Genomic DNA, 72,089 nt, shown 5'->3' on the forward strand with positions numbered 1-72,089 from the left:
TTTTTGCATAAATCTGCTAGCTGACAGACAAACTAACAAACAAACTGCACCGAATACCTTGGCGGAGGTAATAACAAAAGCAGTGGGAGTATTTATAGCCAAAGATTTGCAGACCTATTTGGTGTTTACCGACACAGGATTATGTCACCTGATGGAAAAATGAACCGCGTTACAATGTCCCTTCTTGCACACATTTCCGCAGTAAAGCTTACAGAGAGAAATCGAAAAGCTGTGAGAGCTACTACTGTAGAAGAGGCAGAATCCAGGCCAGGTCAGTGATGCTGCTATTTTTCTCAAAAGAAAGTTTGAATTGTCTAGAGGCAATATAAATAGTTTATTGTTTAAAGGGTGATTTTACCGTACCGTTACCATGATTTCACCATACCGTTAGCATGGAGCAGAAAACGTGATACATACTGAACCGTGGGCCCACTGTAGGTAGCGTTGCATCCCTAGTGTGTGTGTGTTTGTGTGTGTGTGTGTGTGTATCTGTGTGTGTGTGTGTGTGTTTGTGTGTGTGTGTGGAGCAAGGGAGGGTGGGGCATGGGGAGTGTTTTAATTCCAATCAAACCGGTTCTGTTTTATGGCTGTTGCTCCTTTTCCTTAGGTGAGGATGAGGACACACACACACACACACACACACACACACACACACACACACACACACACTCACTCACTCACTCACTCACACACTCACACACTCACACACTCACACACTCACACACTCACTCACAAACTTAAACATTAGGCTATATGAATAAGTTTGATAGCAAATTTAAAATGTCTCAAGGGTAAGTCAAACAAAGCAATTAAATATGTATGTAAATAATTTGTTTCCAAATGGATTTTTGACTAACATTACAAAACACTAGCATTTGTTTGCACTCTAGATTTCTGACGTGACCCCACACTATTCAAATATGCCAGGGCAGTCATCACTATTCAAATATGCCAGGGCAGTCATCACTGGCTACACTGAGTGGATCTGAAATATGCAGATATCTCGCAGAGAGTACACCATATTACGCAGAATCAATGTTGGGAATACAGTATGTCTAAGGCTGAGCATAGGTCACCATAGGGGAAGGCATTCCAGTCTAGTCCCATTGTTTGTGTTTGTCTTTGTTTCACAAGAGGCAAGGTGGAAGAGGAATAGACTTTTGCAGAACTGCTGAAAGAGGAAGAGTTTTGCAGAACCGCTGTTTGTTTAACAAAAGAGGGGACGGCTCCATTCGCATTACTCTTCAGGGAGAACCGGTGCTGGGCCAAGCAGGTAGATACACGATAAAGCGATACTGCCCTGACATGCCTTCTCTGTGAAAGGTACAAACTGCTCATACATTTCAGGTTCTGCGTGTGTGTGTGTGTATGAATGTATGTGTCTGTCTGTCTATCTGTGTGTGCTTGATCAAAGGTTTTGTGGAAAAAACTGTGGGAAATCCTGCCATATAGCCTGAAGGTGTGTGTGTGTGTGTGTGTGTGTGTGTGTGTATGAACAGTGAGAGAGGTTCAGCTGAGGAGTGTTTAAAGGGCCAAGCCTGTCTGGCGACCTCTGACAAAGCCCTTCATTTGTAAGCTGACTAAGCGCGCTTGTAACTTTATCTCAAAATAAGACGTCACCCCTCCGTCTGCTCTCTTCCCAGCCCACTGTGCATGACAGAGCGCGCTTGTTTAGGCTTGCAGCGTGTGTGTGTGTGTGTGTGTGTGTGTGTGTGTGTGTGTGTGTGTGTGTGTGTGTGTTGAGGGGAGTTCCTGGGAGAGGGAAAACTGAAGCTCAGGTAATTCTTACGCTACTGTCACGGTCACAACTGCTGAGGGTCTAGAGGACCCTCCCTCTGACACAGTTCCATACGCAAAAACCTGATGTCGAAATTCACAGCACAATATCAGGACACCGAAGCAAGGAGGCATTTCATCTATTCACTATTTTCATGATCATCATCATGACTATTTTAATGAAGTAGTAATTCGCACACCTCCAACAAATAGCATTGTGTGTTTTATATGATTAATATAATAATTAAATTGAAGTCTTAATGTCTCACATGACAAAGCTAAAACATGAGAGTTATCTTAGCAGTCATGAGCTAATGCCGCGAATTCCATGGATAGGAGGGCTTAGCTGGACATTTTAGTTGACAACAATACCTGTCCGCCTCCTCATGTTACCAGCTAAGCTCTGCACTGAAGTGTGGGACTGTTTTCAAAGCCACTCAAGCCTCTCCCGAAACTGCAAGGGAACTAGCCTACAACAACTGTACAACTCCCTGATATTTGCAAGCCTTTGAGGATTTAAACATACGCCCGTTCTCATGGAAAAACAGTTCAGTTTTCCAGGAGCCACATACCATGAAAAAACATAAAAAGCAAGCACACAGAAATAATGGCACTGCTGTTTAAACGAGAACAGGTGCACCACACTCACCTGACGTGGCGTATTGCGAGACGGATCCGTTCTGTCGCGGAATCGTAGATGTCTTCTCTGCCAGACGTAAAGCTACTTGCTGCTGGACGCGTCTTGCCCTCGAATCTGCGTCCGAAAGTGTATTTCCATGACTGAGCTGGATCTCCGGGGGCAGTGCGTAGGTACTGACTGAGGTGTTGGGCTGTAAAGCAGACAGAAAGACACCATCTGAGGAAATACTCGTACTCATTTCGTTGGCCGAAAAGGAGCACACGGAATGGCGGTGTTGTCCCAAACGAAAGTAGATACACACTATTTAGAAATGTTTAATGCTATCGATGCGCTGGTTTATTTGCGCTCTGACGGCTATGTAGACAAATGTATTGTCCGAGTTCCACCTCAGAAACAGTGGACGAGTGTTCTGACAAGGACTGTGTGCCTGTGTGCGATCTGTTTCGTGAGGGCGGAGCTGTAGTTGGGTGGAGTTTCCGGGTGACTAAAGCGGTACCTGATCCAGGTACCTTGTCACTCAGCAAAGCTAATGCTTCCAGGTGGAAAGGAACTTTGTAAGTCGCACTCCCATTTTATGAACAGCCGTTTAAATCCCCACCTACGTTTTTTAAATATCCAGCAAGGGAGTGGCATGGCTTTTTTGAAAACACTGATCCTCTTTTCTGCTTTGATGTTGCTGCTGAAACAGCATTAATGCAATATATAGGGTTTGAAGCAAAATGACAAAATGCTGGCAGTATTTTCTTTGAAACATTCGATTGGCTTGAATTTTAAATGGCCACAGACAAATTATTACAATAATTTCAATTAGTTTAAGTTACTCAGAAGGGTAACCTAACCAAACAATGTACACCTAGATGTCATGTCTTGGGTTGCCTATCAGTCATTCTGTAGTTGGTTGTATTGCGTCGTTCCACTGAAACAGATGTGCGTTGTATCGTTGAACTGTGGCTTTCTCCTCCAGGTGTTAGGTAAAAGAGTGAGAGTACGAATGACACGTCTCAGACGGGCGTGACGCGGAAGATGCGTAATGAAACGTCTGTGTTTACCTGCGCAACTGCCCATAGCAACGCTACGGCTCACCTCAATGCCATTCCACCGGAAGGGTGTGTGCAGTAGCAGCATTTTTCAATCCCAATCTGGATCATGAGAGAGCCCTCATCATATTATCTGGTACATCTCTGACAATTTTTTTCTGGCCATAACTGATCTGAAGAATTTAAAATTCACCCTGAAATCCACCGATGATTGATTTAGTTAACAAATGTTAATATCGTTGTCTTATCTTAATGGTTAATCCATGTGGCATTAGATGATTACTGTGTCAGTATTATATGATTGTTTTGAGTTTTTGATAAATCATTCTTTCAGTCTATAGGCTCTGCAGTACTTATAGTTAAAGTATTTAACAAACCTATTTTATTTACTTATATCATTTATAAAAGAAAGTATTGCATAGCCTATATACCCTATACTTTTTCGCATTGCTCTCCGGATGACAAGTAGATATATTGCAGTCAAAATGTAATAAGATTACATATGTTACCAAATAATTCCAATAATTCCAATAAAAGAGTCCAAATTGATCCATAAACTCACCATGTAGTGACTGTGGTAACAATGATCCTCCAGAGAAAGCAGAGATGTAACAGTCTTTCTGTGTTCCAGGTGGCTTTCTGTGTTCCAGGTGGCAGCAAGTGATGGATTTATATAAAACCCAACAACTGCCTGATGAGTGAGTGTACCTGCCCCTGCCTGGAGGTAGACACAGATACATGCACGCACACACACATGCACACCAACACACACACACACACACACACACACACACACACACACACACACACACACACAGACACACACACACACACACACACACACACACACACACACACACACACACACACACACACACACATACACAAACACACACACACACAGTAGCGCGTTACTACCCACCTCTGGTCATAGGTATGTTTCAGAGGGCAGAATGGGTGTGTTTGTGTCTGAAATCGGAATTTTCGCTGGAAACAGTGACCTGTGCCCCTGCCTGGAGGTAGACACACATACATGCACGCACACACACATGCACGCACACCAACACACACACACACACACACACACACACACACAAACAACACACACACACACACACACACACACACACACACAGACACACATACACACATACACATACACAAACACACATACACATACATAAACACACATACACACACACACACACACACAGTAGCGCGTTACTACCCACCTCTGGTCATAGGTATGTTTCAGAGGGCAGAATGGGTGTGTTTGTGAGTGTGAGTGTACCTGCCCTGCCTTGAGGTAGACACACATACATGCACGCACACATACATGCACGCACACACACACACACACACATACACATACATAAACACACATACACATACATAAACACACATACACATACATACACACACACACACACACACACAGTAGCGCGTTACTACCCACCTCTGGTCATAGGTATGTTTCAGAGGGCAGAGTGTGTTTGTGTCTGAAATCTAAATTTTCGCTGGAAACAGTGACCTGTTTTTCATGAGGATTTCTGTGTCTGTGTCTGTGTCTGTGTCTGTGTGTGTGTGTGTGTGTGTGTGTGTCTGTGTGTGTGTGTGTGTGTGTGTGAGAGAGAGAGAGAGAGAGAGAGAGAGAGAGAGAGAGAGAGAGAGAATGAGTGTGCGTGTTTGAGGGGCAGGGCAAAAAGTGATGATAGAAGTTGATTCAAATGTTTGATGAGGCAATATGAGGGGTGTGACAAAAAAAAAGTAGCGATACAAAAACCCTTCCCTTTATTTTCACTATGAACTCTGGTTCAGTTGATCGAAGTAATAACGTGTTTCATAAAAGCAATAAAAGCTGTGTTTCTGGATCCTGGTTTACACTAACTGGATGGATGTCCTTTTGATGTCTTTTTGCTTTGTTTAGTGAAACAGGTAGCGATCCTATTGGGATTCATGTTGTTAAACTCCACGGGAGTCTGCTGAGGCTGCATCACACACTTCTTACTGTGGTTCAGATGGATAGAGGTAGAGAGAGAAAAAGAAAGACAAAGAGAGAGAGAGGGATGGAAAGAGAAATGGGGAGTGAACATCATGAACGTCTCTTCACCTCCAAATTGATGCATGTCAGTCTTCATTTGAATTTGCTTGTGCTCCTTTGGTACCCAAAGTCTTACAGGGTGTGCGAGGAAGTGTGTGTGTACATGTTGTCATGTTTTTTTTTTTGTGCTTCAGAAAGTCTTCAGCAGCGCCACTCCTACAGACATACTGTATGGAAATCCAGCGCTGGCCTAATGCAGTCACAGCAGTCAGGGTGCAGAGAGGCTAGAGCCAGAACCAAATAAGTTAAACCGGTTTGCCAACAGGTTGGGCTCAGTGACGCACAGCTCAGAAGCGTCCAACCCCCATAACCACCACCTGGCACTGCACCCCACCCTGCCTCTTTTCCAACTTCAGGCCACTACCATCCCACACTAATCTTAATAGCATTTTTACTCTTACTCATCTGGATGAGGTTATTGGGTTGAAGACACACGAGGTGAACACTGTCTTACCTATCATTACCTCCTACGCTCCTACGTTGTAGTAGTCAATGCACATGTTGAAGGACAAGAACGATAATGATCAAAAAAATGAGGATTGCGATAAACAAAGAAGTACGTCAAGAATTGTAGGTGAAGTTTGGGAGAGATATGGGATCCAGGATGACTCAGATCAGACTTCAAAGGATACAACGCCCCTTCCCCTTCTCCCGGAGGGAATAAACAACCAACACCATGACTGTGTCTTCCATATATTTACCCCCCCCCCCCTGTTATGAATGAGCAGTGTTCTTTATCTTAACGGGGTTACTTCAAGGGATCTCTGGTATTTTGAAGTTCCCCTAAGGTTCTAAATGTTGAATTCAAGTAGAACCCCTTGTGAAGTTATGGGAAATTAAAATGGGAAAGATTTGAAAATGGTTAGAGAGAGGATGAAGGCTATTCATGCTCTGAACCTGGTTCGAGAGAGGCTGAAGCCTATGAAGCTGCTTTTTTTTCTTACATCATTAGGACAAGCAGAGCAAAATGCGTGAAATAAACGTTTCATTTTGCAATGAAAAGACGTTTAATGGGTTCGTCTCTCATCCACTCGATGTTTGACGCTAAAGCATCCTGTTGCTATACTGAGATCCTAATTATCATGATTAACTCAGTTTAAATTATGGTTTGAGAACAAAAATAAACGGAGACCCGTAAGACCCGTAACCCGTAACTTTTTTGAAGGTGATAATACAAAACTAGAAAATGCATTTCCTGAAGGAAATACCAGTGCATGAAATGCAAAAGTTAGGAAAGGAAGAAGAAAAGAAAGAAGAGTGAAAGAAAGGAAAGAAGAGTGGAAGAAGGAAAGAAGAAAGGAAAGAAGAGTGAAGAAAGGAGAGAAGAGAGGAAGAAGGAAAGAAGAGTGAAAGAAGGAAAAAAGAAAAGAAAGAAGAGTGAAGAAAGGAAAGAAGAGTGGAAGAAGAAAAGAAAGAAGAGTGAAGAAAGGAAAGAAGAGTGAAAGAAGGAAATAATAGTTGAAGAAGGAAAGAAGAGTGAAAGAAGGAAAGACGAAAGGAGAGTGAAGAAAGGAAAGAAAAGTGGAAGAAGAAAAGAAAGAAGAGTGAAGAAAGGAAAGAAGAGTGAAAGAAGGAAATCATAGTTGAAGAAGGAAAGAAGAAAGGAAAGAAGAGTGAAAGAAGGAAAGAAGAAAGGAGAGTGAAGAAAGGAAAGCAAAGTGAAAGAAGAGTGGAAGAAGGAAAGAAGAAAGGAAAGAAGAGTGGAAGAAGGAAAGAAGAGTGGAAGAAGGGAAGAAGAAAGGAAAGAAGAGTGAAGAAAGAAAAGAAGAAGAAGAGTCGAAGAAGGAAAAAAGAAAGGCAAGAAGAGTGGAAGAAGGAAAGAAGAGTGAACAAGAGTGGCTCTGGATAAAGAGATAAAGAGAGAGTGAAAATATTGAAAAAAGGAGATAAAAATGGAGTGAAGAAGAGAGATTGAGTGTGAGAAAAAGTAGACTGAGAGGGATAGAGAGAAAGATGGAGAGATGGAGAGAAAAAAAAGTACAGACTGGAAGGTGTCTTAATGTTCCTAGTTACAGTTAAATTGAGAGGTACAGAGAGAAGAGGTTCCTTGGATTTGGCGCAGGTGTCCGTGAAGCACAGGTGCAAGCCAGTTTAAAGACCCTATTATGATGTCATAATGGCCCAATGTAAGTCAATGGGAGGAATTTTAATTTGTTTTTCTTTAATATCTTAAAAAGTATAAAGTTGAGAAAAGTGAAAAATACATAGCATAAGTGTCCTTTACAAGACCTACGAGCCAAAGTTTGAACAAAGTTTCTAAGTTAAGCTGTTGGAGCTGAATTAATCGCAGAAGTTCGGTAAACAGAATAATAACTAGAAAATGCATTTCTTGAAGGAAATACCAGTGCATGAAATGCAAAAGTTAAGAAAGGAAGAAGAAAAGAAAGAAGAAAAGAAAGAAGGAAATAAGAAAGGAAAGAAGAGTGGAAGAAGGAAAGATGAAAGGAAAGAAGAGTGAAGAAAGGAGAGAAGAGTGGAAGAAGGAAAGAAGAAAGGAAAGAAGAGTGAAAGAAGGAAAGAAGAAAAGAAAGAAGAGTGAAAAAAGGAAAGGAGAGTGGAAGAAGGAAAGAAGAGTGAAATAATGAAAGAAGAAAGGAAGAGTGAAGGAAGGAAAGAAGAGTGGAAGAAGGAAAGAAGAAAAGAAAGAACAGTGAAAGAAGGAAAGAAGAAAGGAAAGAAGAGTGTAAGAAAGGAAAGAAGGGTGAAGAAAGGAGAGAAGAGTGGAAGAAGGAAAGAAGAAAAGAAAGAGTGAAGAAAGGAAAGAAGAGTGGAAGAAGGAAAGAAGAAAATAAAGAAGAGTGAAATAATGAAAGAAGAAAGGAAAGAAGAGTGGAAGAAGGAAAGGAGAAAAGAAAGAAGAAGGAAAGAAGAGTGAAAGAAGAGTGGAAGAAAGGAAAGAAGAGTGAAGAAAGGAAGAAAAGTGGAAGAAGGAAAGAAGAATGGATGAAGGAAAAAAGAAAGGCAAGAAGAGTGGAAGAAGGAAAGAAAAATGGAAGAGGAAAGAAGAAGGGAAAGACGAGTGGAAGAAGGAAAGAAGAGTGAACAAGAGTGGCTCTGGATGAAGAGATAAAGAGAGTGAAAATATTGAAAAAATAAGGATAAAAATGGAGTGAAGAAGTGAGATTGAGTGTGAGAGAAAGTAGACTGAAAGGGATAAAGAGAAAGATGGAGAGAAAAAAAAGGAGAGAATGGAAGGTGTCTTAATGTTCCTAGTTACAGTTAAATTGAGAGGGACAGAGAGAAGAGGTTCCTTGGATTTGGCGCAGGTGTCAGTGAAGCACAGGTGCAAGCCAGTTTAAAGACCCTATTATGATGTCATAATGGCCCAATGTAAGTCAATGGGAAAAAATGTATATTCGTTTTTCTTTAATATCTTAAAAAGTATACAGTTTACAAAAGCATAAGTGTCCTTTACAAGACCTACGTGACAAAGTTTGAACGAAGTTTGTAAGTTAAGCGGTTCAAGCTGAATTAAGCGCAGAAGTCGGTAAACGGAATAATAATAAGAAGAAGAAGCCTAGGAATAACAAAACAGGGCATGTCATGCACTGTAATAAGAAGAAGCCTAGGAATAACAATACAGGGCATTTCATGCACTGTAACTAGAAAATGCATTTCCTGAAGGAAATACCAGTGCATGAAATACAAAAGTTAGGAAAGGAAGAAGAAAAGAAAGAAGAGTGAAAGAAGGAAATAAGAAAGGAAAGAAGAGTGGAAGAAGGAAAGAAGAAAGGAAAGAAGAGTGAAGAAAGGAGAGAAGAGAGGAAGAAGGAAAGAAGAGTGAAAGAAGAAAAGAAAGAAGAGTGAAGAAAGGAAAGAAGAAAGGAGAGTGAAGGAAGGAAAGAAAAGTGAAAGAAGGAAGAAGAGTGGAAGAAGGAAAGAAGAAAGGAAAGAAGAGTGAACAAGAGTGAAAGAGAAAAAGAGAGTGAAAATATTGAAAAAAGGAGATAAAAATGGAGTGAAGAAGAGAGATTGAGTGTGAGAGAAAGTAGACTGAGAGGGATAGAGAAAAAGATGGAGAGATGGAGAGAAAAAAAAGTAGAGAATGGAAGGTGTCTTAATGTTCCTAGTTACAGTTAAATTGAGAGGGACAGAGAAGAGGTTCCTTGGATTTGGCGCAGGTGTCAGTGAAGCACAGGTGCAAGCCAGTTTAAAGACCCTATTATGATGTCATAATGGCCCAATGTAAGTCAATGGGAAAATTTAGATTAGTTTTTATTTAATATCTTAAAAAGTATAAAGTTTAGAAAAGTGAAAAATATATTGCATAAGTGTCCTTTACAAGACCTACGTGACAAAGTTTGAATGAAGTTTATACGTTAAGAATTAATGTGAATTAATCGCAGAAAAAGGTGAGAAGAAGAAGAAGAAGAAGAAGAAGAAGAAGCCTAGGAATAACAATACAGGGCATTTCATGCACTGTAATTATACCGGTCAGTAGAACATTTTGGTATTGTGTGCTATGTCTGTGGTGTTTAACTGTTTGCTTGTTAATACGTTGTGTAAATAAATATGTAAGTGTTTTTTTCTCGACTTCGAAATCAAGTGTCCGAGTTGCAGTGTTGGGCAAGCTACTTGATATGTGTAGTGAGCTAGGCTATCAGCTACTCTACAGTAAATTCAGCTTCACTACACAGAACAGAAGCTACCACTCAAAAAAAAAAGTAGCAAGCTAAGTTACATAAACCTGTCAAAAGAAGTTTGATACATTAGAAGCTACTTTCAGTTAAACAAACTGCATGCCAAGTAAATGCAATTTTAGTCATCAACACAACTGTCAGTCAGATAAAAACGGTTGAATGGATGAAATTCATGTGTTCGTATGTTTGTGTTGGATGTCATTGACGTTGACAGGAACTTTTTCTTTGGATTACAATGAAGTTTCACTCGTCTCTTATAAAGTGACGTACTTTTGAAGGTATGGCTGGTGAGTCAGGTATTTAAACGCAGATGAAAACAAACTAGAAAATGCATTTCCTGAAGGAAATACCAGTGCATGAAATGCAAAAGTTAGGAAAGGAAGAAGAAAAGAAAGAAGAGTGAAAGAAGGAAAGAAGAAAGGAAAGAAGAGTGGAAGAAGGAAAGAAGAAAGGAAAGAAGAGTGAAGAAAGGAGAGAAGAGAAGATAAAGGAAAGAAGAAAAGAAAGAAGAGTGAAGAAAGGAAAGAAGAGTGGAAGAAGAAAAGAAAGAAGAGTGAAGAAAGGAAAGAAGAGTGAAAGAAGGAAATAATAGTTGAAGAAGGAAAGAAGAAAAGGAAAGAAGAGTGAAAGAAGGAAAGAAGAAAGGAGAGTGAAGAAAGGAAAGAAAAGTGAAAGAAGGAAAGAAGAGTGGAAGAAGGAAAGATGAGTGGAAGAAGGAAAGAAGAGTGATAGAGAAAAAGAGAGTGAAAATATTGAAAAAAGGAGATAAAAATGGAGTGAAGAAGAGAGATTGAGTGTGAGAGAAAGTAGACTGAGAGGGATAGAGAGAAAGATGGAGAGATGGAGAGAAAAAAAGTAGAGAATGGAAGGTGTCTAAATGTTCCTAGTTACAGTTAAATTGAGAGGGACAGAGAAGAGGTTCCTATGATTTGGCGCAGCTGTCAGTAAAGCACAGGTGCAAGCCAGTTTAATGACCCTATTATGATGTCATAATGGCCCAATGTAAGTCAATGGGAAAATTTCGATTCGTTTTTATTTAATATCTTAAAAAGTATAAAGTTTAGAAAAGTGAAAAATACATAGCATAAGTGTCCTTTACAAGACCTACGCGACAAAGTTTGAATGAAGTTTCTACGTTAAGCGGTTCGGGCTGAATTAATCGCAGAAAAAGGTAAGAAGAAGAAGAAGAAGAAGAAAATGCCTAGGAATAACAATACAGGGCATTTCATGCACTGTAATGAGTGCAGAAGACCTCGCATACCTTCATCTTTCGTCTATTTCGTGCATTTTCGCAATTCGACTCCCTGAGCAGACAGCACAGACTTTTCACTTTTTAACTTTCATCATCTTCAGCTGTATCTAAATATCAACAGCATTCTAGTTATCCGGTTGTCTAGAATCTGCATGCAAACTACCCATTTAAAATTAGGGGAGAATTCATTTTAAATGTATGAGCAGCGTCTGGTGTACTTGAAATGACGATATCTATCTATCTATTTTCACTCGTCTCGCCTAAAGTGACGTACTGCTTAATTTTTGTGTTTGATGGCTGCAGGGAAGCCTGTTATGAATGAACATCAGAAAGGTCCAGGATAAACTAGCTTTCGAGGACGCTACTGCGGTACTTGATCAATAAAAGAGCTTAGCTACTGAAAAGTTACTTAGTTTTGTAAATAGCGACGTTACTGCCAAGCTTATATATGCCAAGGTTATATATTCCCTAGACAAATTGAAATGAGCCATATCATTGGTGGGAGGGCTACATACGCTACCTTGTAACTATTAATATCTTATTTGACACGGTGTAAAAGTTCAATTACCACACCGATTGTAAAAGTCAGTTGACTATTGAGCCGCATAACTTCTTATAATAATAATCGTTTAAAAGTAATAGTATTAGACAATAAAACATAACGTTTTTTTCAGTTGTGGTGAGACGACAATTTTTAAACCATAAGCATGTATGATGTATACATTTCTATTGTTTTTAAACAACTAGAGATCGGAATGACGCAATCACTTCCGGTTTCTGTGCCTCACCAGCTGCGAACCTCACCGCACTTCACTGCTGTCAGGTCCCCGCGGAGCTCTGCTCTGACCACGCCCCTTTCAGCTCACTCACTCTCCCAAACTGCACCTTCACAGTCACATTAGGTCACATCATTCACCAGCTGCACTCCGACAATCACCTACACCTGTCTTACTCGTTAGCTTCACTCTCCTGCACCGTGCTCATAGTCACGTTAGTAATTATCAGTTCACACCTACATCCACGATCACTTGCATTCTCATTAGGTTCCATCATTTACACCTGCACCCAGGGGCGCTGCCAGGAATTTTGGGCCCTATGAAAGATTCTAGGGGAGAGGCAATTTTTTGGGGTGCTCATTTGAAATAAATCTTCATTATCAATGATAAATATATTGTATAATGGGCTGAAATGGAAGGCACCCAATCCATCACATTCACACTCACGTTAGGTTTCATCAGTCACACCAGCCTCAGCGATCACCTGCACCCATTTGCACTCAGCTGATTAGTAATCACCCCCACCTCTCACTGCCCTTTATATTCCCCACTCTCCCTGCACTCAGGTGTCGGTTATTGTTTGGTGTCACACACTTCCACGGATACACTAACCGCAGAATTCCCACAGCTTGACTCGTGCTTGGAAATATCGCTATACCCGTTGTAGTTCGTATTGGTTTTGACCTTCGCCTTTGTTTCTGTTTTGTATGCCCTCAGTGCTTAAGTTTAGTTGTTCTCTTACCGAGTGTGACTCGTGTTTTGTTTGCCGCAACGGCGTTTATGGTTTATAGTTTTGTTTGCACAGAGGTTGCCTCTCAGAGTTATTATGACCGCCGTAGCGGTTTGTATGTTGGTCTTAAGAGACCACGTCAACCATTCCACTACCACTTATTTCATGTATAGCGCCACCTAGTTACAAATGAAAAAGCAAAAGTGTTGTAAAAACTTTTAATTGTAAGTTGACAAGGTCAGAACTGCACGAAATCGGAGGTGTGGGATCATTATGACACCTTCTGACTGCACGTTAAGTTTCGTGGAATTCCGTTCTCGGGGGGGCATGCAATAAATTGATTTATATGATTATACACCAACTGGCCTGTAGGTGGCGCGACACAGTTTTCTTCGAATATCCCGAGAACCGTAGGGCCTTGGAGGGCCAAATTGTTCTTGTATGTTTGTGTCAAGGGGCCATGTCAACCCATACCATAACCAGTCATTACATGTATAGCGCTACCTAGTTAAAAATTAAAAAGCTAAAATGAGGTGTTTTAATCGAATATATATGTCAAAGTGCTCAAAAAATTACCAAATTTGCCAGGGACATCAAGCCTGTAACCGTCCATCTTCGGTAGAGTTTTTGTTCATGGATGGAGCAAAATGGCTCTGTAGCGCCCCCTAGAACATTGCAAAAATCCTGCGCATTGGGGTTATTTTGGCGTAGCTTGACGGAATTCCGTACACGTCTTCATCATGCTTGGACGCACCAAAAAGTCTCTGGACGCCATGGTGGCAGGTCCACAGGAAGTCGGCCATTTTGAGTGGAAGATGCGTTTTGACGGCGTTTGCACACCTCGCATCTGATCAAACTCCTCCGACAGCTTTAATGGTAGCGCCTTGAAATGTGGTCCGGCTACTCTTCAGCCATGGGCGACTAAAAGTTATATTGGATTTTTTCATTAGTCGAAAGGTGTTGGCGTGGCAGACCCTCAAACTTTGCCAACTTGTAAGTGCTTGCCACAAAACACAAAGGGCCTGATTTACTAACAGGATTGCGCCCATTTCTAGCGTAAAATAGGGGTCGTAAACATAAAACGGTATTTACTAAGGGGCCGCAGCGCATATTAACGCCTGTGGGTGTGAACAGGGGAGGTTACGTGGAGGTGGGTGGTAACGTAGGCGTGTGAGGCGCAATTTACATGGGAGGAGACAAGGTAAGTGCGCCTAATGATGTCATGCGTGGTATTTACCAAACTGCCTGTCGAGCGCACATCTCCAATTTGCAGGATAATTCTCCGCCTCATAAAAGCACGTCTTAACAAGGAAGCGCATTTCCACTGAGTCTGAATACGTTGATATGGCAGCAGTAATAAGAGCAAGGCGAAGACATAGACAGAGGCAGCGCACAGAAATAATTTTTTCAACTCGTATAACACTTTTTCAATTAAGCGAACCAGAAATCATTAGACGGTACAGGTTAACCAGCCATGCAATACTTCAATTACTGGACCAGATCAGAGACGACATCTAACCCTCCAACCGGAGATAACATTCCATTCAATCAGTTGGTAAACATTGCAAATATTGGCACCGGATCATTTCAAACAGTTATAGTATCAGCAGTTGATATATCTCAGCCTTCACAAATATTCACACAGGTACTCGAAGCATTGCTATGGCGCACTGGTCAATACATTTCCCCACTGCCACAGCTGAAATTATAGACATCAAACAGGACTTTTTTTGAAATCGCAAACTTTCCGAACGTAATATGAACCATTGATTGCACCCACGTCCATATATATTGTAGTGAACCCATGTCCCTTGTAGAAATAATGAATCTCGCCATGTACACATCTATATTGTTATAATAGACAGTTTATGCATTAATGCCACCAATAGCATATTCTTTATAATCGTGTTCTTTTAAACATCTTGCTGTAGCTGATGGCGGGCAGAACAACAATATAGCAGCGCATTGAATCAGGTTCAGTGATTGAGCGAACGTGAACCAATATATCTATCTCCAATTCGCTGAAGCTTCATTTTCTCTTCCTAAATAAATACCACTGAAAATGCGGAAAAACACAGTGCGTTAATGTGCGAACACAGTTTAAGCAGCGGTCGCAATGTTAGTAAATCAGGCCCTATATAGGCTGGAGTAAACACAGATTGCCCAGCGCGATCTGGTTTGATAAATACCAAGTAAAATGCGCAAACACACCGTGCTTTAATTTGCGAACGCAGATTAAGAAGCGCTCGCATATTAGTAAATCAGGCCCAAAGTCTCTTATAACTCTTGCGTACATTGTTTGATCCAGAGAAAATGTCTTAGGGTGGACGCTGGATCCGGCCCGAACGCGTACAAATGCCTGACTGATATCACCTATAGCGCCACCTGTTGGTGGTTGGAAACTTCACTTTGTTTCCACACCTCTTTATGTGACCTGTTTTACAGTTTTTTACAATTGCTAAAACACTAAAACTCACTGGCTGAACAAAGTTCTCAGTTGCCTGAACTCATGAAGCTAATTGTGCAGTCTGTTGTCAATACCTTAAACTATTTCTCATGGTAAAACACAATTTTTTCGGGTCTCACTTAGACTTTTCAGCAAAACTCTAAACACATTCTCAGTCTTACAGTTTTTTACAATTGCTAAAACACTAAAACCCACTGCTTGAACAGAGTTCTCAGTTGCCTGAACTCATGAAGCTAATTGTGCAGTCTGTTGTCAATACCTTAAACTATTTCACACGGTAAAACACAATTTGCAGGTCTCACTTAGAATTTTCAGCAAAACTCTAAACACATTCTCAGTCTTAAAACACATTCTGCACTCTAATTCACATGTCATCCATACTGGTAAACACAAGTGGCAACAATCAAATACAAATAGAGAACAAATGTCATTGATTGAACACAACCACTCAAAATTGATTTAACTTGTATCAAATGATGTGACACAACCGATATGAGCCAGTTTAGGGAGCAAACAGGTTGTTGAAGGTGGGAAGGAGAAAGTCTGAGAATGAATAGAAGAAACAATGTGAGGGGAGGAGGACAAGTAAACACCACGTTGACTCCTTTGATTTGTGTCCCTTTTACTGTGGTAGTGTATACTGTAGTGGCCTACAGTGCATTGTAGGCTGTATAAGGACAATTACAACAAGTGGTATGGCCCTGAACATTGTGCTTTCTATTTGGTACAGTAACAGTACTGATTGCTCAATAGATTTTGACTGGTTGCAGGTTCATATCAACAAAGAACAAGAGTGAGTTGTGAGTAGTGAGATGCAGGGTACAGTACTATAGGGGTACAAGAAGGAGAAAGAACCAACACAAATTAGAGCAAAGCAAAGTAGTAATTTCTGATACATTTGTATAGCTACTATGAGAGAACATGTTTTCATTCATCAAAAGACAATGATAGATAAATATGAAATTTGTTTTGAGATTTAAAAAAAATGTACTTCTCCCTGAGAACTATATATTTTGAACAATGTGTTTTCTATTTTTTGGTGTATTGTTTACTGACTGCTTGAAAGTGTATATCATTTTGATCACTTTGTTTATGATTTGAGAGCAGTGTTTGATTTTGAGCACAGGTAAAACTGTTTTGAGGCGAAAGTTTCATTTTGCAAGAGGATTCAGAGGTTTTGTAAATAGTGCTTGAAGATGAGGTTTTGTGTTTAGAGTTTAGAGAAAATGAGTGACTGTTTCAAGAATGTGTTTTAGCAATTGTAAAAAACTGTAAAACACATTCTGCACTCTAATTCACATGTCATCCATACTGGTAAACACAAGTTGCAACAATCAAATACAAATAGAGAACAAACGTCATTGATTGAACACAACCACTCAAAATTGATTTAACTTGTATCAAATGATGTGACACAACCAATATGAGCCAGTTTAGGGAGCAAACAGGTTGTTGAAGGTGGGAAGGAGAAAGTCTGAGAATGAATAGAAGAAACAATGTGAGGGGAGGAGGACAAGTAAACACCACATTGACTCCTTTGATTTGTGTCCCTTTTACTGTGGTAGTGTATATTGTAGTAGGCCTACAGTGCATTGTAGGCTGTATAAGGACAATACGTAAACATGTTGTATGGCCCTGAACATTGTGCTTTCTATTTGGTACAGTAACAGTACTGATTGCTCAATAGATTTTGACTGGTTGCAGGTTCATATCAACAAAGAACAAGAGTGAGTTGTGAGTAGTGAGATGCAGGGTACAGTACTATAGGGGTACAAGAAGGAGAAAGAACCAACACAAATTAGAGCAAAGCAAAGAAGTAATTTCTGATACATTTGTATAGCTACTATGGGAGAACATGTTTTCATTCATCAAAAGTCAATGATAGATAAATATGAAATTTGTTTTGAGGTAAAAAAAAAAATGTACTTCTCCCTGAGAACTATATGTTTTGAACAGTGTGTTTTCTATTTTTTTGTGTATTGTTTACTGACTGCTTGAAAGTGTATACAATTTTGAACACTTTGTTCATGATTTGACAGCAGTGTTTGATTTTGAGCACAGGTAAAACTGTTTTGAGGCGAAAGTTTCATTTTGCAAGAGAATTCAGGGGTTTTGTAAATAGTGCTTGAAGATGAGGTTTTGTGTTTAGAGTTTAGAGAAAATGAGTGACTGTTTCAAGAATGTGTTTTAGCAATTGTAAAAAACTGTAACAAACTACATTGCAAAAGAAAAATATACCAAAACAATCCACAAAAAAAAGAAGTACACAAAACATTACATAACCAAATCATCAAAATCTATCACAAATAATTCCTTTACAATTTTTTACAATTGCTAAAACACGTTCTTGAAACAGTTGCTCATTTTCTCGAAACTCTAAACACAAAACCTCATCTTCAAGCACTATTTACAAAACCTCTGAATTCTCTTGCAAAATGAAACTTTCGCTTCAAAAAGTTTTACCTGTGCTCAAAATCAAACACTGCTGTCAAATCATAAACAAAGTGTTCAAAATTGTATACACTTTCAAGCAGTCAGTAAACAATACACCAAAAAATAGAAAACACACTGTTCAAAACATATAGTTCTCAGGGAGAAGTACATTTTTTTTTTTTTACCTCAAAACAAATTTCATATTTATCTATCATTGACTTTTGATGAATGAAAACATGTTCTCTCATAGTAGCTATACAAATGTATCAGAAATTACTACTTTGCTTTGTTGTGCTCTAATTTGTGTCTGTTCTTTCTCCTTCTTGTACCCCTTCTTGTACCCCTATAGTACTGTACCGTGCATCTCACTACTCACAACTCACTCTTGTTCTTTGATGATATGAACCTGCAACCAGTCAAAATCTATTGAGTAATCAGTACTGTTACTGTACCAAATAGAAAGCACAATGTTCAGGGCCATACAACTTGTTCACGTATTGTCCTTATACAGCCTACAATGCACTGTAGGCCTACTACAATATACACTACCACAGTAAAAGGGACACAAATCAAAGGAGTCAACCTGGTGTTTACTTGTCCTCCTCCCCTCACATTGTTTCTTCTATTCATTCTCAGACTTTCTCCTTCCCACCTTCAACAACCTGTTTGCTCCCTAAACTGGCTCATATTGGTTGTGTCACATCATTTGATACAAGTTAAATCAATTTTGAGTGGTTGTGTTCAATCAATAACATTTGTTCATGAGAAATAGTTTAAGGTATTGACAACAGACTGCACAATTAGCTTCATAAGTTCAGGCAACTGAGAACTTTGTTCAGCCAGTGGGTTTTAGTGTTTAAGCAATTGTAAAAAACTGTAATACATAAAAATGAAACACAAACCAATTTACACACACAAATCACATAAAAACACACAAACACACTGACAACCATGACTCATTCTGTGCCAAAACCTATACTGAACAGTTCGGCGGTCATATTTTGTAACGCTTTGCGTTACGTCTAGTTTTCTATTTGTCTGCATCCTGTGGCCTGTTCTGTGTGTCCCTGGCTGTCTCCATCCGTAAATAAACAACCTTTTCACAAAACTTCCGTGGTTCCTGATCTGTTCCGTGACAATACCCTATAAAGTGTTGTACATAGTACATCTGCTGAAAGGTGTGAAGCATTATTGCTCTGTTCATGACATAAATGACACAAAAACATGACATATAGTTATATCACCTTGGTTGAGTTATATACAGTAGTTTACAGAAGTTTCAGTAAGGATTAATGTGTGATTTTTCAAAGAATGTGTGGAATGTGTGGTGGACATGCCAGAGACACAGACCTCGCCTGGCACAACAAAAAGTGTTGAAAACAAAGCTACAAAACAAAGGTGCAAATACAAAAGAGTTTTAATTCATGTTTGTTTAGTTAATCTAACTTGAACAATTGAGTGGTTTGAAATACATGTGCAGTTCAGTTAACTTGAATTTACTAAGTTACTTGGTACAGCAATATTGCGTTCTCCAAACTACATTAAAAGTATGTCTAAATTAGATTTGTTTATGTGAATGGTTAAGATGTTTGAGTAAGTTAAACTGGTGGAAATTATACAATTTCATCATACAACTCCTTGTCTACTTAACTTAAGCCAGTATGTAAACTCAATTTTTTTCAAGGCAATCAGTTTGTATGCTTTTTAAATTAAAGTCAACTAAATGCAATTTACAGAGCATCCCATCTTCCCAATTACTGATTAGAATTCATTCAGTGGAGTTAAGGCAGTAGGAAGCCATGTTTAGCAAGAGGAGACAGATGAAACATTACCGTAAGGAAGAGATTTAACACTGAAACCCAAATTCCCTGTAGTTGCTAGTTTGCACCATGCCACACACCATCCACCTGCACGCCAAATCCCATAATTCACAGCAGCAAAAGAACACCTAAAGTGTGCCCCAAAAACACACAGTTACAGTTTTTTACAATTGCTAAAACACTAAAACCCATTGGCTGAACAAAGTTCTCAGTTGCCTGGACTCATGTAGCTACTTGGGCAGTCTCTTGTCAATACCTTCAACTATTTCACAGGGTAAACACAATTTGCAGGTCTCACTTAGACTTTTCAGCAAAACTCTTAACACATTCTCAGTTTCAAAACACATTCTGCATTCCAATGCACATGTGATCCATACTGGTAAACACAAGTGGCAACAATCAAAAACAAATAGTGAACAAATGTCATTGATTACAGTTTTTCACTATTGTTAAAAAGTATAAAGCGAAAATTCGGCACAATCTGCACAACCTTCACGTCATGTATCAATCGCTCGCCCCAAGTGGGAAATACTTAAGATTCCCTTATCTACATTAGAGTCCGATTTTCCTTGTGAACACACTGATGTCAATTACACATCACGTTGTTGTCAAAACAGTGTACACAAAGTTCTGTTGTTGCACACAATTTTCAAGTAAAATCTCAAAGCATCAACCTGGAAACCACAAATAGTCAAATCTCTAAACTTTCAGGTCTTTTGACCAATTTGCAGTGAGGACTGCACCATTAAAGTGTCTTGAGCCTCTGTTTTGTTGGATAAACTATTGAAAACTTTGAAAAGATCCACAACCAGAGAAGGAGAGGGGTAAGAGTGAGAGGAGGAAGAAGAGGAGGACAAGAAGGAGGAGGAGTAGGAGGTTGAAGAGTAGGAGGACAGAGAGAAGGAAGAGGAAAACAGGGAGGAGGAACAGAATGAGGACAAGGTGAAGAAGGAGGAGGATCAGGAGAAAGAAGAAGGAGAATGGTCATCTCTAATGAGATTTGGGCCGCTGTGGTAGACCATGTTTTCATGGTTTTTCATTAGAACCTTCAGGATGGAGAACAAGTACGAAATCTGTTTGCCTTGTGTACTGTAATACTGCATATCAATATAATATACGTAGTGTGCTCACAGTATTTGTATTTTGCAGGACTGAAAGAGAACCACACTGTGGAGAAAGAAAACACACTTTCAATATTTTTTGAAAGCAAAGTAGCATTTTCCAGGAGATATAAAGGGTTTTGCATTTTCAGTTAGTTGCTTTGGAATTTGTGTTTAGAGTTTTGAGAACGAGGCATGCTTTCAAAAAATGTGTGTAAGCAATTGAGAAAAACTATAAGCATTTTGTATACAATTTTATGTCAATACAATCTGGTGGAACAGGAGACTAAAATTGTAAATATGGTTTGTGAGAACAACGGTATTGCTGTTTTATGTTTGACTATGAAAAATGTAGGCCTACACTGATACATTTTACAAAAGGAGAAAGGGCTCAATGAGTCATTGTCATTCATATGGTGTGTTTCGATGATTGTGTTTTCAATTTTGCACTTCTGTGTGCTGTAAATGCTTGGTAGTGTGCAGCTAATGCTTAGTTGTGTGTACTAAATGAATGTATGTGTGTGTGTTTTGAAAATATGGCTGTGTGTACCAAATGAAAACACGAGTTCCATTTTGTGAACAGTTAAGAGATTTGATAGCAAAGAGTCATCTTGCAAAGGGAGTGTCAGGTTTAGCATTTTGTGTGTGAGGTTTTCAATTTTCTGTGTGCAGTTTTGATAAAGACGTTACTGTTTTGAAAAACGGGTTTTAGCAACAGTGAAAAACTGTAAACACAACCACTCAAAATTGATTTACTGTAACTGACAAATCCTCGGCTCATCTCACTTTCAAGCAGCCAGTATGTGATGATAATACTGGTATCGTCTAAGGGAGTGCTGCACAATGGTGGACATGAGATTCCCCTTGACCATTGATGTGAAGCTCTTTGGCGGTATGTAGAATGGTGTATAGAAAAAGACTACTTACAGTTTTTTACAATTGCTAAAACACATTCTTGAAACAGTCACTCACAGTATACAAATGTATCAGAAATGACTACTTTGCTTTGCTCTAATTTGTGTTGGTTCTTTCTCCTTCTTGTACCCCTATAGTACTGTACCCTGCATCTCACTACTCACAACACACTCTTGTTCTTCGTTGATATGAACCTGCAACCAGTCAAAATCCATTGAGCAATCAGTACTGTTGCTGTACCAAATAGAAAGCACAATGTTCAGGGCCATACAACTTGTTTACGTTTTGTCCTTATACAGCCTACAATGCACTGTAGGCCTACTACAATATACACTACCACAGTAAAAGGGACACAAATCAAAGGAGTCAACGTGATGTTTACTTGTCCTCCTCCCCTCACATTGTTTCTTCTATTCATTCTCAGACTTTCTCCTTCCCACCTTCAACACCTGTTTGCTCCCTAAACTGGCTCATGTTGGTTGTGTCACATCATTTGATACAAGTTAAATACATTTTGAGTGGTTGTGTTCAATCAATGACATTTGTTCTCTATTTGTATTTGATTGTTGCCACTTGTGTTTACCAGTATGGATGACATGTGAATTAGAGTGCAGAATGTGTTTTAAGACTGAGAATGTGTTAAGAGTTTTGCTGAGAAGTCTAAGTGAGACCTGCAAATTGTGTTTTACCATGAGAAATAGTTTAAGGTATTGACAACAGACTGCCCAATTAGCTTCATGAGTTCAGGCAACTGAGAAATGTGTTCAGCCAGTGGGTTTTAGTGTTTTAGCAATTGTAAAATACTGTAAGTATCACCACTCTTTTCAGTTAGGCTTAATGACTTAATAATGACGATGATCACACAAATACATCACATATGGGTTCCTGTCCGATTGTTTTGCAATAGTCTTTGTGTGGTGTGTAATGTGAAATTCACATACACCTGAAATTGTTGAGATCTGGAGTAGGTGTGTGTTGAAACTGGTTTCTAAGGGAGTGGCATTCGACTGTCAGCAGTTTGAAAAGAAAGTGCCATACAGCTTAAATACACATTTATAAGCTCTGATTCACCTCACAAATCTGGATAAATGCCATCAAAATGCACTACAATGTAATGCAAGTGCGTATTTCAAAGAGCTTTGTAAGACCAGCGGACATGAATCAGTGTTCTAATCGTTTTTTCTCATTGTTGTAGTACCAAACAGCTTAACTAAACACAACCGAAAGTTGTATTGTACTTAATACTTAGATAACTTATTCATAGTATAATTTATAAAAAAGTCAGGTGGGATCTTTTGAACATTATAAGTCTGCCATCTAGTGGCAGTTATTGTGTGAACACTGAATAATAGAGGCATCTTTAATTGGGAAATAATTTGTTTGGCACAGAGTGAATGAGTAGGGTGACCAGATGCAAACAGACCAAATGTGGGACGACTTGGAACATATTACAAACGCTGAGAGGTAACCTAAAACTTTCTTATAATGTCTATCTTTTGTATGATGGCTCGTAAACACCAAACTTTCTCCTCTAGTCAATTCTTCAGCACACCAGTTAGGCCATAAAAGATACAGGCAACAGCTTATGCTACTTGAAAGATATGATGAGTCATGATGTTGCCTGGTACCTTTAACCTTATGTTATAGGAGAGTTCACCTGCCCAACGCCTACACACTATGATTGACAGCCATCATATCCTCTTGATGACTGCCTTCGCTTCTCTCTTCTCTGCCATTGGACGAAACTAAGAGGCTCATGTGCTGCATCCAATGAAATGCATTATGTGCAGTTCAACGCAAAGCGGGACACCTGGTCACCTTAGTTTTGATTGATTGAAAAATACTCCATTGCACTAAACATGTTTTTACTATGAATCATTGCATCAAATTACAAATTACCTTATAGAGTTGGACTCATTTAAGTAATCTGTCACTAGCTGGCCTTATAAAGAATAGAAGGTTCAGTGGACAACTTCCTGTTATTCACAGACTCAGAAATAACTTTCATTGTCAGGTACAAGGTCGTACCTGCTGACACAGTTAAATACCACACAACATGTTGGTAAAAACATATTTTATTGTCACTGTTAAAGAAATTAAAATAAGAAGGACGAAAACAGTTTGACTGTGGTGTTGCTGATTTTAAAATGAATGGCTGCCAAATGTTTAATTGGCTGCCACATGTGTAAATGTGAAGGCAGAGGTAAGTTTTCTTTTTTACAATAATGTTAGGATCAGAGTACAACCACAGGAAGGTGTCTGATTTATACTGTATGTGTGTGAACACCCCTGGGAGCACTTACATCAGACAGATGACACTCTGCAGTGGCTTCAAAGACAGTGAGATAACAAAAAAAAACAATTAAACAATTAGAAAAGACATAATTCTATGAACTCCTATAGCTAAACGATCATCCCCTCCACTCTGTCAGAGGGCTACTTTGACTTTGAAAATGTCGATAACCATAAAAACTATAAAAAATGGGCCTAAAGCGGACAGTCCTGTTATCTACCTGCAATAAAGCAGTAAAGCACATCACAGTCTCTACCCCCATGAGAAAAGAGAGGGCATGAACACAGGATAAGGAGGGTGTAGCCATCTGGCAATCTGACTCGATGATGAATATGAGGCCTTTGGGTGTCCTGTCAAACAACATTAAGCAGGACGTCTTCATTTTACCTAGAGTAAATGTCCCCACCCGTGACTTTAGGTTTTCAAAAGGGGTTTCCTGTTCTGCCATGGGAAGGAAATACTGGAGGTTGTGTGCTATTGGCTGTGTTCCAGGCCTGGTTGTGTGCTATTGGCTGAGTTCAAGGCCTGGTTTTCTTCAGTAGGCAGGCGTGTTGCGGATGGCACAGCAGAGCACCATGGTGAAAATCATCTCAAAGATCTGCAAACACGCACACAGACATACATGCGCGCACACACACGCATATGTACACACACACACACACACACACACACACACACACACACACACACACACACACACACACACACACACACAAAAGCACAGGTTTAGGACAATGATTTTCCATAGGTCATACAAGGAGTTTCAAAAGTCATACAAATACTTTTTACTCTAATAGTGTAAACACAGACAAAAACATGCTTTTTGTTCCGACCACATACCATTAATGGTTTTATTATATAAAGATTGTGCTGAATGAATGTAATGGTTGGTCAGAATATCACTGTGTGGTTTGATATCTCACCATGATGACGGCAATCACCAGGGCAGCCAGGCCAATGACATACTGCTTCTCAGTGAACAGGTCTTTTAGCTTCAAGTGGCAGTTCTGAGGAAGAACAAACAAACAAGTAGAAACACATGAAAATTGAATTGTTATCACACCTGATAACACTTAATTTGTATTTAATTTTAGAACATATCTATGTGTAGAATGGAAAGTCTGTTTAGGTTAAGTATACCTAAACTAGATTACTTAGTCTAATTAATTCCAAACAGTAGGCACAGTATTATGCTTCATCACTGCGCACTACAGTAATATGTTTTAACACTGCTCACTACAGTATTATACTCCAACACTGCTCACTACAGTATTATACTTAACTTCAACTCTGCTCACTACAGTATTATACTTCAACTCTGCTCACTACAGTATTATACTACAACACTGCTCACTACAGTATTATACTACAACACTGCTCACTACAGTAGCATACTACCGTATTATACTCTGCTCACTCCAGTATTATACTACAGTATTATTCTTCAACTGCTCACTACAGTATTATACTTCAACACTGCTCACTACAGTATTATACTTCATCTCGGCTCACTACAGTATTATACTACAACACTGCTCACTACAGTATTATACTACAACACTGCTCACTACAGTATTATACTTCAACACTGCTCACTACAGTATTATACTACAGTATTATACTACATCACCGCTACAGTATTATTCTACATCACTGCTCACTACAGTAGCATACTACAGTATTATACTCTGCTCACTACAGTATTATACTTCATCTCTGCTCACTACAGTATTATGATTCAACAGCACATGAGTGTCCCATGATCACAGGACTCACTGTAGAGATGAGTGGATCCAGAGGTTGGGCATCAGGGCAGAGCACCGTACGGGTGAACAGAGCAGCATCGTCCCCTTTCCCGCAGCAGTCCAACTGACAAGACAAGGAGAGAGGACAAAGGGGAGGGTGGATGAGGGGGACAAGAACAAGGAAGGACAGAGATAGAGTCCAGTCTCTACTGACTCTGACTCTACTCTGTGTGTGTGTGCGCACATATGCCTGAGTGTGACCAAATGTGTGGAAATGATTTGTGATTTGTAATGTGGTGCGTCACTCACCGTACTGTGGAAGAGCTGCATCACCTTGACTGCAGCCTGCTTGGTCGGGGAGTCCACTGGGTCCACCCCTTTGACGTAGGCGGAGTCATAAAAGTTAATGAGTTCCTTAGAGATCTGATGGAGAGGTGGGACAGCAAATCCAGTTAGTCCACTCATGATTCACAGTGAGGAGAGGCACAGGAAAAGAAGTGTGTGAGTGTGTGTGTGTGTGTGTGTGTGTGTGTGTGTGTGTGTGTGTGTGTGTCATCACCGTCTCTCGGTTCATGAATCCCCACATGCCGGCAGCCACCTCACAGGCGAACAGAATGACCAGACAGGTGAAAAACTACAAATAAACACAGTGAGGAAAAGGAGAAAAGAGATGTGAAATACTGTAATCGCTAGCAACTTCTGCACATCTTGGACAAGGAACGGTGTAGTTCAGGTAGGCTTTGCAATATCTACAGTGTTTCAGCAAAGGTACAGTATACAGACATCTTAGGCGCATTGTGTTACCTCCTGGTATGAAATGTGCAGTATTAATAAAGTTTGATTTGATTTGATTTGATAGAGTGTCTATATACTTGGACTGGACACTTGTTTCTCAGAATACAGCATTTGCCAAACCAATTAATGAATTCCCAAAAGAAAATAATTGAACATCTGTTCACAACTCACTGTTCCTAGAAGGCACTGGGACTCCTGAATAGCACCATAGCAACCAAGGAAGCCAACAAACATCATCAGGACTCCAACAGCGATCAGGATGTAGACGCCTAGAGGACAGGAGGAGAAGAAGGGAGGCTAAATGGTCACTGCATTCATTCGTGGAAAGTCTGTAGTATTAATTTTCTACCAGCAGGTGGCACTGTGATTCTAAATACAGCAATCAACGAGCGTTTATTCTCCTGTTGAGCTTGTCAGTTATGGTTGCAACAAGCACTTCAAAGGAAACAAAAATTTGTTGAAGATACAAATTGCATAAAAACAATTAGAGTGCTACTAGCATGCAATAAGATAATTGTGTATCGCTTCAAAAGTAGAGGCACAAAAACTACCCAACTATGCAAGTAATGCAACACAAATTCCACTGGCTTCCTGTATCCTTTTCCCTCCATTTAAAAGGTCATCACCTTCATGAGGTATATCCTCTGGAAGTGAAGGTCAAGGATGACACGTGAAACACTTTTTACCACAACCACCCCAGTCCTTGACTATCTCTCCAGTCATACTTTCTGACTGTTTCACCCCTGGGTCCCTCATATCGTTGACCTGAGGCTGTATGGGATGGGTTTGGTAAGAAATGTTTTCATCCTCAAATATAGAGGCCTCCTTTAATATTATGTAACACACGCACACGCACACGCAAATGAACACGCACACACACATGCACACGCACACGCACACGCACACGCACACGCACACACACACACACACACACACACACACATGCCTACATAGGGTACATACTACTGTTTTCAACCCAGACAGGGAAATAACTCTGACCTGGTTCTGTCTCTAATCATTTCCTGCTCTAAACCTATCACTCTCTGTCTACCTATCTGTCTGTGTGTGCTTGTGTGTGTGTGTATGACTTTGCTTTGACCTCTGAAACCACAGTTGATGACGTGTTCTTCCCCTGCATTCTCTCTCTCTCTCCTCACCTCCTTCCTTCTCTCCTCTTTAATCACTCTCTTCCTCTCTGGAGCTTCCTGTAATGGGGCACAGTTTTTGCAAGGTAGGACCTTTAAGGTTCTTAACCCAGTTCCCAAGAACCCTTGTGGTTCTACGATGCAATCTAGGTGCTCTCATGGAGAAGTCAGTAGCCTGAAGTGTTTGATATTGTCAACTATGGTTGCTGTTGCTTGCTCAAACTGCTCTCTCTCTCTCTCTCTCTCTCTCTCTCTCTCTCTCCATCACCATGACAACAGCCATAGCAACTTGAAAGGGAAATGAGATGGGAACAATTAAAGGGGTAACTTTCCTGCTTAAAACAAACCATTCTGAACTTGGGAACCAATTACAGCTGGTCAGAGAGAAAACATGTTCATCCCTCTGTATTAAATGCTGCACAGACTCTGTTGTTCACTCCACATTCAGCTGCATTACAGAGTACACAGAGGATAACACTCTCCCACAGGAAAGGCAAGATGAGGAGGGGGGGTCATGAACAAGAGAGGGAGACACATATTGGAAAAAAGGGAGAGAGAAAATAAAGACAGCAATAGAAGAACGCAAAGAGGGTGAAAGCAACAGAGATTTAGAGAGAGAGAGTTACAGTGGTCAGTGAGCTGCATTATCTGCGCAGAGCACAGGCCATTAGGGCAGGCCATTGTAATTCACTGGGCTTGTCAACATGGCAAAAAGATACCATTAGCGTGCCTATTATGTCACTGTGCATCCCCTATATTAAAATGGATGTCCATGATAACCCAACAGGAGCTAAATGCAATGGACTCAGAGGTTTTGCACAGGCTTTTGTGAGGTAACTGTAAGTGGTCCTGTATTTAAAACACTTGCACAGGTTAAAGGTGCAATATATAGTTTTTGTTGTCAAAAAACAGAAATGATCCTTACAGTATTCTTACAATGATGTATTTACAAAGGCATGATTCATTTGAAAGCTGAAATATTATTTAGCTCCAGCAAAAATGGAATCATTTTCTGATAGATACACTGCAATGACCTCTAATCTGTCAAATTAAAGTTAAATATTAGTTTTCACACAATGGGCCATAGTTTGATAGATGCACACCATGCACAAAGAGGGGAATCCCGTAAGGATATTTTGATTCCTAGAGCACATTCATTAAGTAATTTCATTACATCGGCACCGACATTAACAGAACACAAAGGCTACATTTGATTATGAGACGATTTACAGGAAATGTATAATGAGCATCCTAGGAGGCTTTCTATGTTTTTTATGTCTGTTGGAATTGAGCCAATTAAATGATAATGTCAGAATTACTGTTGATGTGATTGGCTCAAAAGGCACAAAGTCAACAGCACACCCACAAATTAATATGCCATTTCACCTGTCCAATAATGGTTTCCTAGTTTACTCTAGCATCCTATGAGTGCATGCATACAAACACCCATTCTTTTTGTCTCCTGCCTCCCCGCCATTCATTATTACATTACACGCATACCTTGGAAATTAGGGTCCAATAACTTTGTCATTAGATATACATGTTAATACAAGTTAAAGTGCTGAGATGGCTATACCTGGGAACACTTTACAAACAATTCACACACATACAAAACAATGTTATGCACACCCTGCCACACATGGCTTACATTAAAAACTCACACAAGCCACATGCTACACACACACACACACACACACACACACCCACACACACACCCACACACACACACCAACACACGCCAAAAAGATGTTAATCAAAAGCAGATGCAGGGGCTATTTTTATACAAATGGTGTGATACAACACCATGGAAAAAGACCAGACTGAATAAAAGACACAGGCAGGGAGACCGGAGTCAGAAACTCTCAGCATCTTGCCATGGCCCTAATGTGCTACATTTGTGCCAGATCAAGGCCAGATCAGGGCCAGATCCATACAGGAATTCACTGCTCTCTGGGTCTCACAGCAGTTATGCCTGTGTCCAGTTCAGACGCACAGCTGGAAGTGTTTGTCTTCATGTGTGCGTGGGCGGCACTGAGGTGACCTGCTGGTTGGCCGTGGGCTCAGGGCAGCGGGCAGGGCCGGCAGTATTTTGGGCCCGCTTAAACGCCACGTTCACATGCCAGCGCACTAAAAACATCCCGCTGCACGCTCTAATTTGTGGAGTAATGAGCAGATGCGCATGGTTATTTGAATTACACCAGGGCGTGTGTTTGGCAGACATGGAATACAGAACAAGAAGAAAAAAAAACATTAAAAACTATGTAAAAGGAAAGAGCTCTTTGATCTTTTCTTGGGTGGGCCTCACCCATGGGACGGACTCCTCCAATCAGGAGCCCGACGTGGATCTATAAAAAGACTATAAGCACAGGACATTAGCACTCGAACTGTATACTTACACTGAATGTAAGCAGGGGCGGAGGGCGGCATGTGCAAAATGAATGGGTGCAAAAGTATTTTATCTTTATTTGAACTCTTAAGGAGCCATCATGCCCATGTGTCAGATGGTTTCAACAGATGACCACAAGCTGGGTGGGGGTGCGTATGTGTGTGTGAGTATGTGTGTGTGAGTTTGTGTGTGTGTGTGTGTGTGTGTGTGCGTGCGTGCGTGCGTGCGTGCGTGCGTGCGTGCGTGCGTGCGTGCGTGCGTGCGTGCGTGTGTGTGTGTGATAAAGAAACTGGCACAATATAGCTGCATAGGTGTATGCTTACATGGACACATGTAAGTGCTGTCTCAGTACTCAGTAGTACTGTCCCATGTTTATCTCTGTATGTGTGTGTGTGTGTGTGTGTGTGTGTGTGTATGTGTGTGTGTGTGTGTGTGTGTGTGTTGGTGTGTGTGTGTGTGTGTGGTTGTGTGTGTGTGTGTGTGTGTGTGTGTGTGTGTGTGTGTGTGTGTGTGTGTGTGTGTGTGTGTGTGTCTCTTTGGGTGTGTGTGTGTGTGTGTGTGTATCGGTGGGTGGAGGAGCAGAAAACCCTCATGTTTTATTTGGCTTCCCTGGAGTTTCAGGGTGTGGTGCTTCTGAACCTTCTCATCAGAACCTTACAAAAAAGCCAAAAAGCCCACAGTCGACTCAGGAGCCTTTTACCCTCTAGTAACACACACACACCCTTTACACATACTGAGGTTTCATACGATTTAGCAGTAATGCAGGAATCAGAATCTAGAACGGAGTAGCATTGAATAACATCTCTTAGTACATTTGACATTACAGCACAGAATTAACTGTGTTTCAAGATGCCATGTTTAATCTGTCCACTTTCCATAGAATTATAACAAAACATATTCAGATTCTTGGCCATTTTGTCTAATCGATAATTGTTCACAACTATTAGTAGTATAAGGATTGTATTTGAACGATTTCAAAGCTTATCCATGATATGATGACATCATCCCATTTACTGTACGAGAACCATTTGCTTGTGCCATGCCCCATCCTGAGGGGAAACATCACTATCCAGTTACATTGATCTAGCTGACTCGATTTCATAGCTGTCCCCGGAAAGATCTCCAGCACAAGTGTAATGCCAAGCAGCAAAATTAAGCAGACAAGCTAACATAACAACGGTTGGCAAGATACATACTGAACGTCTGTACGTTACTGCAATGTCACTTGTCCCGCTGGAGAATGCATGCATGTGTCTACACAGACACCTGAGGAATAGAGTGAGCGAGTGACACCTGTAGCTGACACCTCTGAGAGTGTCCACAGGCTGGCTCTGAGAGGTTGGAGAGGGGGAGTGGACAGTTCCGGCCTGTATTTTTAAAGCCTCTGTGTGCATCAGATACCTCTGAGAGGAACTTGCTCCCAGCAGAACAAGAGAGAGAGAGAGAGAGAGAGAACTCTCTGTCCCCTTCAAGGGTCCAATTATGAGTGGTCCAATTATGCCAGTGGTCTTTAAGACACACATACAAACGCACTCACACAGACATAAACAGCTCACATGCATGCACACACATTTCTTAATTCAGAGTCTCTCATTTGTCTGACAGGTCTGGTATTAAATCACATCAAGGAGCAATGTAATACCAGTGTTCCATAGTCATAAAGGTGTAATGACACAATAGGATGACTTTGGTAAAGAAATGATTTTGCTCTTCAGGCTCAGGCATGAAGTATAATGTCTCAAAAATCCTCACACACACAACACACTGTGGAGTCTTGACCCCCACTGTCCAGTTCAATGTCCACTGGCAGCTCCACACACTTCCTGTTTCCTGCCTGTGCTCTCTGTGTGGCAGAGGTCACGCTGCCGTGGCTATTTGTGGGCGACCATTCATGAGAAAGCTCACAGGCATGCACACACACCTCTTAGTTCTACAAAGGCTCGAGGAGCCACTGTCATCGTCAAGGACCAGTCACTTGGTCTCCACCATACCAGTTTCCTGAAGGGTTTCAGGATGCATTTCCTGCCCCCTATGCAACATGCAGGATGTCATCTAAACATTTACATTTAGCTTTCATAGGCATATTCCTTCCTCCTATTTTTTGTTCTCCGTACATTTTTCATTAAACTCTTCACTGCACAGTGGGAGCATTACCTTGCAGAGGCAGAACATTTAATATTTCTGTTTACTGTACAGTTTTATTTTGGCTTACTAATGTAGAATGTTTTTGTTTGTTCACTTACTGATGTAATGTGTGTGTGTGTGTGTGTGTGTGTGTGTGTGTGTGTGTGTGTGTGTGTGTGGTGGTGGGGGGTGGGGGTGTTTGTTGACTTACTGATGTAGAATGTGCTTGGTGCCTGTTGGTCCTCAAACTGGATCATTAGAAGAGTACTCGTCTGATTGTCATGGCGAAGCCACAGAGCCACACCCAGGATCACTCCTCCAGCCAGCTGAGGTTGAGGGGGTTGGATAGGGCAGAGGATGGAAGAACACAGGAAACAGAGAATTTACTACAGTACAGGAGCATGTGCCAAACATTAGCCCTGGAAGGAAAGGAGGCTGTGTACCTTTTAACAGTAATGTCCTCTTAATAAAAGGTGTTTAGGTAAGTTCTTACAAACATATAAGAGAACATTCAAATACACTGAAGCGTATCTTGCTTTCAACCTTTTCGCCATCATTTCAGCATGTAATCTTTGCTTGTCAGATATTTCGTATTAATGTAATATTGTTGTCAAATGTTATGTGTGATTACATAAGCTTTTTAAAATGATCAGCTGATTATTCCTTAAGCATGACAAAACAGGATGGAAGGAAGTAAAGCTGTTCTTTGATTAAGTCCGATAGTCTTAATTTAGCTCTGAGTAAATCTATTGTTTCACATCATCATTACACCGCCACACCACAACTCCTCCTCCTGATGTCTTCCTCTCCCCCGTAAACATGAGGAGCACAGAATTAATGGGGAAAGGAACATGGAAGTTTCTCTATTGTTTTTAAACTTGAAGAGTGGCCAGACAAGGCGTTGAAGCATTAAAGAACACAATGTGTAGCTGAGGTGAGAGGTCGCCAAGAGATGAGCGCAGGTCACATATGGACTGTGGGAAAACTCACAAAGTACCACTGGCAGCCTGCTGACTCTGGAAAAGAACCTGCGCAGGACCGATTAGTGCCAGGGTCAACGGACATATCATGCATACATCTGCCTCAATCTCACAAACCAACATCTCATGCCCGCAGAGTAAAAGTGAGAAGGCAGCAGCAGCAGCAACAGCAGCAGGCTGAATAAATGCCCTTTTCCAACTGCCACTGAGAGACCAAGTTAAGTGAGGGTGGGGAGCGAAAGAAAATAGCCAAGAGGAGAAGGGAAGTCCGGACTATTAATCATGTCAGAGAGGCACTAATGTTGGAACAGAGGGGGTAAACGCTGCCGGAGGCCACAGAGCTCGGAGGCCACAGAGCTTGGAGTGTCCGTAAGCGCTAGGACAGTCGGCGTCCATGAAGGGCAGGCACACCTGGGCACTGCTGGAGGGGCTGGACGCTACTCTCTCTACCTGGCCCCTGTAGGCTTATGAGAAGGAAATGTGTTTTAATATTCTGAGAAATAAGTAAACGTTGTTGTTGTTGTTGTTGTCACTGTCATCATCGTCGTTACATTTTTCATAGTGATAGTAGTAACCGCAGCAACATTGACATTGCTGTATTGTTCTTATTGTAATATAAAACGTACATATAACGCATATGAATAGACTATTACATTAGAATTTCAATTAAATCATATGTTGACACAATGATGTATAGCAGCAGTTATTTTATGTGAGTATAATACACATTCTATCTGCTGATAGTACATTGCAGGAAACATACTTCACAGTGTCATTTGTTCTTCCTACAGGCAGGAATTTTTTTGGACAGAGAGTTTCTTCGCTACAGAGGAGAGAGAGAGAGATAGAGAGAGAGGGAGAAAGAGAGAGAGAAAGAGAGTGATACAAAGGTAGAATAGCAGCTGCATTTACAATTTAATTCTTGGTAAGTGTCCAGAGACTCACTATCTAAACAACATAGGATATGGCTGGTCATCCAACTGTATGAGTAGCTACCGTCCGTCAGCACAGAGGGTTGTAATTTTGTAGTTTAATAGTTTTGGCTCACTTCAGCTCTTTCATGCTCAGTGTGCTGCTGTGCTGGTGGTTTCACTGTCCAATTCAAACACAATACAACCTTGACTTTGAACTGTCCGCAGCCAGACAAAGCTGGGAGTTGGGTGAACTCTACATGATCAGGGCTCAGGTCTCACTCTCATGCTACACAAAAGATTCTAACATCCTACCTCGTTTTAATACCCTACTTTATAGTTCAATACCAGTCTTTATAGTCTTAGTAAAGGTGACCACAGGAACTAAGTGTTCACACATGCTCCTCAATGCTTTGGTGGAATACGGCATAGCAGAACACACATTTCCCCTTCACTATCATCCCTTGCATTTTATAGAGTCAAACGATTGTCATTTCTTTATGATGAGTACCACTGCTGTGAAGATGATACAGTGAATAGACTAGTCATTTACAAGTGATCTTAGATGACAACCTAAACCAGGTTGCAACCTCATTTCCAAGGTTACTTGACTCACTGCTACACGTATAACTAGCTATTCTTGCAGTATCCTTCACAGTCAATGTCACCTTTCCCTCATTTATTTGAGTAAGGATGGTGTGTATACAAATGACACTGTCTGAAAATGTTTAAATGGCACATGTTTACGTCTGCTGGCACACTAAGTTATTGTGAGTAAATTGATTTATGCCAGTGCTGACTGACTTCTGGGTAAACTTCAGCCAAAGGGTTTAAGTCTCCTGTTCTCTGTTCCAACCCTTCAAATCCGCTGTCATGGGTTTCCTCCAACAGAATTCAGCTTCAATTACAGCATGACTAAATAAAACACAGACCACTGCCCACATTGTGAAGGGAGCACTCAATTCCCAGCCCAGAGCTGAGAAAAACACACATTCTCACACACACACATACAAATGTAAACATTCAAAGAAACACAGACACAGGCAAACACACACACATACTCACCACAATACTCATTCACTTGCACACCACACACAAACATAAACACAAATACAGTATACACACAAACTCACTCACTCACGCATACAAATTAATTCACTCACACACACCTGCATATTCGATATATGTCCTTATTTTAAACTAAGGATACAGTGTTACTCGTGGCCAACAAAACACCCACATTCATCTCATGCCATTTGACATCTGTTTGTTCCTGTTATGAATCTGCGCGTGTGAAAACAAAAAGCTCCCCTCCGCGTTTACAAACGCACGGCCTTCTGAATGTCACTGTTTTGTAAATCACCGTCTTCATAGTGTACGATTTTGGTGTTTGGTGCTTTCATAGAAGAATGATTCATCCAAGAGAAGAAAATGAGGCAGGGATAGGAAGCGAGGCTCTGTGAAATAATTCCACTTGTTGCTAACGCATCAAGCAGTCAAACTTCGTTACATTAAGGAAGGCAGATTTCAATAATAGATACAACAATAGAACGATATATACTGTAAGGGAATGCCTACAAACGTTATCAGAACTGTAGTTTAACATGTTTTACGCACGGTACTCATTAGAAAGTTCTCGCTTTTTACTTTATGTGACTTCAAAAACTATGAGCAGATTTGAGTTTTTTTTTTACCCCAAACAGACTTAACACATCACACAGATACAGACACTCACCCAGAAAACAAAATTGAAGAAGAAGAGCATGTATTTGATACATTGTGAGCAGCCCGTGACAGCCATCGTTTTTTCTTCGTGAGTCTTGGTTTAAAAAAAATCAAAGTGCGGTGTTGATGGGAATGACGATGACGATGGTGTTCCTCCAGCCGAAGTTGCACTGTCGAGTGTGTGTCAGGAGGAGTGTCTGAGGATCACATCCAGCAAGGAGGCGTCTAGTCTGCGGGAGAATCTCCTGACTGTTTAAAGCAGAGCGGGAGTACAGCCACAGTCTTCAATTAAGACTGAAAACCGAGACCAAGAGCCGGCCCACCAAGTGATGCGGCCAAAGAAAAGCAGCGAGGCGATCACAAGCTTTCTCTTTGCTTTTGAAAAGCGGAATCTTATAGAGCAAAGAATGTCCTTTAACACAGAACGCAGAGTCCTTCGAAATGGCCCTCCAGAATGTAAAAAAGTTCACCGGTATCTCCTACATCGTTCTCAAATGAACTTTGTTATTGTATTATGTGTCGTTGTTTGATGAACACACCAAATAAAAATGAACTAACTAATCAGCCCTTTGATAAAGTATATGGTATAAAACCAAAGGGGCATTAATTGGTCTATTCATACATTAAAAGGGCGTAATATCTTCAGTGAAAGTCAAACCACTAAAAAACGACTCTAGTTGGCCCGGACTGATCAAAAACACAATCAAACAATATAGGCTATCAAGTAAAATTGTAAAAAGCTGTTCCATGCACCCGATTGACGCTCAACGTGTACTTTCAAACGCAAAGAAAGAGTACTTGGTGGTCAAGAGCGCTCTCTGTTGGCAGCTTCGCTGTGTTATGGCTAATCCCTTTCACAAAAAGTGACCAATTTACTTTTGGCAAACTTGATTGAATAACAATATCGTATTAGTACGAGTCGATTTATTTTTTGTTGTTTTGTTACTTCTGCATGTGTCTGTGTTTGTCCCACTGAGTGCTGTAAAATATAAAAGATGACGACATTCCTTATAACAAAACCGGTCTGGTATTTATATGGACACATTGACCTTTCAGTCGCAGTCTTGAGGGGGTGGGTAACAGATAAATAATCCGGAATATCTGAATCCCATAACAGCACCAAGGAGCCTCTGAACCTGAGCTTTGAGGGCAGCGCGAAGCTACAGAGGTCCCGGTCGTGGGGACCAGTACAGATGCGCTGTGTGAGCGCGCGCTGCACGTAGACACCAGTCCTTATGAAGAGGAGTCGTTCAAACCCAGTGCGCCTCCTCCACAGTCTGAATGAGCCGCGAGCAACAGCCATTCAAACGATGTCCGTGCTACCTGTCATCTGAAGGCAATAATAATGTATCTTCCTTTTGGTGACCGTGACAGAATATTTTTCTGAGACCCACCCTGTTGCTGCTGCGTTTGATGCAAGTGATATTGGGAGCAGAAATCAACCGCCACGCTTTGGTCATCTCAGGCATTAGGATTTAACGCGACAAACGCATCGCTTTGTTTTTGGCCATCAAAAGAGGCATCCATCTCCGTCTGCTGAGAGGAGTCACAGATGATCCAGCGAAGCCTATAAAGAGGTGTGGGAATTAGCTGTCACGGGGTCGACGGTAAGGAGCTACCAGTGGCTGCTTGTGTGTTTATAAACACAGAAATTCTTATATTTGAAGGCAGAGAGAGGTAGCCGGAGGGAGAGCCGTTTGACAATACAGGAAGGTGACTTGGTTTGGTTATGACTCTTCGGGGAACTGGCGCTGTCCGTTCAGCACCAGTACAGTCACCTTGCACTGAATGACACCTCACCGAGAATGACTCCCGAGAAAACGACACGGGGTGTCACAACCGTGGATTAATTTCACAACGAAAACACATGTGTGCTTTTATAATCGAGATTATTTAGCGTTTTGAGGTGTTCTTTCATGAAAACCGTCGGCTGCATGTTGGGTCTTTGTCTCTGGGCTTCTGTCTCTCTTGGACTGATTGGGAAATAAACAAACCTTGCATCTTACAAAAATAAGATTTTGGAAACAAAAGGAGCATCTGCCCGCATTGAATATATTAAAAAATAGTATTTATTTTTTATACCAAGGGATTTTTTTCTATTTTTCCATTCAACGTTTTGACAGCTTGAAGACATCCAGTTCCAGTGGAAGGCTGGTTACTATTGTATCTATGCACATGTGTTGCACAGGTTGCCCAGCTGTGTGTGTAGCCTCCTGATAGGGTTGAGATGGTCAGAGCGGACTCGAGACATGCCTAAGGGACGCGATGGGCCATAGTGACGAGAAGGATCGCATAGTGATAAACGTGGGAGGGATCAAACACCAGACCTACCGCGGGACCCTACGCACGCTTCCCGGCACGCGTCTTGCCTGGCTAACGGAGCCGGATGCGAACGAGAACTTCGACTATGACGCCCAGATTGGAGAGTTTTTCTTCGACCGCCACCCGGGCGTTTTCGCGCACATCCTCAACTACTACCGGACCGGGAAGCTGCACTGCCCGGCGGACGTGTGCGGACCGCTTTATGAGGATGAATTGGCTTTCTGGGGCATTGATGAGACGGAAATAGAGCCATGCTGCTGGATGACCTACCGACAACATCGGGAGGCCGAAGAGGCTCTGGAAAGCTTCGGTGGCGCCGGCCACGACTCAAGCAACAGAGAACCTGAGGATGATGCTGTGGCGGAGGTGGCTGAGGGCGACGAGGGTGTGGAAATGACCCGGAGGCTTGCTCAGGGGGACTCACCCAACAGACCCGGTCGCTGGAGCCGCTGGCAGAAGCATCTCTGGGCACTCTTTGAGGACCCATACTCGTCTAAATATGCAAGGGTGAGTTGAGACATTATTCTTCAATATTGTTTGGACATGTCTTGTCTGGTGTCAGTTTCACTTGTTATTGAGGATCAGAGGTAGGCTATTTCATCAACTGCCAGCGGAGACACACTACATGATACACACATTGGTCGTAAATGTCAGATTCATAGATTGTACATAATATACAAGCGATAGGACAGCATAGTCACACGATGTCAAAACATATTTATTACAAACGCGCTGATTCCAGATCCAAGAAAGCTCAACACAAATAATCCTCAGTTACCAAGCTCTTTTGAAGTCACCCCACTGCCTGCGTCCAATGACCTTGAAAGGTTTTCTAAGACAATTTCACGTTGCACTGCACACCTGATTACAGACTATCGACAGGATTGCGCAATGCATAATGGAACACGGTGGTCTCTGTTTCACTTGCTTTAGAGGGAAACCATTTACAATATGATAAAGCAGCTGTTGCTCTCTGACACTACAGATAATCTGTGTGATTACAATTTTGTATTCCACCCCATTCTTTTCGAAAACAAAACATTTGTGCATACGGATTTCTTTTTACTCTTCCTTGTACCAAGTGGTCTCCCCCTTGAACCTGAAATCAATGTCAGGTCATTGTGTGTTCTCTGGCGCTTGTGAGGACCTAGGATCCTTCTCCATCTACAGCCCTTAAAACTGACTGCTTATTTTCTCACCCCACCTCTCCACACCCATCTGGGTGCTGGCTGTCAAGTCAATATAGGTCAGTACTTCCTCAGATGCAGCCCCTGGTCACTGAAAGGCACAATATGATGGCAGCCTTCCAAGCCCCAAAGAGGTGCCAATTTGAAGTTCCCCGTCTGTTATTTACTGAGATGCTTCTGCTGCTTATTCAGGTCTTTTTCTCTTGCCGTGGAGCAGCGCAATCGTAGTTTAAACAAAGGACCTTTCTCAGTTGACTGACCTGTAGGACAGTTTAAAGTGGAGTAATCTGTCCCTTCACCTTGACCTTGATATGTTATGGTGCTTCACAGTGTCCCATGACACCTACATATGGACTTTATTGGTGATGACTGATTTTAGTTACAACAAATCCTAGATACTGTATAGTGTTATGCAGTGATATACCGTAACTATTGTACTTTATATTGTTCAATAGTGATAAGCCTTGAGGCATTGCTCTTATCACTGTTGGTAAGCGAGTATTATTACTGCGAGTTGAGCTACAAATCATTTTCTACAACAAACAATTATGATGCATCAGGACATCTCAAAGAGCTTCCTCCAGAAGTGATAATCGATTGCTCACATTTAAAAAAAATATATACAGTACAGGAGACCTGATGTATGATCATGCTTGTGGAATACGATACCTGTGATTTGGTATGGGTTTATCTCCTCTATGTTTGTTGGAAAAGGCATGCATGAAAGTGCTATTGAAAGTGTTCTGCAAAGCTGTCCCATCGTAACATTCTTTAATTAGATTTCTTTAATTCAATTTAAACTCTTTACTCAATTACACACTGTATCCACGGTGGATGCATCCATAAGCGGCGGAACAGCTCCTCATACTGACACGGTCTCCAGGAGGAGAGGGGTCCCTCTGGAGTTGAGTTCGCCCATGGCGCCAGTCTCTCTGAGTCTCTAACCCTTTCTTCTAATACAGGCTAATAAGACCAACACCCCCCAAATTAGTAAGGAGGTTTTGAGAGCTAGGCAGTTACCAGGACAAATAATGTAATCCTACAAATCAAACTCAAATGCATGTGAGGTGGATGCTCAGCCCTGGTGCCTTATACGGCCTTATCCTGAACAGAAAAATGGCTATTATAAAATTATATTCCATCCATAGTATCTGTCATTATTTTCGTAGATCTGTTAAACATTTCAATGCCATCTTCTAAACCATTGTCAAAAATCCTTAATGAGAATATCAGCATGACTTGTTTCACATGGATTATTATGTTGAGAAGTGACACCATCAAAACGAAAACTCACCCGCACTTCATTTTCATTCGCCATGAGTTTGTTTTACATGCAAATTGATTGATTGACAAGGGAAAAAGTTTCAATGTGATTCCAATGGGCAGAAGGTATTAGTTCAGTGCAGAGATGTTAATAGGTGCCATGAAATATATACCAATCAACACTGACTTTCACACTGAACCAAGCTTTAGTGTGGACCTCTTTCAGAGTCAGTGACAGATAGGAGCTTGTTAAAGGAAAGGATGGTGATACTGAGGGTTCTCCAGTGCTCTCCGGTTCTTCACGTCTGTTACTCTAATGCTGAAGAGGAGAACTTTAAGGACCCTCCATTTCCCATGTCAAGAAGCTTGTGGTCAGTTCCATCTGTTCCCCTTCATTAGGCACAGCACATGATGGAAGTCCAGCCATGTGTACAATAGCCACCTGAGCCAAAGGGCATTGTGCTGTTAGTTGAAGAAAATCCCTCTCTGTTAAGGACACCTCCCTTGGTTTATTCCAAGTCCTACAAATAGTCCTCCAATATACTGTGGTCAACAGACCAGCCACCACAGGTTTCATGTGTTGCCATCGGAGCTTTGTGTGTGAGTCTTTGGGGATAGTTCTTGTTTCAAGGTCAGCTGTTCGTGAACAGAGGACATGCATGGCAATTGGCGTGTTGCACATATTGTATGCATGTAGCTTTTTTTAGATACTGTGAATATGGGGTGTGCTCTGAGTATAGTGATTACAATTCACACCCTTCATCCCATGCTAGCTCTGGCATAGCTGGTGAGACGAGGTGTGAAAATTAGTGCACCATGTAGAATTAAGGTACTTGTTTATGAAAGTCTTCCCACTGATGACCTGACTTTTCAGGCAAAAAGTGTTTTCCATGAGAGACCTTGCTAAAGGCACAGCCCTTTTGTGAAATTCTGTTTTATACATGTTGCCAAGGACAAACAAGTTGAATGAATCCTGCACTGCATTTGGTCTCAATGTGTTCTCTGCATTGTAGCTCTCTTGAGTTCTGACTGATAGAGCAAATGCAGTATCTGTATCTGTGGGGCTTTTCTCCTCCCGCACAGATTCCATACAGAGGTCTGTTTTGCCACTAACTTGCCCCTATCTAGGGGTTTTGAGACTGGATGGATATTGCTCTCCTTCATAAGCCAGATAGATACATGAGAGAGTCCCAGAGATGGATAATAGCCTGGTCCCTGAGCTTAAACAATCATTGAGCCATTCTCTAATCTCTCTTGAATCCTTTCCAGCATTCAGAGCCCCTTTTTCTCACACATCCAGTATTCAGCAAAGAGTTTGTTAATGATTTAAATCACACTTTGTTTGTTCTCAGCATGTGCAGTCTGACCAGCAGCAACTGTGACACGACCGCCGTCAGCTCCCTATGTCCACACTCTGCCTTGTTTAAATATATCTCTTGACCAGCCTAGAATACCAGCGGCATTGTCACAATGCTTTTTCAAACATTCACTATATGCCTTACTCCTGGCACCTTGCCATTTCATTTTACAAATATTCTTTTACTTTGATCAGATTTCATATTATGATATGATTATTATAACATTATGATATTATGTAAAAGCAGTACTATTGTCTAGAAGTGATCGAAACAAATGCTTATACTCCAGTTGGTTTCATCATTTTTCCAAATTTAAATGACCACATCCTTTAGGCACTCTGATAAATTAGCAAAATGACAGAATGGACAGCGATAAATGGACAGATGTGATTCTAAGGAACAATGGCAGATATGTTTCCGGAGGTGAAAGCAGAGGCGTTACATTAAAAACTTCCCTTCTGGATGCTTGCTGTGCACACACAGACTGGCTCAGAGCCCAAGAGCCAGCCCTCTGACCTCGACGGTGAGATTAGCAGCAATTACCGAGGCAGGAACAACAGAGCAGTGCCATGACACACCCTCGCGTGCGCACACGCACGCACAAACACACACACACACACACACACACACACACGCACACAGGCACACACACACACACACACACACACACACACACACACACACACACACACACACACACACACATAAACACATGCACACACACACATATACACACATAAATGCACACACACACACACACACACACATAAACACATGCACACACACACATATACACACATAAATGCACACACACACACATACACATACACACACATAAACACATGCACACACACACACACACACATATACACACATAAATGCACACAATCACACACACACACACACACACACACACACACACACACACTCACATTTCCTTGAGTTCCTTTAGCCTTGAAAAAAGTCTTTTACATATAAAAATGGCAGAAAGATGACCAAAAGGAATCTGCAAATTATACTGCAAAGAATTACAAAAAATAACCATTCAATCAGATGGTTTTGATTCTTTATGGGGTTTTCTATGGAGGTCAAACAAAGAATCTTAATGGCTCTAGACTGTACCCCTTAATTTACACTTCAATTTCCACCTCCTCAGTCTTTGTGTTGAGATGTAACTGAATACATGACATTTGTCATCTGGCATAAGAGAATGCTCTTGACGTAATTCGCCTCCAAGCCTTCCACTTCATGACAAATTTAACTAGAGAGAGAAGAGATGACAGCCATAGTTTAAAAGGGCCATTTTAGAGTCAGTCCAGAACATTCTACCTAGGCTTCCTTCCATACAATAGCTGTATCCACAGAGCTGAAACTACAAGCATTCGCAAGTGGGTGTACCCTTACTTGACTGTTCTCTATATTCTGATTCAATATTTTCCCTGGTTTCATCCATAGACTGTGACATCTGTGTCCTTATTATCCTACTATCCTTTCTACTGCCCACTGTTATAGTCCCTCTTGACTATCGTTCCATGCAAGAAAGCCATGCATTCACAGTCCTCTTATCCACTCAATGCAAAATCTACTCTGGAAGAGAATAGTAAAACACACAGTTGGTTCCTTTTTGTTCACATCTCATGAACTCCTTAGTTCCTTAATAGTTATGTTGTATCTTTCTTAATATCTTTCAAATAGGCAAGCGTTTTTTTAAATAAGAGAGCAACACAGAGAAAACAGAGAAAATGGACAGCCCTATCCCAGAATGAGGATATGTTTGCGAGAGGAGTTCTACCGTCTTAGTCTGATGTGTGTAAGGGTGTGTGTGTGTCTAAAACTGCAGACGTCTGGTCGTCTGTTTTGATGGCTAAGTGCTGCCTGGCCCAAATTTGCAAGCCCCAGATGACAGAGGGGACAGAGGCCATGTGTGTGTGTATGTGTGTGTGTGTGTGTGTGTGTGTGTGTGTGTGTGTGTGTGTGTGTGTGTGTGTGTGTGTGTGTGTGTGTGTGTGTGTGTGTGTGTGTGTGTGTGTGTGTGCACTGATGGTGGCATTTAGGAGGCGTATTGTGTTCTTGAAAATTTGGCCATCTGCAGCCGCCGGTTCAGGTATCCCCTGTCTCTCTGGTACTGATGCCCAGGGCACCAGTCTGCACTCCTGTCTGTGTCTGTGTGTGTGTGTATGTGTGTGTCTCTGTTCGAGTGTGTACGTGTATATGTGTGTGTGTGTGTGTGTGTACGTTTCAGTGCGGTATGTTTGTCAATATCTGCAGGCGTATATGAATTTGTATGGTGGTTTGTATGTATGGACAGTAAGTGTGCACACTTTATACATACATGCAAACGTGTGTGTGTGTGTGTGTGTGTGTGTGTTTGTGTGTGTGTGTGTGTGTGTGTGTGTGTGTGTGTGTGTGTGTGTTTGTGTGTGTGTGTGTGTGTGTGTGTGTGTGTGTGTATGTGTGTGTGTGTATGTGTGTTTGTGAGTGAGCACCACGCTCCTTTGAGAATCGCAAGGTGAGGAGAACAGGTGATGAAATCGTCTCTCTGGAGAAAGATAGAACAGTTTGGGAAAAGCTTGAGGGAAAAGATGATGAAATGCTGACCTCTGATTGGCTGGAGGTCAGCAGAGGGTGCAAGTACTCGTGACCCTCTGAGTACGTGGCTCACATGACCCTCTGCAGGATCGATCAGATCAGATGGGGCACTTAACCCCCCGATGACAGGCAGATAAATGTGCTCGACAGCGCCAACAACAGCATTGGAAGCAACATGACATAACACTGTTCCACCTCAAATATAAAAACATTATAATGATTGATGTGTGCTTTTGTGTGTTTATGTGAGCTTTCTTTGCTTGTACTCTATGTGGTTGTTTGTGTGTGTGTGTGTGTGTGTGTGTGTGTGTGTGTGGGTGTGTTCAAGCTTTCGTTTTTAACGACTGAAGACATTCAACCCTCTAAATAGTGTGACCTTGACGATGGTTGTCCATCTTACTGGGGATGCACAGCTATATTTAGACCCCAGCACTCTCTCTCTTCTCACAAACCCACACACTCACACATAATCAGTCCAGCACACACACACACACACACACACACCCACACCCACGCACACTCTCTCTCAGCTCCTTGTCGTCATCCTACACTGTCATTGAACATGTGCCGTGACCTTGGTAGACTGCAGTGGGGGAGTAGAGCTTGGGTGATCCACTCCCGTTGACTGGGCACTTTTTCCCTCAAGAGCAGAAAAGAAGTCACAAGCATCTGAGACAGGGCAGCGAGACAGACACGCACACGGACATGGAGACAGACACAAAGATGTCGAGGCTAATTGTGCAATTGTGCCTGGGGGGGGGGGGGGGCTGGGGGGGGGGAGGCTGCTATCCGTGGCACATTGCCACTCTTCGCCTCGTGTTGCATTGCATCTCCAGCCGCAAAAACACGGTGTCTCTCATCAGGTTATAGACGTGTTGCTGATTTATGAACACCTGTGAGCAGGTGCTTTAACTCCAATCCCGGGTGTGATACAGTAAAGCTCATGAGTGCAGTGCGGTTGTGATGAGGAAAAGACAATTCATCTGGGTCCCAAATTGGCAAAGACAGCGACAGTGTCAAACACACAGGATTTCATTTATAATACTGGAGCTGAAAGAACTTCACACAGTGTCCCAAAGTCTTCAAGCAGCGTTCTCTACGTATCCACTTGGGTTCACATTTGGCTTATCTGCCATAAACCGTTTTGCACATATGTCACTGTTGGATTACAGCAATATCTGGCGTTTTCTGATGCCTGTGTACAGCACTAAATAATGCGAAATTTGACAAAGACAAACTGATCAGAAAGAAATCATAATGAGTGCAACACATACTGTATGTTTGTCTGTATCAGGAATATTGTATTTGTATAAGGATCCAGGAATGGGTACCTTCTCAATGTGAATGTGTACTGTCTCTGAAATACACACACACGCACACGCACACGCACACGCACACGCACACGCACACGCACACGCACATGCACATGCAAACGCAAACGCAAACGCAAACGACACGCACACGCACACACAGAACAGAACACAGAACAGAACGCAATGTACTGATATTCATTTGGGCAAGAATAAAGCCAAGGTTATGGAGTTCAAAGCCCACCCCATGAGGACAGGCATAAATAACATGCTTCCGCAGCACCGTAAGTCACTTTGAACAAAGGTGTCTCTTAAGTGACTCCACTTATAACCTTCCACTGAAACAGATACCTGCTCACTGTTTTGTCTCTCTCTCTCTCTCTTCTGTTATCCCCCCTTCCCTGTCTGTTTGACTTGTGTATCTTTCACTTCCAATTCTCTCCGCTATCTTTCTCTCACACTCTGCTTTCTTTCTTTTTGCTTTCCTTCTCTCCCCATCTCTTCACCCTATGATCTTTCTTTCTCTCATACTCTCTGCCATGGCAATCTCTTTCTTCCCCTCTGTGTTTTATTGGTCCTTCACTCCAATGTTCTCTGTCTTTTTCATATCTTTCTTTGTCTTGCTCTCCTTTCACTCCAATACCCCTCTCTACCCCTTTCTCTCACTCTTAACACACCCTCTGTGTTTCTCTCTCTCTCTCTCCCCACTACTTCTCTTCTTCTCCCCTCTCTTTCACCACCTTAGTGGACGGCGTTTGCATCCCTCTTCTTCATCCTGTTGTCCATCACCACCTTCTGCCTGGAGACCCATGAAGCCTTCAACCCCATCAGCAACGTTACCGTGGTGGAGGTGGAGGGCAACGACACAGTGGTGCACGTCTACCAGGAGACGGAGACCAGGGTGGAGCTGACCTACGTGGAGGGTTTGTGCGTGATCTGGTTCACCTTCGAGTTTTTTGTGCGCATATTATCGTGTCCGGACAAGGTCAAGTTCATTTGCAACACGCTGAACATCATCGACTTCGTGGCCATCCTGCCCTTCTACCTGGAGGTGGGCCTGAGCGGGCTCTCATCCAAGGCGGCCAAGGACGTGCTGGGCTTCCTGCGAGTGGTGCGTTTCGTGCGCATCCTGCGGATCTTCAAACTGACGCGCCACTTTGTGGGGCTACGTGTCCTGGGCCACACGCTCCGCGCTAGCGCCAACGAGTTCATCCTGCTCATCATCTTCCTCGCCCTGGGCGTCCTCATCTTCGCCACCATGATCTACTATGCCGAGCGTGTCGGCGCCAACCCCAACGACCCGCGCGCCTCCGATCACACCCATTTCAAGAACATCCCCATTGGCTTCTGGTGGGCAGTGGTCACCATGACGACCCTCGGCTACGGCGACATGTACCCACAGACGACGACAGGCATGATTGTGGGCGCGTTCTGCGCCCTCTCTGGCGTGCTCACCATTGCCATGCCCGTGCCTGTTATCGTCAACAACTTTGGCATGTACTACTCTCTGGCCATGGCCAAGCAGAAGATCCCAAAGAAGAAGAACCGGTACCACCCGCGCGCTCCCGTCCTCGGATCCCCCAACTACTGTAAGTCTGTCATCAACTCACCTCGTCACAGTACCCACAGCGACCCGTGCCCCCTGGCCCAGGAAGAGCTCTCAGAGATACGAAACCAAGGTAGGAGCACATCACTAATCTTCCCGTGTGTACTCTGTGTATTGTGTTTCATATGTGGTGTGTGTTCAGCGTGTGTTCTCCTCTCAGTTTGACCTCCATCATTTCTCATCTCACTGTCTGTCTCCATCAACAGCCTGCCTCTCTGTGGACCACACAAATAAGAAAGGTATGGAGCACTCAAATTCCTGTGTCTCAAATCACAACAGAAATTGCACAAAGCAGATCTGACCTATTTGTATTAATAGCGGTAAAGACAAGGCAGCCATAACTTTCTCAATTGATTTTTTTGGACAGTGCAGAAGATGACTCCTCATGACCTCATTCTTCAGTTTATGAATAGACATCCAGTATCCATTTTCCTTTTCTATTTCTATATCTTTAAATAAATTGTCCAAACCACAACCATTGGAAATCAGTTGTTGATATTGCAATGTCGAGCAGGAACAAGACACAGGTGTGTCTTTGGCCTCAAACCATTTATGATGCAACACACAATGTTCAGACAGGAAAAACTGATACTGAGCAGGAAAAATGGCAGACAGGCCTAATTTTGAGATAACAAAGACTGTGGCGGTGCACTGACGCGCTAACTAACACAAGGAATTAACAATTAAATTAAATTCCATTTTATTTATATTGCCCTCAAGCAATCAAATTGCTGTGCTTGCAGCCGGCCAGGTGGGGAGAATAGCATACGTGTTGTGAATCGTATTTTATCACATATAGTAGTTGTTTCAAATGTCTTTTATGATCGTTGGCAATGCATTGAGATGTGTATCACATCCGCCTCAGTGATGAAGATGCACATCCCTAATGTGAACTGAAACATACTGTACATCTGATCACCTTGATCTCTTATCTCTGTAACTTTATTGGCTTTATTGTCTGCATTCATTTCCCAACGTCATAGTCTTAGCCTTTTACAGTCATACAATCTTTGTTATAGCATATGTGTGAGTGAAATTCACACGGATTTGTAAATGGTAATCTGTGATAAAATAACTCTGTGAATTCCTTCTCATATCCACTAACTCTGTCACCATGGACATTTATTTGTATAGGACACAGACGTCTGCCTGCTAGACTTATGCTCAACCATGGCTTGCAGAGCTGGCTGTTGTGCTGTTTGTGTGTTATTGTGTACACATCATAGGAAGCCAGAGGGCATTAAATCCTGTATCCTGTCTCGCCACCATCACCTAATTGACTCTGCATCCTCAGTGTTTTCTAAATTGCTCTGCCTGTCTCGGCCGGTCTAAATCTGATGATTGAGATGACAACCCCACGACCTGTTGCAGGGTCGTTGGGGAGGTCAGTCTTACATGTGGCACTGAGACACATGAGGGAAACAGAGAAGGACAGAGAAAGAATCATCTAAGATTCACCCCCTTTCTTAGATGATGTGTGATTGACCCCATTACTTTTTTTTTGGTAATGTCAATGTGGCAAGCTGTTTTTTCAGCTAATCTCATCTCATGATGAGTTAGATACTGACACCTAACGTCAGCAATTCTTCAGCTCATGTGCACCGAAGATGAACTGTGTATAGCTGGAATTGCATTATTACAAGTTGGGTTTGCAAGTAAATTAACTCAATCATACAACTAAAAAATATAAGTAGTCAAATAGTCATGATCCCTCATGTCAAAAACATTAATATCACCTTCTCAATGCACCATGGATGATATGGTTAAATACATTAAACAAATCTGCCACTGAATACCCAATGGCCTCACAGTGTTGTGACAGTGGATTGAGACACAGGAGGTAGAACAGGCATCAGGGAGAAGGAGGCTTCCTGGTTGGACACTGGCCCCTCCTGACTGCATGTCAAGAGACTAAAAAGCCAACTGCTCCCAGTGGTAGGGGAAAGTGCCTTGCATACCAGCCTTTTGCTGTGGGTAGATACTGTAAGCAATTGGAAAGAAATGCAAAGCCTTGTAGCAGACGGCAGAACATTTACATTGTCTTGGCTCTCTGTGTTTTTTAAGATTTTAAAGTGAACGGCGATGTGTCCAAAGCGGCTTTAGCCAACGAGGACTGTCCTCACATCGACCAAGCGGTTTCCCCAGAGGAGGCTTTCAGCCCGGTGGAGAGGGCTGAGAGGCCTTGCTTCCTGCGGACCTCTGGAGAACGAACCAATCACACAGGCGGAAGAGTCAGAAAAGGTAGGTATCAGCCAATCGCTGTTGAGCAACATCAGAGTATGGCCCATGTACAATAGAGGACACGCAATCAGCTGTCAATGTTATGCTTCTACTTACTCTTTACACCTAGCACAGTGATACTACATTCTCCCTGGCTATTGGCTAGCTCCGTTTTACAGGCAGGACAAACGTGAGGGTTTTAGTATTCACATCACAACTTAATTGCCATGCATCTCCGCTCAGCCATGCGTAGCCACAGAGATGCAGTTAACATGACCTCTATCAAGGTGATTGGTCATTGCACAACATTCGCGTGCGCACAAACAGCAAACACACACACAAACACACTCACACACAGCAAACACACACAAAATATGAATTAACATCAGATAAGGAAAAGAAATACACAATGTCACTTCCAGGCATAATTCTGTACTTCCTTTACATTCTTTCATGAAAATAGTCAGTGGTGCAGGGCTACGTCCTTTTCTCGCAACAGCCACTTTCTCTGTGAAATAATGTATTGGTGTAAAAATGCTGATATGATGGATTTGTGTGTGTTGATTACTTGGGAGCTCTGGTGCGTTTGCCTGCCTTTAGAATACTTGGTGCATGCTGACATACAATAACTCAGGTACACGGCAGTGGTGATGTACCGCACTGATGCAGCATGGGACATGAGGCATGTGGTCACATGACTAAGGACTCAGCCAGTCGCGTTGGACACTTCTTAGAGGTCAACACAAGGCAATGATAAGGAAAAAAAATCAGACAGAAAGGGCAGCGTAAGGAAGCGGCCCATAGCATCAAATGCACATGGTACTACACAGGAAGCAAAGCACACTTGAATCAAATGAACCAGGAACACAAGGTATCTAAACAATGGGGATGAGCCACATCAGATAGTAAATACCCATCCTACATGGGTACAGAATAGTGCCCTTCACAAATTCATTATTTAGTTGAGCAGCAGGGAGATCTCCAGGGGCTGATCCGTGAGCGTAGCGAGGCGGCCTAAATGCTGGCTTTGTCCTTGTGTGTCTCCTAGAGTTGTGCTAACCTTGGAATGCCACTGGAACACCACCACCACCTACCAGCCTCCTCATGCATGCTGTAGGCAGTCTAGTGCATAGCGTGCATGACGGACTATGCTACATGCTACTCACATGCTGAGCTGAGACACCAATTCAGGACATGAAATAAATCCACACAATATCACACATTCTCTCTCTCTCTCTATCTCTCTCTGTCTCTCCTCCTGTCACAGACACACGCACAAACACTTCCCACCACTGTCATGCCTTTCAGACACACACAGGTTGCGGAGGATGCTTTGGTCTGGTGTACTGAACGCCCTCTCTCTCTCCTCGTGTGAAGGTTGTGAAAAGCCCTGGAGCCATAGCAGCATGTCCGGCATGGCCTCCGGCTCGCTGGGAGTTTCCTCAGTCTCCGCCCTCCCCTGCAGTCCCCCCTGTCTCATGCAGCCTTCCCACTCCCCCATCCCATCCATCCTGTAGCACTTAGGCGAAACTCAGAACAGCAGGACCCGAATGGCCGACCCACTTCCCCTCCATTCTCATCCATGCTGTAGCATCGAGGACAGTCTCCATCCTGTAGCACTGAGGGGAAACTATGACAAGCAGGACCTGAATGGCCGCCCCACTCCCCCTCCATTCCCATCCATGCTGTAGCACCGAGGACAGTCTCCATCCTGTAGCACTGAGGGGAAACTCAGACAAGCAGGACCTGAATGGCCGCCCCACTCCCCCTCCATTCTCATCCATCCTGTAGCACTGAAGAGAAACTCACTCACATGCAGGACCAAAATTGCCGCTCAGGCGTGAAGTCACAGTGAGGATCCTGTTCATTCCAAGTATCACCTGTCAACTCCAGCTCTCTCTCTCTCTCTCCCTTTCTCTCCTTTCCCATCTCTCTACCTCTTACCATTGTTTTCCTCCCTCTCTCTCATCCTCCTCCCTTTCTTTCAGGACCTATCCTCCTCCACTGTTTCATGCTTTTAATGTAAAAGCAATCCTGAACTTCAGTTGCCATTTGTTTTTGAGCAGGTGGTTTTGCGTCTTGTGCTATTAGTCTCCATTAGAGAAGACTAGAGAATACACGTCAGTGGTCACACCAAGTTTAGTTCATAAGCAACTGAATAAGAAAAATGTAGCTGTTCACAATGCTAGTGTTATAAGCATCATGCACATTAAAATGACTAAAAAACCCATTTGCATTTGCATGTCTTGCATGGGAACTATCTTGAGAAAGAAATGTAAGTCTTTTGGTAAAAGAAAAAAACTAAATGTAAGAGAAAATTCTCCTCCCATCCAAAGCTTCTTGATACATATTTGAGGCATATAAAAATATGGCATCATCTGTAGTGATGCAAATGTTTTATTTGCGGTCATTTTATTTGCCTTTCCCCAAATTTCTAATGTACATGAGGGTCTATCCCATGAGGTCCTATCAGTAGTAGCAATGGTCAAAGTGGCCACGTGGCATTATTCCGTTTCAAAACGTCATTCAGTAAAGCACTTTACCATCAGTATGAAACTCTACCTATTTTTGAAGCATAAAGTTAGCTTAACAGCAAAAAAAATACAAACATTTTCATTTCGTGCAAAGTTAAATATTTATTTTTCTTAAATTCCATTTCAGACTTTGAATATCATGGAATTTAGTGTAGATATTTGTGAAAATCACTTTGAAAATGTAACCCATTACACAACAGCATTAAAAGATCAAATTGACAAAACATAATATATGCTAATACAGCACTATATACGTATACACATTTATATATCTCTACATGCATTATATTTCATGGGAAAAAAACTCTTATATAATTATAAATATCTTTAGGGTTATTTGGGGAAAGGTAAACGCATGCACTTGTATGCGAAAAGTATGCAAATAACTAATTGTGTAAATAATATCATGCATGAAATAAATTTTGTACTCAATCTATGTTTAGCCTCTGTTGTTATTTACAAGAATATGCATACACACACACACACACACCGTTATCCCCCTACCTGTGTTATCAAGCAACTGAGCTACCTATGAGCTTTAACCTCTCTTTGACCTGTGCCCACCTCCATAGCAACACGCTACTGTGAGCGTTGTCTGAATGTGCTGGGAAATGTGTTTAAATGGCCTAAATGTGCACATCACGTACGGTTCTATCACAGACAGTAGAGAAGAGGAGGTCAAAGGGAGGGTTCTAGACTTGAGAGCCGGCCGGATGTGTGGAAGCAGGAGCCGACCCGCAAGCCCTGCTTCACCGAGTCGGCATGGCACACCACACACACACATGCACATACACACACACATAAGCCAAACATGATTGACAGCCTAATTTACTTCACACCCACCTGGGAGCTGCATGTCACCCTGCCACCCCTGCACTCAGTATGTGTGTGTGTGGGTGTGTGTGCATGCATGTGTATGTCACAATGCGCACACTGGACCTGCTGCTGACCAAGTGACTGCTGCCTGTTCTGCATGGACTGCACTCAAACGCATGGCAAACTGAACCCTGCACGTGGACCTGTTGCTGGGGAGGGCTATGTCTGTGTTCCCTCTTCTTCCAAGGCAGAGAGCATCTACCTGTTTGTTTGTTTTTTTGTTTGTTGGTTTGATGGTGGACTTGTTGTTGTTGCTGTTCTTCATCAGTGCCTTTATTCTTCTTGTTCTTTGTTCCTTGCGTTGGTTGTGTATTAATATCATTTCTCCTTGTTGCTGTTGCTGTTCTCTCCTCTATGTGTTTTAGAATCGCAGCGGCGCCGCCGGAACAGAAAAGCGGAGTCAGTGTGTGTCATGAGTCATGGTGTGCCAACCACTATGTGCATGAACCCCACAGCCAAATCACCTACCTGAGAACGCTGTAAACAGTGTGTGTGTGTGTGTGTGTGTGTGTGTGAGATAGAGAGAGAGAGAAAGAGAGAGGCAGAGAGAGAGAGAGAGAGAGAGAGAGACAGAGACAGAGTGAGAATGTGTGTGTGTGTGTGTGTGTGTGTGTTCGTGTGTACAGTAGATCAGCATCTTCCTCCTGGGAGTGTGGCAGAGACTATTTCAGCATAGATGTAGCCGCCGTAGTGCAGATGAAACATTGTTGTCTAGCCGTACAGTAGCTCTGTTACAGTGCAGTGCTTGTTTTTGTGCTGTTGTACTGTGTAAAGTGCCTATATTTTGGTCTGAATGTGTAATCAGGTGTGTATGTGCGTGCGTGTGTGTGTCTGAGTGTGAATGTGTGTATAAGTGTGTGTTTTTGCGTGTCGTTGTTGTAAATATGTTTGGTTCCCCTCCCATTTCTTGCTCTGATGTGGTGTATCCAGACTGTGATTTCTGTTAGAGGGACTAGGACACGTTTCTGTTCTTCAGTGTGCTTCTGTTTAAATGTTGCTAAAAGGTTGCTCCAATACGACTCACCCTGGATGTAACACTCACATACACCCCACTCACACCATGTGCACTAGGGCATAGCCTCATCTAGACAAAGAAAATGGGGACACAAAACCCTAAATATTGTAGGTTATGGCAGCTGCCAAAGTAGATGCGTCATGAATGCCTTTTTTTTTTTGCACCTTTTGCACCTGTGAACTTCCACATTCCAATATGAGTTAGAAATGGGGGAAAAAAAAACAACAACATTTAAATGTCTTCCCAAAAAGCTACAGGCGTTTATTACAGATATAGAACTTCTTTAGACTGCATCACTAGACCACAACATTTTTTTGCATGGTCATAGATATAACATAGATATGGTAAAATATCGTAGTCAAACTAGCAATTTAATTTGTGGAGAGCAAAATCACACCTTTCAAAGTTAAGTATCAAATATCATGAGCCTCAGTAAGCCAATAAGGCTTCATGGCTTCTTTTGCCAACATCGGTAAACAGTCACTGTACGATGTTGCTCATTTCATATCCAAAGACAGCAGCAGCTTCTCACCCGGCCAATCATCAATGCTTCAGTAATTAAGACAGGGTTTTGATCTTAGAATAGCTTCATATATCTAATATGTAGTACCCTTCAAAGATAATTTGATTAGGGTGATAGGCCAGTATAAGTTTAATAATAGTGTCAGGTTAGATGCCACCTTTTTAAGGGTTTGTCTGAAGTTAATTTCCCTGTCTTTGCTTCTCGTTAGTGTCTCACACAACCAATATGGGCGGATGCAAACTAGGAAGCAGAACATGAAAGTCAAAAGGAACCTACACTGTGTCTTATAATCACTGAAACCTCGCTGGCATTTGTAGTCCTTGAAAACGAGAAGTGCCCCCCCGACATAAAAAAACACACCTTTTAGGGACCAGCACTCCGATAACAACCACTGCAAACACACTGCCAAAAGCATCTCCAGGATGTCACCATGGGGATTCAGAGGTAAAAGACTGAACAGGAACCTTAACAGCACAAACAGACGAGGATCGTGCCTTCCCACTGGTCAACTCAGGCCTTAAGGCAAATACTCAACATCAGTTCAGATCCTCAAAGGTACCGACGCCAAAATAATAATGATTAAAAAAAAAACAACAACTTCAGAAACGGCAATATCTACTGTGAATACTTTCCCACAGGTCATCGATGTGTGTTTCTTGAACAGCCAAATGTGTTGGTATCTAACCATGGTGTTGTTCCATTGGTAGTTTCAGTTGACTTGTTGAGTTGTTTTGGCAATATTTTGTGTCTCTTTTCTGAGAATAATAAATACAAATAAACAATGAGAAACAATAATAAAAAATGCTAAAAACATATAGCCTCTGAGTATGGGTAATTATACTACCACACTTGACAGACAGACAGACACACACACTGCGAACTTGTAGCGCTATGTCAGATATCATGTCAACAAATTGCACAAAATTAAAACTAATTGGCAGAGTTACCTGAACAAGCAGTTCAAGACAAATCACTACACCTCTTTACTACACAATGGTATTTTATAATGAAATAAGGAGACATTAGAACATAGAAACTGTCACATAGCCTCTCAGTTTCTATGAGGACCTGTCGTGAAGTGGTATGACTCATATCATGGTTCAGATCAGGGAATCCCTCTATGGGGGGGTTGGGGAGAGAGAGAGAGAGAGAGAGAGAGAGGTGGCCTCAGTGAGATGCCCTCCTCAGCAGAGAAGCAAAGGCTGTGAGTGATGGCGGTTGGACAGATCAGTAAGTCACGCCATGTCACAACCAGGGTGGTATTTCACAGGCAGCCTACTGTCCTGTCCCCAGCCCACACAAGGGGGTCTGCCCCAGGGGGATTTACACCTGCCTGCTGCTGCCTGGAGCTCCGAATGCAGCTTCCAAAATAAAGGGATGCCATACACACATGCACAGCTTTTGTGTAACGTAAGGTATTTAGCCGCGTGGCCAAAGTGTTTCAAATCACAGCAGGCTTTTCAACAAAGACAGGATGGTGTGTTCAGACACATAGTACAGCTTGGAGGACACAGTGTTTGTGTAATCCTTTCTCCTCTACGGTCATATGCATATGCATGGTGTGCAGTGAAGCAGTGACACCAGATACCAGTGGTACCAGACAGACGCTGACAAAGAGTTTTACATGACACCACCAATTTATTTTCATTCCATAACATCCATGTCCATTTAGTAGAGTGATATAATAATGCAAGAGCTTATCCTATAGTCATGTGTCAAGAGTCTAGACATCAGTCCCCTCGGTAAGACAGAGCCAATGGGGGTCGGTCAAGCTCCGAGCCATAAAACTACACCATGATGGGAGCACAGCCGCAGGAGGGGCACGGGTGATGCTGTAATGATCTTGCTAATGCGCCAGGGTTAAAATGCGCCAGTGTCAGAGTGCTCCAAATGCACTCCAGCTCCAAACCCCAGAGTACAGAAACATAATGCATAGTGTGAGCTTAATCATTTCTGATGAGGTTATTAGAAAATTAGGGATAAGTTCCTCTTGTTTACTGAAATTTCAATGGAAAGCCATAAGGTGTGTGTGTGTGTGTGTGTGTGTGTGTGTGTGTGTGTGTGTGTGTGTTTATGTGGAAGGGTAAGGACTCCGATAAGTCACACATTTTGTTGTGACAGCTTGTGCGTTTGCAGCAAGGGCAGCAGCGCCTTAAACCGTTTCACCTTCAGCTCGAGCCGCAGCACAGTCTTCTACCTCACCGTCCTTCATACAACACAGTGCCATGGAATGCCCTGCTCCACAGCCAATCAGCACAGGCCTGGCAGCTCTGAACGCAGGGATTGGCCGTGGGCGTGTGACATCGCAGAAGGATCCGTCTCCACACATTCCATGCTCGTTCCATCCCCAGGAGAACAGACGGTCCCCTGGAAGGAAGAGAACATGGAGACGGTCATGGGGAGAGAAGGGCGAGATGCTGGGGAAGACACTAAAGCCAGATTGCACTCACACGAACCAACAATCCACTCAACACAACACACACTGCATATGGAAACCCCAGCTCCATCCAACATGCATCAGAGAGGAGGGTAATTTATAGAGCACAACATTTCATCAGCAGCTGAAGTTAAAAAAAAATATTAAAAAAAAAAGATAGACATTCCAGAGATCAGTACGATGTCCTACAAAAGACTGTTTAAAGGAGGGGTGGCATTACAATGTATGTATGAAACAAACTCAATGGTTTATCAGAGGCTAATTTGCTTGTCCGTACCTCCCCTCATTAAGGTATTGCACAATCAATACGGGAGAACAGACTATTAAAAACAAAGAACCTCCACAGTATCTTAATGGAACAATCTTAATCTTCATTAAAGGCACATTGGCATTTTGACTGAACTGGAGGAGTGAACTGATCTGAACTGTGCTCCCAGTGTGCTTGGCTCTCATCTCCGAATATTGATGGTACCCAGAAGAAGTTAATTCTCTCTGTAAGCTGTGAAACAGAGTAGGCCAACAAGCACACTTAACTTGTGACCACACAAAACTCCACTCCACGCTACAAGAATAGATACACTTGTGAATTAAACACCTGCAACACATCTGTGTGTGTGTGTGTGTGTGATACCAGTTGAAGAAATAGGTAAACATTTGACCATACTTTCAAAATCTTGCTACTGTATGAAATGTTTTCAAAACTGTATGCTTTCAAACAGTTACAACTGAACCTCCAACTGAGGAATGAATGCTCTACTCAACAGAACAGTCATGTGCAGAAAATATATTGCCCCTGACAGCAGAATAGCATAATAATACCAAATTATTAATGTCCTCATAATTTCCACCTGATCATTTTTTAATCTGACTGACATTGAACGTAGCTTGTTTAAATACTGTGCCGGAGGCCTGGCGCGGAGAAAAAGATGGAGTCTGTTGGAGAGGGAAGTAATCTTCTCTCTGTTCGTTCTTCAGCCATTAGTCACACTCCAGTGGCACTGGGCAGCTCAGCGCGGACCAGCTGCTGGATCAGGCAATGCTGATGATGAGGGTGAGAACAGACTAAATGTTTGTCTGTTAACATAGAAAATGAAAATGAAATTGATAACCTGAAAACAAACAAACAAAAATTAAAAATGATGCAACACTGGCCAGTTGCTGAGCCCAGTGGTGCTGGTCAGCACTGGTAGGTGTGGCCAGGTCTCCGTTCTCATACAGGCACGTGCCATGGCAACAAAGTTACATAACAGGTCTCGTCGTCATGGCAACCGCAGTGAGCTTCCGTTCTTTTGGGTTGGGTGTTCCTCTTGCTTTCTTGACGTCTCCACTGTTTAACATTTTTTTTCCTTTCTAGAATTTACTTTTTTTATATGGCATCAGCCATGTTTTGCTGTTTTTGTACCGTTTCACAAAGGAATGTTTTTTTTTTCCGTAATTTGTTTTCTTAATCTCATCCCCTACCTCTCGCCACCACTTTGAATATCCTGCCCACTCAGGCTTTAAGGTTTTAGCCACATTAGAGAGTGAGAGTGGGGGGGGGGAAATCTCACCCTTGCCAAGCAGGACACGTTCTCGGCAGAGCTGATGTTCATTCACAGTTCTGACACCTTCTCTGTTCAAACAGACATGTTGCATGGCAATGCTGTTCCCATGGAAACAGAGCAACACCACAGTGTATCAGAAATGCATTCTAGAATATTCACAATTTATCTGAAGCATCTCAGAATATCGAGAAATGATTTCACACATTCCAAAATATTGAGAAAGTATTCATTGTGTTTCCCTCCCATCTGTTCAAGGGTGTAAACAGGATAATGTGAATAAGGAAAGGCCGGGCCTCTGTACTCATTGAGCCGGTAACAGACTACAGATGATGAGACAATTTAATTTAAGGTGAAGCACCTGAATATTATGCCAGTGACAAGCAATTGTAAATCTCCAAACTGCAATGCCTGGAATTATTCCAAGTATCGTTTTGGCACCAGAATGTAAATAAAAGCATTCTTCTCCATATCTAATTGCCATATCCAATCAGTTATGTGTGAAGGACTCGCCACACTGTTTCCTAAAATAGAAGGATTTGAAAATCTATTACCAAATAGCTATTCAGCTCATTTTGCTCACAATGCAATTTCATTCTGTATTTTAGCGCAATAAAATCCATCACAAGACAGGATTTCAATGTCACTTTACTAGCATGGAGACAATTCAATCGCAGAGCTGGTCTAACCTGCATGGCCACAAATGGCCCCATTCATTACATGTCTTTTTGTATCAGACACGAGAAATAGCGCACCCCAACCCTGTAAAGAGTCTTCAAAAAGCCACTTCATAATGGTCTGAACATCAATGAATGCAGCTTTGCACTTGACATAGACTAGAATTTTTTATTTTATTTATTTCATGACACTGGGCTAACATGCAAAGCACTGTCTTGAAGATTGGTACCTAGATATTAAGAGCTGGAGTTCCCTTAAGGGACCTTTTGATGTGAACTTTTGAACTTAATCTTTGACTACTGTTTGGTCACCTCACTATTCAGTTGTCTCCCAATGAGCGGCCTGGTCACATGATTATCACCATCCTTAATGAGGAGAGACACCAGATACGGAGACTCATGGAGCAAACTTTAAACAGACCCAACACTCACATGTATATATAAGTGTGTGTGTGTGTGTGTGTGTGTGTGTACAGACGAAGAGTACCTCAAAATAGCTTCTTGTTTAAAATTTTAGAATGTGCACTCTCTATTTAAGTTTGCACACATGAAAAGTGACTTAGTCATGCTACAAGACTGCCTACAGGAGTGATTTAACACTGCAGATCACTCCAGAGCGCTTCCATATGCATGAATGGGCTTCCCTGGGCCCAACAAGGGGCATGGATGAGTCAACCAAAATATTCTGATCTTGTATCTCAGTGATAACGTTTCCTTCATCGCCTCTAACGGAATCCGAGCAACAGACACAAACACGCGTGACCTGTGATCACCAGGCCAGGAGTCCGCTTTATACATCAACAAAGCGGTCTCAATCAATGCTCATCGATGCCGTGGTTGATTTAAGATGTCCAGCTCTCTGTGGACGGCCATGATTCATCCTGGTCTATATTTTCCAGGGTAAGCTGAGACTGAGACGGTAGCGTGAGCCGCGAGGGTGAGCATGGTGGGTGGGCGAGGAGAGCTGCGGGAGACGGGGAGTTGGTATTCTTTGAGTCCCTAGGTAGCCTGTGCCATGCACGGTTTGAGCTCTGCCAGGCACGCACCTTCCAGTGCCCTCAGACGGATATGCAAGGCTTCACAGCAAGATGGCTCGGATTTATGTCACGTGTAAACATCAGCTCATATTTTTTACACAAAGGTAGGCAGCCATGGAAACACATACACACACTCAGAGACTCCGTCTTCCTCTCTCTTTCTCATCCCTGTCACACACACACTCTTTCTCCCTCTTTCATTTCAACATACATTCACAGTATTTGTGCTATATGTCCTTCAGTGACAATGATAGTGCTGGAAGCGGCTTAGTTAATTACACCAGTGACAGATTAACATCAGCACATAATGAGCTCCGGCGGAAAGATTCCCATTACTGGCTATAATCCCAGCTACCAAAACCTCAAAGGCTTCACAGAGGGAAGGATTAGCTGTTAGTTAAAGCAGAGGGTTTTTGGTGACTCTAAAGCTGGAGTGATATCTCTTTATACAAATGTTGGGCATTTCATAAAAATCCCTCGGAAAAAAAGAGAAACAAAAAAAAGAAAGAATTCATTTTTTCTCCTCTCAATGTCACCGTTGTCGCTCACATCCCATAATCTCGCCTCGGACTGGAGACACACAAGCGTGGTGAGAGCCATGCAGGAGGTGTTGTCAAGGCAACAGGGAGTCTGCTGTGAAACACAAGCCCCCTCCCATCCCCCAACCTTTTATTCTCTCTCTTGCTCTCTCTCACTCTCTATCTCCATCTCCTCTGTTTCTGTTCTCCTCCTCTGTTCTCCTCCTCTCCTCTCCTCTCTTCTCCATCTCTCCTGTGGTGGGGACTGTCCTGTTTCCTCGAGCGCCTGCTTAAGCTGGCGCTCATGGCTCATGTTTCTTGTGTGTGTGTGTGTTTGTTCTGATGTGCAGCTTCACTGGAGCATGTGATAATGTGTATGTGTATGTGTGTGTGTGTCTGTGTGTGTGTCTGTGTGTTTGTGTGTCTGTGTGTGTGTGTGTGTGTCTGTGTGTGTGTGTGTCTGTGTGTGTGTGGCTCTGTGTGTGTGTCTGTCTGTGTGTGTGTGTGTGTGTGTATCTGTGTGTGTGTGTGTCTGTGTGTGTGTGTGTCTGTGTGTGTGTGTGTCTGTGTGTGTGTGTGTGTGTGTCTGTGTGTGTGTGTGTCTGTGTGTGTGTGTGTCTGTGTGTGTGTCTGTGTGTGTGTGTGTGTGTGTGTGTCTGTCTGTCTGTCTGTGTGTCTGTCTGTGTGTCTGTCTGTGTGTCTGTCTGTGTGTCTGTCTGTGTGTCTGTCTGTGTGTCTGTCTGTGTGTGTGTGTGGTGATTACACAAACAGCTCCTCTGTGTTGTATCTCCTGGGTTTCAGTCACGGTTTAAAGTCTCAATCAATCAACTTGACACACTGGCCACTTTCCAAAACACATTCCTGAATTTAAAAGCATTTACTTACTGATTGAGGCATTTCATCCTGGAATTATACATGTACTTTCATAATTAACTTGTTAACACACTTGACATGTGTATGCTTGTGTATGTACATGTGTATAAAGTATGCTTACTTAGTGTGTGCATGTACACCATGTATTATGCATTTTATAGCATGCAGCATGCAAATCATGCTAGGTGCTCAGTGGTAAGAACCTTCAAGGGCAGTGAGGGAACAGGGATAGAGGAATTTAATAAGTACATGTTACTCCACTTTACTTCCCATGGACAATTCTAATGAGGTGGACAGCTGCTAAAAGCAATACAATCTGCAAATTGCAAAAGACAGCCAATGCTGTTCCTATTCTGCCCGTTTTCTGTCCTGATTTTAAACTGGATGAGGGATAGTGTCCTTGCCCTAATCAAGAGCAAGTGGTATGTCAGAGCCTGAAGCTGCCAGCAGGTCTCTGGTGAGCTGCTCTGTGTGGTCTGTGTGGTCTGTCTGACACAGTTAGCCAAGCATGGCACATTTAGTCCCACCGACACCCGGGATATATGCATGTCCCAAAAAAGGGACAAAATGTCCGAAATACAGAAGCAGACCCAATGCAAAGAGAAATGCTAGAATATTTGTCTCTCTCTGATGCGAGCACACACACACCCACATGAATACCGTTTCATTCGAACACACACACACACATGAATAAACTTACCTACAATGGCCAGGCTGTGCTCCGATCCACAGGCAATCTGCAAGGCGAGAGAAAGTGAGCATAACAATGAATATGCACCCAATGCACTTGTTTACAGTGGTCTCATGCCAAAAATTGTATGTGGTCCCCAAACATAACAGCTACACGGTTAACCAAAACCATTATAACGTATAACAAGCACATATCCCTTAAAAAAGCAATTTCATCAGCATTTATAAGCCATATGTGGGACACTGGGCTTCTGTTTAGCACTCAAATGGCTTTGGGAGTTTTTAATCATTCCATTATGGTCCATTATGGTTCCAGTCAGTCTGTCAATCACTGATCAATTATGACTAAGCGATTAAAGAGCTGCAGATGGCTGGAATGTGTGAGGTGATGTGATGGATACGGTGCCTCCCATGGAGGAAAGGCACTGATGACGTGTGGGGTATCTGTGTGTGTGTGTGTGTAGTAGGAATTAGTGATGGGAAGTTCGGATCATTTTACCGACTCGAATCTATGAATCTTGTTCAGTATAATGAACGACTCTTTTTCGAGTCATTCGTTCATTGTCTCAGTCAGCCACTGCAAACAAATATCATATTCTCATGTAGGTAAGTGCATTTAAACCAGCAGATACTAATTTAAAAGAATGGTCATTTATTATCACACTAGCATTTAATTATCACGGCAAACAATTACGCTGCACTGAACTGTAAGTACAGAAGTACAAAAAAGTTAAAATAACGAAACCTGTAATTACTACTTGTGAACGAATATCATTCATGTCTTACTTAACCTAGTCACGCAAAAGTGAACAAGGTTAACAATCCTTTCGGTTTCCCTTTTGAGCCAATGCAGGTTAGGTGAAAAATGATCCAAAGATCTGTATCCGAAGACCCAGTCAAAATGAACAATCATCTCTGTTTTCTCTAGCTACCAGTGCTGAGCCTATGCAGGTCACGTGAAAATTATCCAAAGACTCCTATTCGGCAGATGAACGAATCTTTCACCTTCCGACCGTGTCTTTGGATCTATGTTTCGCTCTTCCGCCAACTAAGTCTTTGGATCAATGATTCGTTCATCTGCTGGATACGAGTCTTTGGATCCTTTCCCACGTGATCTGCATAGGCTCATTACTGGTAGCTAGAGGAAACAGAAATTATTCGTTAATTTCCCGACTGGGTCTTTGTACGAGTCTTTGAATCCTTTCCCACGTGACCTGCATTCAACAAATCATTTGTGTTTCCTTGGCTGAGCCTATGCAACAGTCCCGATGCGCGGCCATGAGAAAAAATACAAATCTCTTTTTGAGAGGACTTGTTACTCTCGAGTCCTTGTAAGGATTCGTTCAAAATGAACTAATCATTTACGAACGACACATCACTAGTAGAAATGGTTGTCATAAGAGGGTACCATTAACATCAACGGTGATTGTGTTGTAATTTTAATGATATGCAATAGGCAGAGTTTTGAAAAGGGGTCTGTTAAATATCGCATTTCAGGCAATTCAAAATGTGCTCAAATTAATAAGATAAAAAAATTACTCTGTTCATCTAAGGCAGGTTTTGACATTCTCAGTATCATAAAATGCTTTTCAAAAGCAATTTATTGCATCATCCTTACCTCATTGTTTTTGCCATATAGTAATTTATTTTTTAATCGAAAGATGAGGAACTCTTCCCAGACGGCCTCTACCTCTGATAGCCCAGGCCCCGACTTGGAGCAGATCCAATCTCCAGAGAGATGCTATCTGTATTGTTGTCTATGACTGACAGCACATCATCTGTGCCAGCACTGTCCTGTTCTGTTCAATTGTCACTGAGAGATGATGGCAACACATTTCAAAACGAGCGCCTTGCAATGTTTTTCTCAATTCAGATGTTAAATGTTTGTGGCAGCTTGGTCACATAAAAATAACAGATAAACTCCCACATCCCAATATTCAATCCCTGGGTTTTCCTGGACATTTCTGTGCTTAGCGATGACACGGCTGGGTCAGCTGCTCACCCGAGGGGCATTCCCAGCGGCTCAGTACATCATCTGTGTCACTTGGCCCCCCATTTCCTTGACAGGCAGCAAGCAACAAGCAAAGTCCGCTGCGCCGGCACTAAAGCTAATTTAATAACTTGGCAAAATCTTTCAAATTTGTCATTTAATACCATGAGCAAGATCCAAAGCGCAAACAATTGTGGGTCAGCACAATGCTCCCACACACACACACCAGACGCTCACTTTAGCTCATGCGTAATGGACTTTGCTGGTTGCTTTGCTAATTGCCCGCCAATTCAATTAGGGCCCAGTGTCAGAGAGCATGGAGTCAGTACAGATTCACTATCAGCCAGAGAGAAGTACTATGGGGCAGAGACAGAAAGAGAGAGAGGGATTGAGAGATGGTAAAGGACGGCAAGGGACTGAGAGCGAGAGGAGACACAAAGACAAAGATTACTACTAGTAGAGAGAGAGAGAGATAGAGAGAGAAGGAGAAAAGTGAGAAAGATGCTGAGGCAGACAGAGGAGAGAGGGAACGATGCTGAGATGAAGTAGGAGCCAGACAGACACAGAAGAGGTGAAAGAAAAGAAATGGGGTCATGTGGCATTGTGGACAGAAAAAGGTGGAGACAGACGGAAAGAAAGACATGGAGGGAGAGAGTGACAGCGAGACAGAGCGAGATAAAAGAGAAAGAGGGAGAAAAGTCGTTAAGAGACAGTGATACCCAGAAAGAGTTAAGTCTCTAAATGCAGAGGGAAAAGTGACACAGAGAGACAGACGGAGAGAACGACAGAGTGACAGACAGAGAGACAAAGAGATGTGTGGCGGGAGGGAGACAGGCTACCGTCGTTCCTGAGGCCCAGACCATAAATCACATTAAGCGCGGGGTCAGATGAGTGTGACCTCTTAACCGGTCTGTGTGTTCGTCCCAGGAGTTTCACGAGGCCACTGCTGACTCACATAGCATGGCACAGCAGAGCAGAGCAGCCCAGTGTGTGACGGATCACCTCTTTATGGCAGCACTGCCTCCCTGCTCAGCTCAACACATCATAAACGCCTGATGGGGAAATACGTTGCTCACAACACATGTGAATGGGCCTGGAAGACGTGTGTACATGTGTGTGTTTGCGTGTGTGTATGTGTGTATGTGTGTCTGTGTGTGTGTGTGCGTGTGTGTGTGTGTGTGTGTGTGCCTGTGTGTGTGCCTGTGTGTGTGCCTGTGTGTGTGCAGATGTGGGATGTATGTGTAGTAACATGAGTGTGCGTCTGTGTGTCTGTGTGCCTGTGTGTGTGTGTGTGTGTGTGTGTGTGTGTGTGTGTGCATGCGGGTGTGTGTGTGTGTGTGTGTGTCTGTGCGTCATCTCTCCCGTGCTTGGCCACTACATCCATCAGTGTGCTGTGCCACAACATCAAGGGTCACTCAAAATCCCATCACACACATTCCACATCCCCATCAATATTCTTCTGCACACACACATGCATTCCAAAGCCTACTAGAATTTATGTGTCGGATGAGAGTACTGCTTTGCTCACCGTGCTGCTCCTGAGCACCCATCTTAACCTGTCCATCTGGCACAGCCATTAGCAGGCTGACTGAGAGCTCACCTGAGCACCTGGGCTACAGACCACAGACCACAGACTACAGCTAGAGCTGGGACTCAAGCTTCTTTGGCTGGAAATGACTTCAGTAACCGTGATTTCTTTTCTTCCATAAATGGAGCTGAATCAATTGTTTTATTGATAGGTTTTTTTTTTTTTTAATCATATCATTTTTTTGAATCATTTTTTTTCTATTGTGCTTCTGCATGGTGTGTATGTGTGTGAAGGAGTCACACAGATATGTCTTGAGTTATGATGCATCATTACTCCCAGCATGACACCCAGGCATAAAAGTGAAAAAGACAGCAAGAAAATGATAGAGCAGCTGTCTGTGCCAAACACGCTCCAGAAAGGGCAAGGTAGCCAGAGAATACACAGACATTTCCCCTGCTCTCTGCCCAGATAACTGCAAACTATGGAACAGATCTTGTCCTAATCTGGCCCTGATCTGGTCATAAACTGGCCCCGATATGGCCGTAATCTGGCCCCGATCCTGGAGATTTAAATCCCCTCCAGATCAGAAACAGCGGTCATCTGGAAAAAGACTGAAATGTTCTCAGAAGCGTCAGAATCGCTTCAGGTGAATCCACTCCAGATCAGGGCCACACCCAGGCCGGCCAGTTTCCTGATTCTGCTGCGGTGTAGAGCAACAGAGAGAGTGTGGAGACTGAGGGAGAATGTGTCGCCTCAGCAGAGACAGGAGGGTTTTTCCTGAACAGTCCTCAGACACCCTGCCCTGCTCTTCTCTCCTGTCCTGTCCGCCTCTCTACATCCTCATATCAACACACAGGGGAGGACTGGGGAGGAAACGGCCCTCTCACCCGGCCAAGAGAAAGAAAACGCACACCGTCACTCTCTGTCTGTCTGTCTGTCTGTCTGTTTCACACACACACACACACACACACACACACACACACACACACACACACACACACACACACACACACAAAAAACATTATCTTTCACAAACACACAGCTGTAAATAAATGCTTGTCTGAGACCACTGCACTGTCAAGTCTGGTTTCCACAAACTGCAGTAAGGACAGTGAATACAGAAAGCCGTCTATACTTTCCCTCCCACAATATCTCTATCTGGAACACACACAGACACACACGTGACCAGTGCAAATAATGCGACAATTATCCTGCAGCACATCTGTCATTGTGAAGGTTATGGCTACAAACGTTCACAATACATCACCCTGTATGCTTCCAATTGTATGTTGCTCTTTCCATGTTTGCACTGACCGCAGCTTGTGTACAGTCTCCGAGACAGCTTAGTTTAAATCTGTTCTGATACTGATCCCTTGTGGGCAACTTGCCACACTGCAGCTCTTAGATAACAACATTCTGACTGCCAGAACTTAATTCAGCTTTTCTATTGTTTGATCAGATTTGTCCATCTATACACAGTGGTCTACATGAGGATATGCAGGGGGGTTACATTATGGCTAAACACCAACTGTGCTTTGACACTACATAATTATCGTACTTCAGGACCTGACAAACTGATGTTGTCTGTGTCTGTGTCTGTGTCTGTGTCTGTGTCTGTGTCTGTGTCTGTGTCTGTGTCTGTGTCTGTGTCTGTGTCTGTGTCTGTGTCTGTGTCTGTGTCTGTGTGTTGCACTTATAGACCCTTTAAAAAAAAAAGAAAAAAACACACACACAGCTCGCCCTGTGCGAGTTGTCAACTATAAGGTCCATACTCACATATGTGAGGCATACACTCACCTGTGACGCTCCTGTGAGATCGGGGATCTCCGTGGGAACACAATGTGGTATCGGTGAGCTTTCTGTCTGAGAAGCATCTGGACCCTGTTCTGTGTCGCCATTGGCTGGCACCTGCCTTCCAAGCTGTCCATAATTTGCTCTTCCCCAGGTGAAGACCTGCCCACTCTCTTAAAGCGGATAAAAAGCAAAGTGACTCATTTGTTCCTGAATGAAGTACTTGCAAACAACATTAAATCCCTAAAGATATATCTTGTACAATGAAGGTCATTAATTTAAACTACCATTCTAATTTCATCTCACAAATATGAGCATGTTTATTTTGTATGTTTACAATGATGAGCATGCTGTCTACCACATAAGATGACAATTACTAATAGATTACTAGAACCGTGTGTTGAGTGGCTTCCTAGAAAATGTCTGAGAGGGGCTTGGAAAATGCACATGTGATCTCCATTTATGTTTAGTACAATCCTCTAAAAGTAACATTAGGCGGGCCTGTACAGTTTTAAAGTATCATTTTATTGATAGCTACTTAATTATTTTGGTGGTATATTGAGATATACTGTAAACATTCGTCATTGCCACCATCTTCGTAGGTTATTCATATGCAATATTGTGCTCCAGGTAAAAAAGCCCACAAACATGTCATGTCAGCATTTAAAGGCACTTTGCTGGTGAATACTTCATCCAAATATATCTGTTAACAAGCTAACTGGCATTTATCAGAGCCAACCAAGATGCTGTTGGTGTTTGCAGTGCAAGTCATTTGCTCGCCAGTTTTAGGCAAAATCCTCCTTTAATGCCTCCTCTTTTAAAATCTGCTTGTTAACTAGAAAACTGATCATAGGTCAGCTCTTATCAAGCAGTTGGATGCACAAAATCCAAGTTATAAAGTCCGGTATTACAGGCCATCATGTTAAATACATTGGTAGGAATGCAAAGAACTGTTGGGGTTTAGATGTGGTCTGTTCAGTTGGGCCCTTGTGAGGGTTCGAATACACATTTTTTTTCGCGTTTTTTTTAAAACGGGACGCTAGAAAATGCATTGATTTCTATGGTACGGCGCGCTTTCACGCAAAGCGCGCCGTACCATAGGAATCAATGCATTTTCTAGCGTACCCGCAATGCTTATGTGTATTCGAACCCTTACTAGGGCCCAACTGAACAGACCACATCCAAACCCCAACAGGAATCATAGGAAACAATGCATTTTCTAGCGTCCCGTTTTAAAAAAACGCTTATGTGTATTCGAACCCTGATTGTGTAGGAGCACTAGTTTGTGCGTTTGTGTATCTGTGCGTTGTGAATCTCACCTGTTGAGGCTATGAGATGTGTCCAACCGCTGTGAATGTGAATAACACTCTCTCCGTTGAACAGAGAGCGGTCTAGGGCCACGGGGAGAAGCAGGAATGAGTCAGCATGTCCCAGCTGTCCGTACTTATTACTGCCCCACAGGAATACATCTCCCCTCGCTAACACAACACAAACACAGACACAGACACAGACACAGACACAGACACAGACACAGACACAGACACAGACACAGACACAGACACAGACACAGACACAGACACAGCCACAGACACAGACACAGACACAGACACAACACAACACAACACAACACAAATAAGCAAAATATGTGACAAAATGCAATGTAAATATGATGTTGGGCAGTTCATCAAGTCCATGCACATCGATTGAGTTACAAGCTAGGCACAGTCAAGTAAAGCAAGGATATAATGGTAAAACTGATCTAACACCAATAGAATGTGAAGCAGTGGGTTATGCATATTGTGCCTGTTACAGAGCTCAGAACATTGCAATGGGGAGTCTTAATTGACTTGGTCATAAAGTTACTCACCAGTCACACACACAGAATGGGCAGAGCCTGCAGCTACTTTTACAGTGGTCACAAGATTCAGACCTGAGAAGTAAGAGATACACAAAAACAAAAACAAGGCACTCTTGAGAAAGTGTGTGTGTGTGCCTATTATGTGCGAGTCACTGTGAGACGCGGTTCTCAATATGCATACATATCTTTACTTTACTGTGTGTGTGTGTGTGTGTGTGTGTGTGTGTGTGTGTGTGTGTGTGTGTGTGTGTGTGTGTGTGTGTGTGTGTGTGTGTGTGTGTGTGTGTGTGTGTGTGTGTGTGTGTGTGTGTGTGTGTGTGTGTGTGTGTGTACTGTGTACGTACCTGGAACAATAGAAGGCTCTTTGGAAGACAGGTAAGACGGTACCACAGAGTCACGTCTGCATCGTTTGGCCTGATTGTACAAACCTGTACCCCACTGATAAACTCCACCACTACCTGGAGAGAACACACACACACGCACGCACGCATGCAGTAATGTGACTCATTTGTTCCTGAATTAAGTACTCCTTTCGAACAAACAACATCAACATCATGCTGTCTACCACCTAACATGACAACAACTAATAGATTACTAGAACCGTGTGTTGAGTGGCTTCCAAGAACATTTCTGAGAGGGCTTGGAAAATTCATATGTGATCTCCATTTATGTTTAGTACAATCCTCTTAAATGAACATTAGGTGTGCTTGTACAGTTTTAAAGTGTTTTGTAGCTAGTTTTCAGAATTTCTTAATCATTTTGATGGTTTATGGTGATATACTGTAAACATTAGTCATTGCCAATAACTAGTTTTAAACAAAATCGCCTCTAATGCCTCCTCAGAAAACTGCCTGCACACACAGTGGCAATTAGTTACCTTTGAATGTTAACAACTTGAACGAGAGAAGTACTATGAGGTAAATTAAGAAACCATGTAATGTTAATGCCTTACGTGTCACAGCCAGAGCGTGTCTGAGTCCAGCAGCTACACTGATGACTGGCTCATGCAGAGACTAAAGGAAGGACAATACTTTTGTTAGAGCAAATTAGTGTTTTAGAGGTTAACTAAATAAACATTATCATTCACATCAGCAAATTACTACGCAGACATAAAAAACTATTCCCAAGTTCATGTCAATTCCAAATTTGAAACTGATGGAAGTTGGATAATTTGATCTTAAGAGACAGACAGCAATCATGTTTAAACTGAACTGGCAGACTCATCCATCTGTTGTCTGTGCCCACCTGAACTGGCAGAGGCTGGGCTGAATAGGGCACCTGCAGTGGCACTCCCAGCTGGCCAAATGCATTGGAGCCGCACGACAGCACCTGCCCACTGTCTAAGAAAACAAGACAACCCACCACCGTCAGACACAGTCACATGCCGATTCATAACAGAGAAATGGAAGATTTTTTCTGCATTAGGTTGAATAATCTATGCGTACCACAGAGAGAAATACATAAAGAAGAAGTAAAGCTGATAACGCTGTTAAATGGTCCTAGCTTTGACATATTGCCACACATATAATATAATATAATATAATATAATGTAATGACTTGCTATTTCTTACTGAGGAGTTTCATTCTTACCAGTGAGAAAGAGGGTGAAATCCCATCCACAGCACACCTGCTGAACGGGGCTGGGAAAAGAGACAGATACAAAGGTCAACACCTCCGTGGTGTGACCCAGGCCGAGCTGTCCTTTGTGGTTCTGTCCGCAAACCAGCAGCGAACCGGAATCTACAATGGACACCAGCACAGCATTACCCACAGCTTACACTGGGGGGAGATGTAGTCTCATAATTTAACTCACGAGTCATTAAAGTTGGAATCACAAGCGATGGAGACTGTGACACTATCGTCGTTATGGCAAATAGTCTTAAGATAATTTATGAGCATCTCGTATATTCTCTAGACAATATGAATTTAGCCTTTCTGAGTTCATGTTAGGTTTGCTGAGTTTACCCGTTATGAGCACTGAGTGTCCACCACCACCGGTGATACAACTCACGCCTTCCTTCAGGAGAGACGATTCAGCGTGTTGTGGTTCCGCCAGGTCTTCTGTACCCCTCTGTCCCAACTGCCCATAACTGTTTGCGCCCTGGAACCAGAGGTGAATTTTAAGTGAGGGTGCGGGCGGCTACAACGCAGAATTACGTGGTTAACCTTATTCTAACCAGCCGTGACGACTGATTCATCAAACGAAGAAGACAAAACAAACTCTGCAAATGTATGGCTGTTTATTTAAATGTTTGCGTATTTCTTGTATATTTTGTAGGCAACTATATCGATGTCAGTTTAAATGCAAGTGAATTACATTATTTAAACACAGGAAGTCTTCTGTGCGGGAAGGCTGTCAAGTTTAGGCAAGTGGGGGGGATAAAGTGTTTAACTTTGAGCAGAACTTTTAGCATTTCATTACAAGCATGTTCTTCTGAGGCAATAGGAACAGCTTTTTGTGCCCGAACCCAAAAGGTGTAGTAGGCCATAGCCTCAATTTGAAATACTTTACGTAGGTAGGTAGGCTCGCCTACATAACACCAAACAGTTTGCAT

At 42.4% G+C, this 72,089-nt stretch overlaps 4 protein-coding genes across 5 annotated transcripts in view; 1 reads left to right on the top strand and 3 right to left on the bottom strand.

The window, feature by feature from the left end:
• Positions 1-2,654, bottom strand: part of pkp3a (plakophilin 3a) — a gene marked incomplete at both ends in the record, with an annotated part of 21,093 nt that extends 18,439 nt beyond the window's left edge. The window contains one exon of the mRNA XM_080842948.1: positions 2,426-2,654. Within this exon, the coding sequence (XP_080699074.1) occupies positions 2,426-2,654 (229 nt within the window). The remainder of the gene's footprint in view (positions 1-2,425) is intronic.
• A 21,150-nt stretch (positions 2,655-23,804) lies between these two features.
• cd81b (CD81 molecule b) lies at positions 23,805-35,949 on the bottom strand. Its single transcript, XM_080842098.1, has 8 exons — positions 35,802-35,949; positions 32,387-32,501; positions 26,692-26,789; positions 26,285-26,359; positions 26,035-26,148; positions 25,757-25,849; positions 24,904-24,987; positions 23,805-24,578 (listed from the first exon to the last, which is right to left on the bottom strand). The coding sequence occupies exons 1-8, from the start codon at positions 35,865-35,867 to the stop codon at positions 24,516-24,518; spliced, it is 708 nt and encodes a 235-aa protein (XP_080698224.1). The 5' UTR covers positions 35,868-35,949; the 3' UTR covers positions 23,805-24,515.
• A 2,107-nt stretch (positions 35,950-38,056) lies between these two features.
• On the top strand, positions 38,057-53,528 carry kcnc1b (potassium voltage-gated channel, Shaw-related subfamily, member 1b; the record flags this gene model as incomplete). 2 transcript variants are annotated; one of them, XM_080841842.1, is made up of 5 exons in its annotated part: positions 38,057-38,620; positions 46,566-47,499; positions 47,633-47,665; positions 49,491-49,667; positions 53,422-53,528. In XM_080841842.1, the coding sequence occupies 5 exons, from the start codon at positions 38,057-38,059 to the stop codon at positions 53,526-53,528; spliced, it is 1,815 nt and encodes a 604-aa protein (XP_080697968.1). The 2 variants fall into 2 exon arrangements, with proteins under 2 accessions (XP_080697968.1, XP_080697967.1); XM_080841841.1 differs by lacking the exons at positions 47,633-47,665; positions 53,422-53,528 and adding an exon at positions 51,024-51,163.
• A 2,728-nt stretch (positions 53,529-56,256) lies between these two features.
• sergef (secretion regulating guanine nucleotide exchange factor) overlaps positions 56,257-72,089 on the bottom strand; it is a 16,596-nt gene continuing 763 nt past the window's right edge. The window contains exons 2-11 of the mRNA XM_080841524.1: positions 71,500-71,635; positions 71,125-71,274; positions 70,780-70,874; positions 70,487-70,547; positions 69,879-69,992; positions 69,544-69,606; positions 68,996-69,154; positions 67,683-67,849; positions 62,378-62,414; positions 56,257-56,961 (exon numbers count right to left, since the gene is read on the bottom strand). Of these exons, the coding sequence (XP_080697650.1) occupies positions 56,747-56,961; positions 62,378-62,414; positions 67,683-67,849; positions 68,996-69,154; positions 69,544-69,606; positions 69,879-69,992; positions 70,487-70,547; positions 70,780-70,874; positions 71,125-71,274; positions 71,500-71,635 (1,197 nt within the window). The 3' untranslated portion in view covers positions 56,257-56,746. The remainder of the gene's footprint in view (positions 56,962-62,377; positions 62,415-67,682; positions 67,850-68,995; positions 69,155-69,543; positions 69,607-69,878; positions 69,993-70,486; positions 70,548-70,779; positions 70,875-71,124; positions 71,275-71,499; positions 71,636-72,089) is intronic.

This window comes from Sprattus sprattus, assembly GCF_963457725.1.
Source record: "Sprattus sprattus genome assembly, chromosome: 7".
Classification (NCBI taxonomy): Eukaryota; Metazoa; Chordata; class Actinopteri; order Clupeiformes; family Clupeidae; genus Sprattus; species Sprattus sprattus.

What these genes read in the sequence shown, in the direction of transcription:
- cd81b (XM_080842098.1), bottom strand. Translation starts at nt 35,867, where the DNA reads ATGGCTGTCACGGGCTGCTCACAATGTATCAAATACATGCTCTTCTTC. An exon ending in CCCAGTGCCTTCTAGGAACA is followed by an intron (nt 26,360 to 26,691) that starts GTGAGTTGTGAA and finishes GTTTATTTGTAG; the next exon opens with TTTTTCACCTGTCTGGTCAT. An exon ending in TGGTGATTGCCGTCATCATG is followed by an intron (nt 24,579 to 24,903) that starts GTGAGATATCAA and finishes GCGTGTTTGCAG; the next exon opens with ATCTTTGAGATGATTTTCAC.